This window comes from Bemisia tabaci, chromosome 5, assembly GCF_918797505.1.
Source record: "Bemisia tabaci chromosome 5, PGI_BMITA_v3".
In the NCBI taxonomy this organism is placed as follows: Eukaryota; Metazoa; Arthropoda; class Insecta; order Hemiptera; family Aleyrodidae; genus Bemisia; species Bemisia tabaci.
Genome location: NC_092797.1, coordinates 38,768,587 through 38,825,624, shown reverse-complemented (window position 1 = coordinate 38,825,624; position 57,038 = coordinate 38,768,587). Strand labels below are relative to the sequence as shown.

General features: G+C 38.9%; 2 protein-coding genes and 1 long non-coding RNA gene across 3 annotated transcripts; 1 reads left to right on the top strand and 2 right to left on the bottom strand.

Annotated features, from left to right (window-relative positions):
* Positions 1-1,898: 1,898 nt before the first annotated feature.
* LOC109040814 (transmembrane protein 205) lies at positions 1,899-44,156 on the bottom strand. Its single transcript, XM_019056892.2, has 4 exons — positions 43,680-44,156; positions 17,760-17,944; positions 8,645-8,811; positions 1,899-6,381 (listed from the first exon to the last, which is right to left on the bottom strand). Exons 1-4 carry the CDS (start codon positions 43,973-43,975, stop codon positions 6,085-6,087), a joined length of 945 nt encoding a protein of 314 aa, XP_018912437.1. The 5' UTR covers positions 43,976-44,156; the 3' UTR covers positions 1,899-6,084.
* On the top strand, positions 20,047-23,277 carry LOC140224639 (uncharacterized). The gene is made up of 2 exons (XR_011899909.1): positions 20,047-21,362; positions 21,959-23,277. It is a non-coding gene; the product is annotated as an uncharacterized lncRNA (long non-coding RNA).
* Positions 44,157-51,263: 7,107 nt separating the features above from the next.
* On the bottom strand, positions 51,264-53,171 carry LOC140224640 (uncharacterized). Its single transcript, XM_072300675.1, has 2 exons — positions 52,857-53,171; positions 51,264-51,668 (listed from the first exon to the last, which is right to left on the bottom strand). Exons 1-2 carry the CDS (start codon positions 53,089-53,091, stop codon positions 51,493-51,495), a joined length of 411 nt encoding a protein of 136 aa, XP_072156776.1. The 5' UTR covers positions 53,092-53,171; the 3' UTR covers positions 51,264-51,492.
* Between the last annotated feature and the right edge of the window lie 3,867 nt (positions 53,172-57,038).

Sequence of the window (57,038 nt, the reverse complement as noted above, 5' to 3'; positions counted from 1 at the left end):
CAATCCATCCATCTCTTTAAAAATTTGAACGTGTTTGTTCTAATATTTTTTACGTTTAGCTTTCCTCAGTGGTCGGCGGCCGCGTAACGGCCCCAGGCCCCTAGCAGCTGTAATATTTGCTTAGACAGAGTCATAGGCGGAATTAGAAATTTTTTGTAGGGGGCGCAGGTAGGCACTTTAGTACGGAAGGCCTCAGGGAGACAGAGAGAAACCCAAGTAGGGGACTATAGGGTCACCCTCCTAGGTTTTAAGGGGGTTTGAGAACTCCATAAAAACATTTTGAAAAATGATACGTCTCAGGAGCAAAAAACCTTTCTGAAAGAAAAATCAATGGAAATAACATTCACGGCAAAAAACTTTTCTATATGAAAAATCAATGGAAAAAACATTCAAAGACGGCAGAAATGTCTTGCAGTTATTTCGTAATATTTCCTAAATTTTCTGCAGAAGGCCAAGTAGAATTCCTGGAGGTCGAGGGTGGGGTTGGCCCTCGTAGCTTCCCCTATGTGTACATTTCAAAAGCGATTAAAGTATTCAAATCATTTCTGGAGGTTCATAAATCAATTTATGGGTCCAAAATTATGTGATAAGAGTAACGAGTGAGGAATCTTAAAATCTCATGATATCCAGGATTGGAAATACCTACTTATGATATTTTGCTTTAATTTGTGTACCTTTTTTTTCACTATCGAGGGGAGAATTCATCGTCAGTAATGACTGCATTGAATTAATTTGAATGTAGGATACAATACCCTTTAAAATTGGAACTGAAAATTACAACTTACATTTATATTAAAGGAGTCGGGACTCTGGATACACCTTATGTTTTTACTTGCAGCCCGCAATGCTGATAAAAAAGCATAGTGTATCATTTGAAGGCGTTTTTTGCTCCAGCATCAAATCTCTATTCGTCGATATCAGTAAACTCTCTTAATGCATGTAATTATAGTGCTGGTATATACTTGAAAAATAGTGAGGATCTTCAACCTCCTCTCTCTCTTTAAAACTTTTGGAAAAACCTTTTATCTGCTCCAAGCCAATATGTGTCTTTTTGCCACCCAATCATTCATTCGTGAAGATAGCAATAATTGAGGATCGTCATCGATGGCCAAGAAGCAGTACAGCTTATTTGCAAACTGACGATTTAGCAAGACAGAGAAGAAATGCCATTTTTGTAATTTTATGGTTAGATTTGCAATTTTTTCATACATTACAGCGTATTTACAGCGCTCCTGTAAGAAATTTGAAAAAGACTGAAAACATCAGAATATTTAATACTGATGAATGCGACAAAGTCGCTAACTCGTTTCGTCGCCCTCCCGTCATAAGGACGTAACTACACTGAACGATGAACCCTGGCGTACTTATAAATCAATGTTTTCCCGGGCTCATCTCTAAGTGTAGTTACGCCCTTATGTCAGCCAAGCGACGATTTTCGCCCAAATCGTCAGCTAGGCAGTATGGTTCCTTAGCCCTGAATATTTCACTCAATTTATCTTTTAAACTCAATTTTTAACACCCGAAGTCTTAACAGTCAGATTCTCTTATAAATGAGTTCGATTTTATAATGACAGAGAGACTTGACCTCTATAATTTATTTGACAATGAGTGAATGATTGAAATTAACGACGTTCTGAAAATTAGACCCGTTACGAGTCTCGCAAAATATAATTGCATAACCTCTCCTTCGTTACTCAAGGTGGCATCATTACGAGAGCAAGACTAAAGGCTACGTGAGGAACCGCACACACTAACGTTTTCTGTGATTGTATTGATGATGTAACTCATATGGATTTTTTTCGTCATAATGGCACACTTTTTCATCATGCAATTTGACAAATGCACCATGATGACATTTTGGAGTTCTAGATAGTCATTTGATAAAATAAATTGCTCCATTTAATTGATATAAGTCATTATATTTTGTGTTCTAGTACATAAAGGCACTGACATTTGGTAAAATCAAAATCGGTTATCTCTTTTGATGGTATTGTATTAAAAATGTTGGCCAGTTGCAAAATAATCACGCACTCCTTCCATACATTCAGTTTCAAAAAAATGCCATTAGATTTAAGCACGATAAAGCCTAATGAGTAATGCTCAATCTCTTAACAATATACTTAGTTATGGATATTACATTTGGTACTATGCGAATAATTAAGATTTTAACCATTCTATTAGTAAGAATTCAAACATTTGGTAAGCGCTTTCGGGTGTTGCTCAGCCTGTGCATCGGCGGTTACAGCAAATTGGCAACATTGTTTTTCTCCATTGATACCCATGGAAATGTATCGATTCTTGGAGGGGCCAGGTGCCCCGACAAGAATCGATTATTTAACACAGGTTTAAATGGAGGAAGTCCGGTGTTGCCAAATCGCTGGATCCGCCTCTGAGCCTGTGTATGATGTTACTCACCGTTAAATGCGATTGCTTTGTAGATCTCTCACGTGGAAGTTTTCTCCGAATATTGGCCTAATTTTCATGACAAAAGCTTTCTATTCGTGGGCATCGAATTCCCATTAAATCAGAGAAACAGTTTCACAGTCTTAGCTGTATCTGAAAGCGCCCATCAAGTTTTGAATTTCTACTCTTCAGTTTTGAAGAAGTAAAATACGAACCCCTAAGGACCTTTAAGCATCTTCTAGGATGATTTAAAATCATGGTTTACGTTTGGTGGCTCAATAAAAAAGGCAGAATGAAGAAAATAAAGTACTCAAATGGAGGGGATATAGCAGACTAAGCGAGTTTTCTCTTTTCATTTTTTATCCCTTCCCATGGCTCCCAGGAAAGAGGAAGAAGAAACAAAGCACTGAGTTCCAAAGTTTTCAAAATCTTTCTTCCAGTCAAACATATACACCTGGTCAATCCACTGGCATGGATTTCTAGTATGAAATACTTTATTCCAATACTCATCAAAGTTAAAATATTTCAATGAACATTTTAAAAATAAATTAATTTGGCATTAATGTCTAAATTTCACCAATCTTTTGGAATTTAAAACTGGACGCTTCATTCAAAAACTCACAATTTATTTTCACAAATCACGCATAACACTGAGGCAAACGAATCTAGGACAACAAAAATCATTGTAGAGGAAATTTCTTCGATAATGTATAAAAAATTGAAAAGAAGACAAATAAATTAATTATAGGTGGGTTATATTTATAATTGCTTTTACTACAACAATTACTAAAAATAAATAAGTGTTAAACATTTTAAGATTTTTTTTTTTAATATTTCTTTACAAATTTTATTGAAAAAAGACTGATGAAATGTATGCGTGTAGACATTTTATTCCTATAAATCCAGTGTGGAGCTCACTATTTTTGCTGACCTTCGAGGTTTCACCTGTGAATGCTCAATGACGTTTCAGTCAATAAAAACTCAAAAGATCTGCAAAATATGTTCTCAAAAGAGTGAAGTTGTTATCTAATGAGTGGTGCACGAAATACTGCAATGGCATTTGTTATCAATATCACAACTTTTTCCATTGAACTTCGCAAATATTACTGTCATTAGTAGAAAAACAAAAACCGGCAACTGGATAGATACACGCATTGAAATACAAGCATCTACATCCTAAATACAATGTCTTGAATTAGCTGCACAATAATTGTATCTAGATTAGTTAATTTATTATCAATTCTACTCGGATACAGAAGTAGATGCTCTAACGTTGGATAATTTTTTAAAGTTCAACGCGTGAATTTATGACCAGGACCAGGGTCTATGGGAAATGATACAAGTAGCGTTAATATTTTAAAATTACCAAGTACACACTGTGCTTAAACGCATAATACAGTCCTAACTATATTTCAAGATTATTTGAGTGTAGTCCAGACCATGAATTGCAAACTTGAAGGCTCAATTTAACAGAATTTTAATTGTAAAGTTATAAAATATCTTTGAAAGTTCAATGTTCTTGCGCAGGGCTATTTTCATATTATTGATTTATTGAGTTTATATTTTATTTTTATATTTTTTTGAATTTTTAATTTACCTAAGAATTTTCTAACTAACACAAATTAATAAACATCACAAAGAAACTACAGAGAACTCTGATCAACAGAGAGAACATCAATTAATCTAATTTTACCCTCTCTCCCCCCTCATTTAATAGGAACTTCATTTTTGAGTAAGCGCATTGCTCTTGATCACAATATTTACCGAACATACTTTACAGATCTGCAGGCACTCCCCTCAGGATGAATTCAGAGTAAGTTACTGTCTTGGTCAAAAAAACTATGAGTATAAATGTCAAGTACCCATTGCTTTTGAGAGTATCTAAAATCTGAATTCAACCCTGCAATTTAACCAAACAAAGCCGTTGAAATTGGACTAGAGTCTCTATTCATGATGAATATAAATAATTATATTTAATGACCTTACGGCTAATATTAAATGTTCGCTAATTTGCGCTAAAAAATTTACTAGTCGTAAAAAGTCTTTTTTTAACGAGAAAAAGTTGGACTTCAGTGTTCTGGCTCCTTTTTTGTTGAAGTATTTGAGATTCAAAGCAAATACAGATAGGTTACGACCTTCAGTGTGACCTATGATCACGGTGTAGAAAATGATGCTTTAAGAGCCACACTAAAGTCATTTTGATGCTCTTGGATGTAGAAGTCCTCCTAAAGCAGCAAAAATTCATAGATCTAGGCATTTGCAAAATTCAATGAAGATTGTTTCCAATCTTTTTGAGTCCAAACTGAACTGCAGTCCAAACTTTTTTTTCAAAACTAAAGACTTACGAGTTTGTACGAGCGCACATTCAACATCAACAACAAAAGTTCTTATTCCTGTTTACAACGACACTATTATATGGCTAGGCAAGAGTCCGAACACAAGTCTTTTTGACTGAACAATATGTGTTACAGCGGGCCCTGGGGGCAGAAATAACACTGCACTGCTTTCTACAGGAACACACGCTGCGCATTAGAAAATTCTGCCCAGAAGACGGCACTATCTCCAATAAATAACGACGCAAGAACAACAGGAAGAAGGACCTCCACCCTTACTGCGTGATGCTATTTTTCAATCAACCACGTGGGTGCACGGTCAGAATTCCTGTTAGGTTAACTTGAGCGTCCGATACACGCATTCGAAGTTTAAAAAAGCTGGATGAGGGCTTCGATTTTTGCTGGCGTGCTCCAGAGTAATCATGCCTTAATGAATGAGGAGTTACTCCCATTTTTAAGTCACATGACCGGAAAACAATGATGCATCATGCGATGTTCGCTATTTTGACTGCTCTTGTTGACTTGCTGTGTTCCTCTTTCGCTTGAGATGATTGCGGGGTTGTACTGGGAGCTGCTTCCAATTTCTTCATGGAATCATAACCAATATCGTGTCACTCACGCTGCCGTGCTACAGAAAAACGCCGTATGAACCTTCAGGCGTTGCCAAATCCCCTTCGAAAAACAACGAATTCTCCTGAAAATTCTGGAATATTTCTCCTTCGAATTTTCGGAAGCTTTCGTTCGAAATTAGATCTAAGAAGTCTGATAATTTCAATGAAAGATATTCATGACTTTCCTCAAAAATCAACATTTTCTGAGAGGAAATTTGGCGATATTCGAATGCTCGTACGGCGTTTTTCCTTAGCACGCACTGAAAAAAATGGTATGCTGTTTTAGCACCTTGGATGTCAAAAATGAGCCTGGTGATTTTAAGATGCTGCCTTGATTGCCCACAAAAATGAATTTGCATTCACAGGATGTGAAGTTAACCGCGGGGGCAGTTAAGACAGCATCTTCGGATCACCAGACACATTTTTGACATCTCAGGTGCTAAAACAACATATTATTTTTCTCAGTGCGGCAGATCGGGAGAGGATACATTTTTAAATTCAAAACTTGCAGCAGCCAAAACGAGATCCACACACCAGAGCAAAATGCCCGGAAAAAAGGCTGCGCTCTTTCCCGTACGTGCCATTTTGCTCTCGGTCGATTCACGTTTACTTTAAGGAGATGAGATCTTTTCTGAATGGTGTGTTCAACGCTGAAACTTCCTCGAAACTCGATGAGACTTTCACGGCATTCCTAGCGTTTTTTCATTCCGGGGTGTTATGGAGGAGACGCGAGGCTCTCACATGACGCAGTCCGACTTGAAGTTGGAGGCCAGGTAGTAGAGGTGGAAAGCAGAGCAGGACATGCAAAGAACATTGCCGATGGCGGCGCACAGGTGGAACTGGCGGAAGGCCTTGTGGAGGGCCATGTAGTGCGGGCAGGAAGTGAGCGGCCCCAATCGGTAGCACCCGACCTCTTGCCCGACCCCGACGGATTTCTCGATTCGGGATTTGATGTCGATGAGACGCAAAGTGGGCGGCGCGATGTACAACCGAATCAGGAGCTCCAACAGGAAGCACAAACTCAGAGCTGCGATCTGGAACATAAAACAAACCGATTTTTTAGCACACTTGTAGAGTCATGATAAAGTCGCATCAGGGACAAACATAGGCGGATCCAGACGACTCGAGCGGGGGAGGGGAGCGTAAGGGGGACCTGGAGGGCTTTCTCAAAATTTGTCGAAATTTTAAAGCATCTAAGATGCAGGTAGAGTCAATTTCTTCTTGAATAAGTACCAAATATAAGCGTCCTTCCTTTTTCTCTCCTTTTCCTCTTTTTTCTTTACTTCCTTTTTCTTACTCCTTTTTCTTACTCCTTTTTTCGGGGTAAGGGGCGGAAGGGGGGGGGGGCATGCGCCCTTTCTCCCCGGCTGCATCCACCGATGGCGACGAAATATTTGATGAGTCCGCTTTTTAAAGCCTAGAGAACCTCTTCAGGAAGAGAATGGACACTGAATCTCATGGAGACCCTTAGGATTTAAAATATGTCGGCAACTCTGGGAGGGAAGGGGTTCTCCACGGTTATCGCTTGCTGCACTTGTTAAATACCTTGCCGTAGTAGAGGTTTAGGTTAAAAAGATTTTTTTCGAATATACACTGGTCAAAAGTGATTAAAAAATGATCAAATGCGCCTAACTATGTAAGTATTTTGAGTTGCAGTAGCATTGATACAAGCAATCAAACTAGAGATGGACCTCTCAGGGGCCAAATTCTCCCAAAAAAGATCCCTTACTAAAGATATTCCAACAGCCGGGATAACCAGGACGGGTGGTGTCTCTATTTGCTACCACTCAGTTACTGTTTAGCTCCAATGAGTTACTTCCTTTCAATTAAAGAGACATGAGATAAAAGCCTGCATGATGTCTCTAAAATATGTTTTCTCTGCTCGCACTAGGTAGATGAGAAGCAGCTCAAACTTGAACATCGTTCTCATTCTTGAAACTATGATACTACTGTTGCCTATCTCGCGTTTTGAAGGCGAAATGATGTCCGGATCAGCCAAGTTTAATCACAAGATCGACGAGCATCTTCAGAATTCGAGTGGGTGAGATGTACCCTAACCCAATCTAAAAGATTAATCTAGAAGGCATTATTCAAGCCCTTGGCCCTTATTCATCCGACTTATTCTAGGCGTTTCTTGACTAGTCAACAAAACGGAAGCTAAGTTTCCCCGGTGTTAACTTTCAGAATCAAGGAAGATTCCCTCATTGCGCGTGCCACTAAATCAACGGCTTACTCAAGGCGATTCCTCTTGCTCATGTGAGGCCTTCGAAGGCGAGGCTCCTTTTTGGGTCTCTGCCACAGCCGGATCAGTCCTTGGCATCATTACGCGACAGTTGGTGAGAATTTACAGTCTTTGCGCTGACACGGGGGGTCGTAAATATTGAAGAGTTGCGTTTTGCAAACATATTCAAAACCAGCTCCTGCAGTCCTGCCAGGGCTTGCACGGTTCTTTTGAAGTGAATCCAACTCATTGCAGCGAAAACCGATCGCACGGCAGTTCCGTGAGATACGACGTTTGTGCTTTGAAATAAATGACCCGATAGGGAATCTTGCTGATATTTAAGATTGTGTCACGTTGACATGGTGATTTGGAGAGAGATTTGAAGTTCTGCCGACATGCAGGGACAAATGACCATGTCCCTTTAGCCTAAATCGTCTCGGTGAAAGTGGAACTATGACGCAAGTTTTCGATGAGTTAGGTAAGGCCGACAAGAGAAAGGACTGATGATTTTATCTGGATAATGCACCATTATTACAAATGGATAAGGATTTACAGGAGGGAGGACAAATCAATATTGCGATCGAACCAAGATAATTATGATCTAAGTTGAAAGTTGCATTTTTCTAAAGACTCAGTATTTAGGAGGCAGTTCGATGCCTCAATTCACATTCAAATTAATCTCTTTCCAAATGTTTGAATTTTTGACAGGAGAAAATAGGTGGCTTTGTTGAATTCTAAGCATCACTTCACTAAAAGTCAATTCGGTTCTTTCTTGTATTGCCCATCACTGGAATTTTGGGGAAAGTGTGGGTACTGAATCCACGCAGATAAAGGGCACCGATTGCACTGAAGGTGAAAGAAATGTATGTTTTCTTACGTAATATTAGGCTGCGTTTGAAAATAATCTTTGGCCGTTCCCATCACGTGCAAGTTTTTTTTTCTTTTTGAAAAATTTGAATATCTATAAAAACACCCTTCTCTATGAATAGTATATTTTTCAGCTTTCACTTGAAGATTCAGAGATTACTCTCCTTCTTTTTCACATGAAGTACAAATGTGACTGAAATTTAAAGTACCTGTGCATAAATAGCGTGGTCCCATTTCTCGTCAGCGGCGTGAATGCGACCGAACTGCACCAGGATGACGGCGCTGAGGATTGAGTTGCAGGTGAAGTAAAGAGGGAACAGAACTTTCTGAACGTCTCCAAATGAATGCCTCGACAGATTAAAGTAGAGTGAAATTCCTGTAACATACAACACAAACATTCTCAATCGACTGAAATATCATAATAGTATCGCATATCACAAATTATATGGTATAAGTACAAATCGATGAGTATCAGACCTTTAAAAGTCCCAACCGCGCACTGGAAAAAAACACATTGGACCTAGAGTCCAGACTCTTAAAAACATCGACAAGAAAAAATACTCTTGATTCAATCAGATGTAAGCTTAAATCAAGAACCACGCCTCTTACTTTGAGCGGATTTCCTTTTAATTTAAGCTTAAATCTGATTGAATCAAGAGTCCAATGTGTGTTTTATTTCCAGTGCGCCGTAAATGACATGCATTTTTTACTGACATCATTTTTTGTGAAAAGTTGATCTAATTTAGTGAGAATTACAAGTATAAACAAATTACAATGAACATAACTTTACAAATGAGAATTTATTTTAATCCAAACAGTTATAAAAATTATTCCTCAGAAATTTAAAGAAGTTTTCGCTATTAATTCACGAGTGTACAAAATGCCTAAAACTTTTGTAACCTCTTTCTCACGGAAGATACAGAGGATAAAAGGAACAAAAATGTGTCAGCGTTTTAACAAATGATCTTTTAACACTCTATAATGTCTGTTGATTTATTTAATGTCACCGTCGATAGCATAACTTATTTCTCTTATAATTTATCGTCCTAACGCGAGAATTTAAAGGACAAGCAAACCTATATTTAACAGGATATTTCAAGTTATAAAAAGACCAATTATCATAAATTTTATTACTATTAATTCCATGCGAAGCATTCTTGCACCCAAATGAAATATCATGGGCAAATGTTTATTTAAAACCTGATCAACTAGTCGAGGTCTGACCATCTCGATGCGTTGGATGAAGAACCTCGAGATAATGTGCCATTTCTTTTTCCTTTCTGATTGTCTATTTATGTCGCATGCTAAGGAAAATCGCTTCATGGGCCTCCAAACGTTGCCATATTCCTTCCGATAAATTACAAATTTTTCGGGAAACTAGCAAACACTTTTTTCTAATTTTTAAGGAATTCTTTTTGTAATTTAACCTAAAATATGCAGAGGCGGATCCAGCAATTTGGCAACACCGGATTTTCTCCATTTAAAGCTATGTTAAATAATCGATTCTTGGCGGAGCACTTGCCTCCTCTAAATATCGATACATTTCCACAGGTTTAAATGGAGAAAAGCAACGTTGCCAATTTTCTTGATCCGTTAATGAAAATATCTAAAAATTATCGAAAAAAAATATTAATAACTTTCGTCGAAAATAAGTATTTTACTGGAGGGAATTTGGCAACATGTGGATGATCATACAGCGGTTTTCCTTTCGCACGGAAGTATTTGAGGCAGACATTCTACGCTATGCGATAAATTGCAGAGAACATTGCCATTTAGGTGAGTTAAGAGGCGGTCAGTTGGTGTAGCGATGTAACTTATTTGACTTCTTCCCGCACGGTTCTCCGAATAGGAAGGAACGGCTGCGGTTGCAGTCTCGACAATCAGTGGTGCTTTGCGATGTATCGAATGATCTGCCATTTAAACCTGTGGAAAATGATCGATAACGGGGTGTTCGCAACGAACACCTTAATAATCGATTCTTTACCGTAGTTTCGAATAGGGAAATGTCGGCAATCGATCGTTCACGCCTCGCCGCTCTCTACGATGTATTTGAGGAATGCAAATTAACATTTGGACGATCGCCTCGATTTTTGGCTTTGACTCCTTGACCCTAAATGTCAAGCCGATCCATTAGTGATCCGTCCATAGAGAATGCGAATCGGACGCAGCTGTTGCAAACTTGGAACCGTACATTAGTGTGCAACAAAGTAGCCGTTCATGCCATTTCAATTGTTGCTAGAATTCTAGTGTTGTCAACTTATCAAAAATGATGTTTTTTAAAGGACAAATGGACCGCGTTAGCAGAAATGAACCAAGCCACATCAGCTTTTGTCGCATTTAATTGGGCACTTTCATTTTTGACATGAAAACGGTTGTGCGGATTTTCGTGCAACATTCAGTGAATTTATTGCATTGTACGAAGCGAACTCCTTAAAATTTTCAGAGGAATCGTTCTCTTGTAAAAAATTAAATTGCCCAGTTAATTTGGCAATGGCTGATGTGGCTTGGTTCCTTTCTGCTAAACGAGTTCATATGTAGTGCGCCCTCTAAGTAAATCAAGTCTTATTCAGTCGTCAACTGTATCCAACATTTTAGAGGATGCTCGTGAGTTTTTAGGACAGCTGGAATCTCAACAGTTTGACGACGTTTTTCCCCTTTGAGTAACACTCTTAAAATCGCCGGTTTCCATGTCCAAATTTTTTGGGGTTCCCCTTTCATTCGTAGCCAAACAAACTACATCTATTTCCATGAAGAACCCCTTCATGCATGTCCTATAAATTTCTATACCTCAATCTCGCTCTCAAAAATCCACACAGTAGCGCTCTTTACATTCCAATCGCAACTTTACTACGGTTGCCAAGACGCCTGAAAATTCGAATTTTCCCTCAGTCGCACGTGGAGATTCGGTAATCTAGTGTTGAAAATGGTGACTGGGTGTGTGATGTAAGATTCGAGCTTAAACGTTAGACAAACTAGTCTGAATGGAACTCGTTTAATTAAATTCCACGACGGATTGTTGTCAATCCTCGGAACACTGAAAGTCATTAACACGGCGGAGCCGAACATTTCAGGCGAAAAAAAGTTGTGCAGGCACGAGGCTTTCCCCGCGTTTCCACGAGAGAGCTATGACGAAAAGAAAACCCGGACGGCTTTGCGTTGGTTAGTCACAGACTTTGAATAAATTTTGGAGGAAACTCATAACTTTGTCCTTAATTTTAAAATTCCCTAAATGATTCGATGAATCATCTGGATAAAATTTGCAATATCTATGATTGAAAATCGTATGAAATGGTTCTCAACCTAGAAATTTTCTTAGGGTTCTGAATGTCTACCCTTTCAATGTAGCAACATTGCAACTGTTTAAACTTTTAAATATTTTAATTTGAGTATTGTAGCGGTTTTCACATTTTTCACCGCAATATCTACGGGAGCATGTTAAAATAGAGAGATAAAAAAATATGAATAAAAACTTGGAATCATCATACTATGTGCTCATTTAATTGGATCCCTGCGTTCACCTCCAAATTCAATCTCGTTTTATTTGGCAAGGTTCACCAATTTTCGCTTTTCTCTAAATTTAGTGTTCCATGTTTTCTAGTTAAGCCAAATGAGGACTTAAAATCTAAATGTGAACTTAAAACTAAAAATGATGCAACTTGCCTCTTCGAACGTCATTTAGAATTTTTTTTTTTTTTTTTTTTTTTTTTTTTTTTTTTTTTTTTTTTTTTTTTTTTTTTACAAAACAAAAAATGCGTCGTTATGAATACCTAAGTAAAAATATGCTATACGGGGATAAATTAATTTTTGCGCCAGCCCACAGCCAACTAAGGCATTCTGGAGCGAGTCGTCCTCTTATTCTTGTTCTTAAAAAGTGGATATGCAGTTATATTTCATGTAAAATGAATGCATTCCGGACCAGGAGTTTATCTTCTGACGAGAGAAACGTGTAACTTTACACAGCAGTGCTGCTTCACATAGAATTAATTACAATATTTTAATTAATTCTCTTATAAATCAACTCAAAGAGGATAACGGCTCTCTGAAAGTAGTCAGATGCCCGGTCAATTCGATTTTATTCAATTCGCGATTAGATGAGCAGCGGGATGCCAGTAGCACTTCCAGGCCCCTGCACGTGACACGTGCGTAAAGTAATCTGGATCTCTTCCGATCGGCGAGCGATGCGGGTAATGTGCTGAAGAGGGCTTTAACCTGCACGGATAAAGTGCAGTGCAGTGAGGTCTGCTCCAGACACTTGAGTCAAGGATTAATTAAAAAGGTGGCACACGTGGAAGAGGTGCTAAATGAAATCCATTACCGGGCAGATTATTCGTATTCTGCTGACCGCGAGATAAGAGGACACCCTTTGAAGTCATAACCCACGATCGCCACGTTTGGCTTGAAAAATGTAATGCACAGCTGAGGTGAGATAGATGTTTTTTATTTTCATTTTCAATAAAATTCAATCGGATTGACTCTTTTCTTTCTTTTTTAGAGAAATTGATTGGAAAGCGAGCATCTTAATGTTGATCACAATTGGATTATATTTTGCAATATGGAATCACTATCTCTGGATCTTCCATAGAAGCACCTTTCTGCATGGGATAATCAATGTCTTATATGTCGTTTCTGAAATAAGCCAGAATTAGTGGTTCCTTATTGCAAAATTTGGTCCAATTAAAACTTTGTTTGTCAGCGGACAAATCAGATGGAAATGGGTAGTCCCATTCATGCAATAAAATTCTGAATCCAAAACTTCGGGAATTTTTTGGAATATTGACGGTGAAACTGAAAAAATGCGTATCTAGGTTGTAGTGTTTTAAAATATCCCTTCCTACTTTATTTTTTAAAAGGAGACCCGATCAACATTATGGGTGGAAATTTTCACAGAATATTCATCACACAGAGAATAACAATCACCGAAATTTCCAAGAAATGACGTTGGTAGTTTATACCACGTGGAAAATAAAGTATGTCGGAAATTCTGCAACATCTTAAACCGGGATACGCATCGATTTCACCATCGATATATTCTATGTCTTTTTTTAATAGATCAAGGAATTTCAACAACGTTTAAATTGGAGTTCCCTTTAAAATGTTAAAATAAATTTTTCCGGGTAAAAAAAAACAACAAAATATGAACCTTCCTTAATTATTGAGGAACAGTGCTTAACGCTACTCACACTGGATCGAGTCAATAGGAGAGGTCGGACAAAATTTGGACACTCCCTGGTAAAAATTGGCGATAGGAGCTGCGTTTCAAAATACCATAGGAGTTCTTACAGCCGACTGAAGAAAGCGATAGAAAATCATATAGCTGGCTGTAGAAAGTGGAAAAAATCATACGGCCGGGCCACACGAAGCGATAAGAAATTAAACAGTCGGGCTATAGTTCCTGTCTCCGGGCTTTACACTTTATCGCCTGGCTGTTGCTTTTTCGCCATCGGCTATAAGAAATTGTGTAGAAATTCGTGTGCTTTGTAAATCCGCAAGTTTGAACGGAATCATCATAATATTTACAAAACGATCATTATATTTTCCTTTACTACATATTTGTTTTCATCAATTAAAATGAGAATAATCCATACAAAGTGTGCAAACATTTCAAAGTCATGAGTTGAACAACGCTGACTCCACGAGATTAAATATTAGAGCCTAACACGAAGCGGAGCGGCGGCGCACTGGCGCCTACAAACCTAACAGGGATACTTCACGCATTGCGCAATGCGTGAAGTATCCCTGTTAGGTTTGTAGGCGCCAATGCGCGTTTCGCGCTGGCTGCTTGCCCGCCGCGCTGCGCCGCAGCGTACCACGGCGCTTGAAGTAACTATTTCACACCAGAGGTATTGCACAGTATCGTACGAAATTGAAGGCGCTCCAACATATTAGGAATGGCAGGGGGCAGGCATCCTTCAAAAGTACGGAGCTTCCCTCGCAAAATAAATCAAGATACTACGGCCCAAAAGAGAGCGGTAGTCCAAAAACTCACTAAGTCCTAGCATCCGTAATTAGTAACGGATAGCGTACACTTTATCGTCAGGCTGTTGCTTAATCGTCATCGGCTATAAAAGGCTATAAGAAATTGTGTTGCCGGCTATAGAAGCTATTGGAAATCTTACAGTCGGCTGTAGGTCTGTGGTATTTTGGAACACAAATTCTACTGCCAATTTTTACCAGGGCTTTGAACGCTTGTAACTCCGTTTATGCAATACTTTGAGATTTTAAAAGTGGTTCCATCGGTTTTCTTGTGAAATTTTCCTCTAACCATCCCATTATTATTTAAAATGTGACGAAACAAACATAAAAAATTTCCGTTTCAGTAAACAATTTCATGTCTGACCTCCCTTGTTGACTCGATCCAGTGCGCGACTGTCGGCTGTACTAATTATTATAAACAGAAAAAATGAGTTTTATGAACCGAATCTAAATTGTCAGCCACTAAGCACCCTTCAGACATATTCTGTTCCATGCGGCAACGAGTAATTAACAATTCAGCTACTGCTAACTAGGTGTATTAGCAATGGACAGTAAACTGTCTATACCCAAGAATCCTGGCAAGGTTGCCTCCCGCAAATTAGAGAGAAGAAGATGGATAACTCGATCAGGATTGGCCGGTGGGTCGATCTTGGCCGATCAGCACTGAGTCCCCAGGTAAAAACAGGCGTTTTATTGGCTGACTGAAGATTTAGCAATTTCGAGAGACTGAAACGCTCATGCGATTGTGCGCCAGCATAGAGCTCCGCCTTGACATCTTTCCAGCCCGGCTCAAATGTGGCCATTAACAAGTTTTGCAGGCTGCACCACCTCAGTTTTTTTCTTTTTTTTGCTCTCGATTCCGTGTGGGTTTTTTCCCCCGAAGGGAAAATTTAAAACTAATGGCATTTAGAGTCCCTTTCTGGAGAGAGTCGAGACAACGCAGCTTATGGATGTCACAAACGGGAATCAAGATCGCACAAAACGGACGTTTTTTTGTATTCCTTGATCAAACCACTCCCGAATTCCTGTCTCCGTTCCCTCTCTTATTTCATTTGTTCCTTGTCGTACCACTAATTCCCGGTCCATTCCAGTATAATCTTTGCAATGGAGAATTTGCAAGTGTCTGAAATTTGATGAATTCCGTGTTTGAATGGACGCTACCGAGTGAGCTGAACGCGAGGATACCCTTGGTTCATAAATTGAACAGTTATTGGAGGAGTTATGACAAAATGATATAATCTGCTAAAATACATGCGTTTAAATGGAAAATGCCGCCAGATGACGTCACTAGGCGGCGCATTTTCTCACTTTTAAATCTATTTTTATACTATGCCCCGTGGCCGAAAAAAAGTTATAAAATATACTGTGAAATCAGCTCTTTAGGCACTTTCAGATGATGCAATCAAAAATTTGAGTGCTACTTCTACATCGGTGAAAATGTAATCTTTATCCCCGTTTGTGACACTGCGAAGGCCTAAAAATCAGAAAAAGATTCGCATCGTCTTTACTCTCAGTATTAAGGGACTCTACTGGCAGTAGGACTTTCCACCGATCTCCTTAATTCGAGAACTTGCCTTTCATATATTGCTACGGAAGCAGTGCCCATCAAAGAAAAACTTTTCTGATTCTGGCTTTTTTGTTTGTTTTTTCTTCTTCTCTGGTTTACAAATATTGTTAGTCCCATGTCGAGAATCCTCGCGTTACATGTGGTAATGGAGAGGTCGTTTTTGCGCGAGTCACTGAAGTGGCAAGCAATTATTGTCGTTTGGTGAAAATGACGCGCGAAATTGAATGACGGCGATTCCACATTTGGACGCATTTCTGACAAACGGAGCTATGTGCATTATGACGTGAGCCCTGCTATGTAGGTATGTATTCTTATGGGTCTCTGGGCTCATGTCTGAATGCACATAGTTCCGTTTGATAGAAATACGTCCATTTATTTCTATTTTATTTGCCATCAAGAGTCGTCTTAAAGAAAGATTACGATCACCTGCGAGACTTGTAAAACGCATCATTACAGAAATTCCCGTAAGAAAGATTTGGAATCCTTGGTTTATGAGTTTTCTCAGCTTCTTCTCGGACTTGAAAAGCTCTGTACGTTCACATAACGAGAGATTTTTTTTTTTATCTCAATGACGGCTGTTAAAAAATGTTTAGTATCAGTTCAAAACTCAAAAGAATATTCATACGTGACCTTTCATGAGAGTAGGAGACCTTAGTTCAGATAAGATCGAAATATTGTTATTAAAAAACACACCCTGGAAGAGTGTTCTAAGAACATTTGGGACGAAAAACGCCCAGAAATGTAAAATCTAATACTGAATCTACAACATTTTGATGCTTGCTGTTCTAAACACGTAGTTTCGAGGAAAAGCTATTTAAAATTCTAATCCACCATGTTCAGGCTAGGGAATTTTGAGATTTTAATGCAGCTCTGCGCCTTGTATTGGCGCAGAATTGAATTGAGTCGCTCACAAGTCATTCGTGAGGCATAGGGGTTTTCCTTTAAAATATCAAAATCCAATGTTTCTGTCCAAACCTACAAAAATTGCTCCAATCAAAACATTTTCCTCCGTGGGAATTCCTTTTACCTCGAATGTTTGTACACATCAATTTACTTAGCAAAATCACCTAATAATTCATTTTAAAGGCCATTCCGCCAAAAAAAAAAAAAAAAAAAAAAAAAAAAAAATGTTATTTTTCAAGAAAATTTTGTAAGATTATCGCAATAAGCTGCACCTTGTCCAAGCGGGGGGGGGGGGGGGGGGGGGGGGCAAGACACACCACAACCACAATGAAAAAATAACGGAAATCCATAAAATAATGAGGAAAGTTTCTCCTACTTTGACTTTCGTTTCAGCCAGAATTCAGGTGGGCGTACTTTCCGTCTTCCTGTGAACTTGGATGTGGCATATGGAGTGCCCTTGAACTCCACCAACAAAAACAGGATCTCATTTTTTCTCAAAACTCAACTCGCAGTGCAGTAAATATACACAAGATTTGCCCTTGGTCAGAGACACGCCCATTGAGAGTTTGAGAAAGTCAAATCCTAATCCATGCCGTTAGTTTTTTAGTTATGATTACTTCTCATACATATCGGATGGGGCAGTACGTGGCACTTTAGGATAGCATCGAGGAGAAAATATCTCATGATATGTTAAAACTGTGTTGGGCGACGCCGGAATCGTGGAAATTAAGCTTTGAGCAAAAATGTTTTGGAATAAATACGTCTAATTTAAAAAGAAAGAAGGACTGAAGGAGGTTTTATTCTCTGCTTCGAACCCCTCAAAATTAAAGGCGACATTGCAACACTCGCATATCGAATGAAATCAAAGTTGTGAGACTTACCTGACATGAAAGTCATCCAGAACTGGGATCCAATGTGCATGCTCAACGCGGAGAAGTAGAGCAATATCGAGCACGTAGAATTTCTAGAATCTTTGGCTGAGTGAGAGGGGTAGATTAGGGATGCTACCAGGATGACCGCTGCAACAGCTATTATGTGCGCCGGCTGCGTTGTTCTCAGAATGGTGCTGCAATCAAACGAAAAACCTCTGATTAAAATACGACTCTCTTCAATCAAGAGCTATGCTCGCGAGCTGTTAGGGCATTTAACAAACGCTAATTCGAGTGGATCGCTCAATGCCACTGTGAGCTGCACCCTGCACCGCGCACAATGGTCCCTACAGGGTCTCGATACGGGGAGTTAGTTGCGCTCATTGGCGAAACTAGGGAGACCGGGGGCTTTGTGTCCCCCAAAAATCTGCTTGGTCCCCTTTAGAACATGGTAAAGGACCTACGAAATAAGTGCATGACATTTCTGTAATATTTAAAATGAAACATAGCTCAAAATTTCTCTTCTGATGCCTCAATTTTTAAAATTTTTCCGATCTGGCCTTCCGAATCCCCTTCGCGAACCACAATAAGTCCAACTAGGCTCCTTTAGGTGGTTTTGCACGGAGAACCAAGCATAGCTGGGCCCATTGAAATAAAAAGGAACTATATTTTATTGGGACATGAACCCTGTCTTGTACACGTATCCTCATGCGGATCTGAGGGCTCACGTCAGAATGGACATAGTTCCTCCTTATTTAAATGCATCCAGTTGCTTTTATAAAGTACATAGTCGTAATGTGAGTGGGAGAGCTGGCGCCTCTTTTAAGTAGCCTCTCTTACAGTCGTAGTTTCGATGTTATCTTTGCAATAATTATTCGGTCAGCCCCGATAAGAATGCGCCATTATGTTACCACGAAAATAAAATTTCAATTACGAAGAGAAAAGTGGTTAGGATCTAATATCTTCTCCACGATGAGCATTATTGAGCATGGTAAGCATGACGATTCTTCGTTCTCTGTGAGTGTCTCTCTGTACCCACAAGGTGCCGACCCTATATTTTTCATGGATCGGAGAGTCATTGCTCTGACCAAGCTTGATGCCCTTCCATTCATTTCTTGGTTTATTTTCCGAAATACCTATGTAAATCTCCATTAAAATTCACCGTTTAATTTTCTTCTCTCGGGCGGACTAATTTATCATTGATCCATTGCTACAACTAATTTAGGTATACGCGCTGTCGGTTAGCCGTTTTCATGTACTGCAGGGAGATTTTTTTTTGATCGGTTGATTAATTATTGGTCTTTCCTTGTAAGAACTGTGGTGAGAGTTAATTATCTGACAGCTACAAATAGTCAAACAAAGGGGCGAAGCTGCTTTCTGAGTTGAGCCTTATTGTCCATACAACTCGATGCGTTTCAGGGCTCACGTTAAAATGAGGATAAGCACAGGAGCGACAAAATGTCACCCATAAATCAAACTCAGAACTTATCTCTCTCATCACTCGCCTTTAGATTGTAAAAGAAACGACAAATCTAATCTTCTATACGGTTTGGCAAGGTGACTGACACAAGAAACCGGTTTAAGGAAACTGACTTTTAGGATTCAATTTTTGTTGACATGATCATCGAGGAGGGCCTTGAGTAAAGTAGAGGAAGTTTTAGTTCAGATTCTCCTGTAAAAACAGTTAGTTCTCTGCAATTCCAAGTAGGATGTTCAGGGCTACGTCTATCTATTAACAATGTTTCTCTTGTAAACTAATTGTGATCATACTCATGTCTCTTCCGACACATAATCCATGATCCATTGATCTATGATTCATAATCCATGTCTTTACTCTTAAATTCCTTTTGAACTGTATGTCATTCGTAAAATTTTCCCTCTCGCGAAATTATTTCACACTTGACCTAATAAAAGACCGGTCAGCTAATCGAACGTACCAATTAAGTCTTGTAGGGTGAAAAACAAGAGATTACCTATCTATAGTCCAATTAAACTCGAAGATTATTGTCCAAATTTCTGTGCACAAAGGGTCTCCGACCGATGATAAATTCCACATGCAGAGCTAATCTTACTGTGGTAATCGTTAATTAGTGATGTGCATAATTTGACCTCTGCTCTACGCTGCCGTGCTAAGGAAAAACGCCGTATGAACATTCAAGAGTTGCCAAATTTCCTTTGATAAAATGTTTATTTATGAGGAAAATTATGAATATTTTCCCTTGAAATTTTCAGGGACTTTAGATCAAAATACAAAGAATATTCTCGGAAAAATGTGAAGAAAAATATTCATAAGTTTACCAGGGAATTCGTGTTTTATTGAAGAAAATTTGGCAACGCCTGAAGGTTCATACGGCGTTTTTCCTTAGCACGGCAGTACGAGCGTCAGCCAGACAGGAGTTCGGTGACTCTTTGATGCTTCTCATTCAAGTCAAGCATCTTTTTTTCTAGGCATGTATTTCGAAATCTCTAAAAATTTGTCTTTCGTTGCACACGCAGGCTTTGTTTTCAATCCAAGTTCAAGTTCATTTGATTGTTTGCCGAGAAAAATTTCAGTCACACTAATGGCGTCCAACAGTAGATGATATTTTATCTGGTACACTTTTGCGTCGAGAAGTCATTTTTTATATAGACATTTTATGTTTTATAAGGTTATCTAAAATCCCATGTGCATCTTGCACATACGTTCGACATTAGATGAGCGTGCAGTCTTTGATGCTTTGAAGTTGAGGGTCACAAGTGCATCACGACGTTATGAGGAGAATGATTAATTTTTTGTAGTAATAAACTAAGCTAAGCGTGGTCAAATTCTATTATCCGGAAATAGAAAGTCAAATTCCGCAGCATAAAAACAGCGCAGCATCAAATCGATATGGTCATAAAGAAATCTAGAAAAACTATCAAAATCATAAAATTATGAGGCCAGAAACCACTTTGGTCAATATTCAGTTTCAAGTAAAATCCAGAATTTTGGTATATGAATGCCTGTTCTAAATCTAGTTTTTGTTAAAAACCATATTTTTTTGTTTCCAAGACAAATAAATAACAAACCAAATTCCAACGATGCCAAATTTTTTACTCAAAAATCGGGTTTTTACTAGAAAACCACATAACGTCTCTAACTGAATTCTTCACTGATTTGTATTAGTATTTTTTCATACGGTATGCAAAAATCAGCAAAATTTTGGGCAAAAACTGCATAATTATGTGCCTGGTAAAAATTGTAATTATCTTGATTAATTTTGAAGTTTTTGAACGAAGCTACGTTTCCTCACCTATAAAAAAATTTTTGTGGGGGAATCCTCCCATTATTTGAAGAAGTGAAACTTACAGAGTACGGGGTTTTCTTCCCAAGAGAGGCTTCAAATTCATTATTATTTTTTTATTTTTTGTTGTATAACGAAGTGTGTTATGACAAAGAGTGATAAGAGAACCGCAATTATTGTGACTTAACAAGGTCTGAGCTCGTTTTCCATCGAACCACCATCCTTAAATGCAATTGAGATTGGCGGGAGGAGTCTGTAATCAGATCACAACAACGGAACGTTCCATTTTAACATCTAGAACACTCTCTGCGTGATGATAGCAGACACACTTTTTACGCCCTTGGAGCATTATGTGAGTCTTCAGAAATGGAAAATATAGTCTAGTTTGTACTTTGAAGTTCCTTGAAACTTGTACAATTATACTTCCTCGATGTAAGACAATAAATTATAAAGCTTGTTAGGATTTTATAATTTTAATAATAATTTACAGGATGCAACCATTGAAACAAATAGTGTTCACGCACTTTACTGAACTGTTACAAAAATAAGTGCGGAAACTTGAAATCTCAAAAACTTTGATACGTTCTTTTTGTACAAATTAATATGCGCCCTGCTCCTTTAAGACAAGTCACAGAGACTATGAATACAGTTCTTAGCCTCTCAATTCTTCTTCACGATAAGTCAACACATAGACGAATGTCTCAACTAGATTTGTAGTCATTTACACGGATTCAGAAAGGATTCCGTTTTACCTTCATAGGTTTTTGACCTCCCATCCATCCTACCCTTAAAGCATTCAAATTTGTAGGTTGTGATGGGATTGTGGGGTTGTTTGTGGGTCAAGGTGAGATTTGACAAGTTAAGAGACCTAGCAACACTCAAACTTGGCCGTAGAACTAGTTTAAAAGATGTAGAGTTCTGTTCTTTCGAGTGAGTTTTATATTTTAGTTCCTTGAAGACTTGACGCCAACGCTGAACCAGCGGAAGACAATGAATGTTTTGGGACTTTATTTCTTTTTCATGGGCGAGTGAGCTTGTAATTTATGACGTGAAACGTTTTATAGGTCAGCATAATTTTCATTCTAATTTTCTTTTTTAATGCGAGGCACGCCAATCAAACAGGAAAAAATTAAGGTGTCGACAGTTGATGGAAATTTAGTATTGAGGTACGCGTTGTCAAGATATTTTAAGTTTTTAGGACAAGAGCGGTACATGCAAGAGGGCACGTAAACAACAGTAGTAATTTTGAATACCAATTTCGAAAACATTCGAAAGTAATTTTCTAAAATTTTTGTCACGATGAGAAAACAAAGAATCACCTATATATTTCTTGTTAATTTTTTCTAGGGGACGCACATCTTCCAATAACAAGCAAATACCGAGATTAGTTGATTTTTGGTGAAAAAAAAAAAAAAAATACACGAATTGGATAAATAAATAAGTGCACGTAATAACCAATTAATGATGTCTTAATCGAAATTATGTTCCAGTAAACCTGCTAAAATTCTCCCAAAAAACCATTTGATTTTTTATATTCTCAATTCCTGGTACATCTCCATTGAAAAGTTGAGGTATTTTACTAATTATGACCAAACGCAGTCTGCGGGTAATAATAGACAGAAGTTTTTTTTTAGAAGCGGGAGGCTCTTGATTGTAATGAATGAATTAATAAATAAAAATGCAATTGAAAAAAAATTCAATGTAGATGAGAACCTGAAGGCCAAAGTGGTGTGGTCAATTATTTAGAGGAAAATGGAGAATCACGAATACTTTATTAAGCCCTATCCTTTGTCTGCACCATTGGTTGCGGAGAATTCCTTTGTATCCTCGAAGGAACTCATCCGAAAAAAACTTACTTTTAGGCACTCTCAACGGCTCTGAATTCAAAATTTAATCCTAACGAAAATTTCTTTGCCACATTCTCTGTTTGTAAAAATAAGCTGCTCAAAATGAGCCGTTTGCAGAAAGGTGCCTGTCAGATGTAGGCGAGGAGAACAGTCTGGAAGAAAGAAGCATAGCCACTTGGAAACTTAAGTCATTTCAGGAACTAAGTCCCTTGCGAATAATCAAAACACTCAATAATGCTAAATCTGAAGTGGAATAGCAGCCGACGACGGGAAGTTCAAAAGATTCGGCTGCCAACGGCCAACGCGTCACCGTGTCACATTTTAATGCATCAAGTCATTCGATTTCAACACATAATGAGCCATCAACTGTGTTTAGTGCCTAATGAATAGCAGCAATAAAGGATCATGCAATGCATACGAGATGAGTTTGGCCCCGCACAGGGAGAAGGAAAGAAAACCGAGAAACTATAATTTTAACAAGTCCGCTAAACCCAGCTTAGTGATAGCGCAGATACGACTAAGAATTAAATATATAACATAAAGAGACACCTGAAGTATAAAAATAGTGTATTTTCTTCGGAAAATACACTAAAAATATCGGGAAAATAGCCAAAATACGAAAAAAAGGAGATAGAAACAGACACGACCTAAAAGATACTTGCTTTTCACTCTTTTTGAAGCAAAAAAAAAAACCTAAAGATCGTTGAGAAGTCATATCTTTTAAGGAGTACGCGTACCTCAAAGTGGGCTTTTTTCGCAACCATTGACTTGAAAATGTCTGTCTGCTTACAAAATAGGGTAGTCTGCAACAGAAGGAGGAGGGGGGACTACTGTACCCGTATTTTTTAATGAGTCATTTTGGTCTAATGAGGGCCATAGATAGAGGATGGTCCTGACACCAATGTAACAAAAGAACTAATGTTTTAACTCACGACCTTACTTTGCCGTCATATATCATTTCTCTTTACAACAACTTTCACACTGATAAGCTACGAATTTGCACAGCTCAGTTACACTATAGATACCTCATCTCAATAACCTAAAAATATCAGAGGTCCTCTAGCTGACACCCCTTAAAAGAAAAAAAAATAATAAAAAAATTCTTAAACATGGCCGGGTTTTCAGCACTAGTTTGCCAAAGTTTGTAATTATATCGGCTGAAATTGAGTTTTTCAGAGGTATATACTGCCGTGCGAAGGGAGAACACCGTATAAACATTCGAGAGTTGCCAAATTTCCTTTGATAAAATTTTCATTTTTGATGAAAATTATGAATATTTTTCCTTGAAATTTTCAGGAACTTTAGATCAAAATACAAACAAAATTCTCTGAAAAATTGGAAGAAAAATTCATAATATTCATAATTTCATTTATATTTTTTTCAGGGTATTCGTGTTACATCAAAGACAATTTGGCAACGCCTGATGGCTCATACGGCGTTCTTCCTTAGCACGGCAGTATGTACCAAATCCCATTCCTTCCACCGCGCTACACCACCCCTCGAGTGAAGCATCAAAAAGCCCGCCAAATCAACTCGTTGCCAGGGACCGAAAATTCCGATTGGAAGCTCTCGATGTCAACGCGACAGTGCGGTAATTCCCTCTAGAGCGATTGAAAAAACACGTACGTGTATACCGATGATCATTCGGACAAGATCATGGAGTGGATGATAGGTAGTGGCGTGACGTGAATGGCGATGTATCGATTGTTCTGCCATTCAAACCTATGGTAAAGAATCGTTAATTAAGGTGTTCGTTGCGAACACCCTGTTTATCGATCCTTTTCCATAGGTTTAAATGGCATAACAATCGCTATATCGCAAAGCACACCACGCCACTGATGATAGGAAAAGTCTGAGCGCTCTAGCGATAAAAGTATTACCTCATAAAATTAATTTACTCCTCAAGATCATTCTTAATTATTCAGCCGGGTGTGATACCCGTGCATCTTCGAAAACTCGAGCCAAGAGACAGTCGGCATGCCGTGTTCATGTGACGAAAGCGCGCGCGCGCTCGTGAACAGCGTGCTCGCGGTCGTTCGCCGACACCTACAACGGGCGAACGCGGAAATGTAATCTCAGGAGAATTCTCAACTTCAGTAGGATCAAAGCGGAAAAGTTTGATGGTTCGATCCGGCGCTGAAAAGTTTTTCAGCGCGGCGTGTAAGTGTGACTCATGCACGACTTTCAGAATCGAATAATATTTTTTCTAGTTCGAAGCTTGGACGCCACCGTTATGAATGTTTGTGGCCGGATCGATTTGGATTGCTGGCTTCCGAGGTCGATTGAATTGTGGGTGATAGAGATGAGAGGTCAGGAGGTTTGAACCTTGTGGAAATTAGTTATCGAGAGGAATATTCAGCCTCTGTTCCGGTTGTATTATTTCCGCGTTTTTCTTTTTTCGATCACCAAACATGTATTTAAAAAATTTGTATCCTATTTTGCTTGAAAATTTAAATGAAGCTAGGAATTTTTGTAAAGCCATACTGACGTCTTCATGTTTTGCCAGTTTTTATCATTTCTAGCGCATACGTATTTTTCAGAATGATCGATTCAATTATTTGCCTTATACACTGGCCGTGTGTCACTGTAACTGGTAATGCTCTCTCTATAGGCACTCTGTTATGAGAGAACTACAACTAACGAGTCCCGTGCATCTCTGAAGAGGTGAGACAAGCGAAAGCGCCTTCAATTTTGAACGTGCAACACGCACATCCTTGGAACACGAATAGTTGCATCAAAGCGCTACAGTTAACTTGGTCTAGTCTTTGTACAGCGGAGGCGTCTCCAGTTTTTGAATATGCAACACGCACAGCACATGCAAGATACTGAAAATATGAAGGAAAATAATAAAAAAAAAATTGTAAAATTTCTTTACATAATCTGTAGATTGTTTTGATACTTTTCAGTTAATTTCAATATCGCAAATTTTTCGTCAGAATTCGGTCAGTGGGGGACATTTGTCGATTGGCGTATGGATCAGTTTTCCTCTTTAATTGTTTTTTTTCTTTTTTTAAGGAAAAACAAGATATGAGAACACATTTCTTGATATTGCAAATTACACGTTAGCCTTCAATGTCCACTTTAACACTGCCTACTTCGAAAAATGAAATTAAACAATCTTCACACAACTCCCAACTATAAACATCATATTTTCCTGACAAGTTGGACCACACCTCCTTTTTAGGAAATTAGAGAGGGTATGTATGCAGTTTTTAAAGGTTTCAAGTTGATAATAAATCAGGGAAAAAGCTAGTTATTGGGATACAGAATTTTGAAACTAAATTTTTGGCGACCCATTTTTTATCCATCCTAATAAATGCAAAAAAAGATCCGTACATCGGGATCCCGCGCTTATCAGCTGCACGCATGAGCATCAATGGGATGATCTGAATGCAAAAAGAGAGGCAATTGGACGGGCTGAAGAGGTCAAAGTCTGCTCTTTGTGCCAGACCTGTCAATGGGGGAAAGTCAAGATGAGAGGGGAGCAGACGAAACTAGAGCCTCGGCAGTGCCTTCAATTGAACGCTAGACAGACGATTGGCGGTAATACGAGCGTGAGCCTTGCCATTTCGGGCGGCGAATATCCAAAATCCCGTGCTGCACTCGAGCACTTTTCGCCAAAAATGGCAACAGCATCAAGAGTGCACCTGCTTTTTTATCGTGATCTCAATTTTAGCACCAAGTTCGGTCGCACGGTGGCGCGACGGCCATGGCTGGTCAGTTTTTCGTCACGTAAGTCAGTCGATGGTCAGCGGCGGGCGATGGGAAAGAGTCTTCGAGACCGCCCGACGGTTGGCCAACGCCTCGTCGAAAGTTAGGCGTAACGGTTCGTGACGCGCTGCACGTCAGACGTCAGATAGTCGCTCCTCTGACGTATGGGCGTATCTCTACGTCTACATGAGCCCTGGAAAGCGTGACGTTATATGGACAAGAAAGCTCACATTGAAATTGCGATACGCCCTTACGTTAGAGGAGCGACGAGATCTGGGTTGGCCCTATGGCTGGTACTCAGCGACAATTGCAACAGATAACGAAATCGGACCGAAAATTAAGAAGCTATCTTGCACCTGTACGAATTAAGAGGTGGCTGAAGGAGTTTCACGCACAGGAAATGAAATCATCAAGACGTAATTGGTTCAATAAAAATAGGGCCTACTCATAAAAGGCAATGTCCCCCTCTTAACTCGGTGGTAGACGTATCAGCCATCATAATATCCTATTGCTCGGTGGATTCAACGTAGGGGGGTCTTGGCAAGAGAAGATTTGGTATTGCTGTATACTGAACTTAAACAAGAAACTTGAAAGTACTCGAAACTCAGTGACATTCATTGTTAAAAATATCTTGCTCAAAATGAGCGTCAATCTATCATGAATTTTGCGAAACTATCTCTAAGCAGGAAAGATACCTTAAACGTCAAAGGGAACATCCATAATTATATACTCGGTTTTAATTTCTCTAAAGCAAGTTTTTTGATATTGACTCGTTTGCTTTTACTTACGCAGAACAAAAATCAAAATACACCCGTGAGACTCGTTCGCTGATAGAAATGTGTGATACAATTATTTTAACTGCCGTGTAGCTAAAATTGCATACTTTTTGAACTGAAGGAAAACAGAACCTCTCAGATTAGTTGCTGTAAAAGCGGCATTTCAAAAGGAAGACTATTTTTGCAATCTTAGGTTTTCTCTTCCAACTGATAATTTGAAGGTGAGTACTCGGTCATAACTGAGTCTTTTCGGTAAGAGGTAGCTGAAGCCGGCACCCCTGACCATCAGTAGAATCACAAAAGATTGGCTTGGAATTGGATAATATACGTTAAATCTTCCGTAATGAGCTTCGACGCAACCTAAAGGCGTATAGTTATGGATGGGTCCAAGGAATTTGAATTCTCACTTCATATTTAAAAAATACAAAATTTTCCTCCTTTTTAAACTTTAAAACTTTCTGACGCCCCCGCCCCCCTCCTCAAGAAAAATTGCAGGCAGCGCATTTTCTATTTAGCCTGCATTGCGCAAAAAGGAACCTAGCCACATCAGCTATTACCAAATTTAAATGGGCAATCTAGTGTTTTACTTGAAAAGAGTTTTGCGGATTTCTATGCAAATTTCAGTAATTTTTTGCATAGTGCAAAGCAAATTCCTTAACATTTCAAAGGAATCCGCACAAACGTCCTCATGTAACAAATGAAATTGCTCAGTTGAATTTGACAATAGCTGTTGTCGTTTGGTTCCTTTATGCTAAGTGCGGTATTGCCTTTTGTTTGATCTTGCCCTGTCCCTCAAAAACTATCCAGGAAGGGCACCCACCGCCACCCTCGTCTTTTTAGTTACGCCCACGATAGGCCTGTCAAAGGCTAAAGACCAAACATAATTTAAATCCTCCAGGCGCAGGGCACTCCCCAGCTACGTCTCTGATGCCCGATGCCGCAACACTCAACGTCCAAACAGTCAAATCATTTGATTACGCGCAACGAGCATCGGACGAAGAGTCACAAACCGAACTGTTGACACCTTATCTTTCGCCATCAATCACCGCGCCGCGAAGCGCCCGGGCAGGGAGATGGGAACCTTGATCTAGGTGACGGCGTGCGAGCGACGTCGCGACAAGATAAATACCCGCGGACGCAACGTCACAGTGACGTCAACCGCGACGTCACTCAACGCGAGGCAAATAAACTCGTGGAAGTGAAAAAGTCCGGCGGAAAAAACATCCGCGCGCGGCTGTTTGTCTTTCCGTCGCGCGACGTTCAAGCAGAAACCGCTCATCTACACGTTGAGTTTCCTATACGTTACGCGTTTTTTTAACGAAACCGTAGAGATGTTGGAATGGGATTTCTTCCGTTGCACTATGATCTTTCCATTGGAAAGGGGAAGCCCGATCGTTCGGTCAAAGCACCTGTGTTTTTGTAAGGCGGGCTTCCATGAGAGTGCACTTGAAGGTAGACGTGGAAAAAAAACGCGTGAAAGAGGATGAATGAATAAAAATAGACTCAGTTCGTTAATTTTAGAGGCGCCGCCGGTGAGAGATAAGCTATCTGAAACCTTATGGTTTAATCCCGTGATATCAATGGCATTTGTGTCTTTCGTTTCTTTTTTCCTGGGGAAGCTCAATAAAATCTGTAGCCCAGAAAAAAGTATGAGAAATTTCTACTTTCTATCCTCGAATACCACAGCCACCCCTCGAAAAAATGTTAGAAACGTGAAGTATGATTAATTAAGTCTTAAAAAAGATGAATATTTGAGTAAATCTGATCGAGGGCCAATTTTCAAATTACTCCTGCATTTTATTAGCTACCTTCATCTCAGCAGAGTGTCAAATTACTATTCTAGATTAAAATTCAATTTTTTTCTGAATTTTGACGAGAAGGTGTCCAAAGAGCACATGTCAATAAGAGCTCTTTTTAAAATGTTTGATTAATTTATGGATGTGGTCTGTGTTATTAACATTAGCTATGTTACGAGGGAGGTACGGTCCTCTTTGAGTTACCTCAAAATTAATTGACGTCTCGTAAAAGACATTTTTTTAAAAGTCTGATGGTAAAAAAGAATACGGAAAAATTTAAAAATTGTTACAATAAAGAAAAACGTACGTTTCAAGGAACACCGAATTAAATGCCGCAGGTAAGGTCAAATCCTTTTTACCACGGGAGTAACCAAGGACTTTTAAAGGGGACGCAAAAGGATGTCTTTATTCCCTCTAAAACGAAGAAAACATTTCAATTTCTGGAAGTTTAGATTTTTTTTGGGAGAGAGGTACGGTCCACGCTTACTCCATTTCCGCCCATGGATCTTGTTCTCGGTCATTCGGTGTTGGGAAAAACATTACGCCAACGCTAATAACACGTTCATTACCATAACACGCTTCATGAAGCGCTTTCATGAAAGAGCGGCTGCTTGTCTGAAAGCACGTCCGAATTATTTGCTAACCAGATTCCCGAATCCTTCGTTTGTGTTTCCCTTCAAATTCAGTGCGTCATTGTCGGGAATACACGTAGGTTGGTATTTCTTGACGTCACAACGTGCAATCCTACGAAACGTATGACGTTCTCTCAGGCGCAATACCTAGTGATCATCCTAGAGAACTAGATCTTTTAGGCACATATTTCGAAAAAATCAGGCACTGTCATTGATCTCCTGTACTGGCACTACTGACAGCTTAATACAGGATTAAATGGTATCTCTGGATTAAACATACAGACTTCAAAAGCTTGTCTCGTATATTAAAATAACACTTTTTTCCTCTATAAAGTTCGTGTCCGAAAGTGCTCCGAATTGAGACTTTAACCCCTCAAAAATCTGAAATACTCATGGTTTTTTTCCTGAATTTTGGTTACGGTTATGGTTCAGATGCTAAAAATGCTATTTTGTCCATAATTATTTCCACGAAATTCCTCCACAGCCTTAATCTCAAGTTAGAGGGATATATTGCGAGGGGTATTAGATATTTTAGGGGGAAATACTTTGTCTCTCTGAAATGCACAGAAAATGCCTTCTTACTCGACACCCCACACGCATCACTTAAGTTAGAAATTAAACTGCTCGTAGAACAACGAAGAGCCACATAACAATAAGACTGCCGTTCTTACACGGAAAAAATTAAATTGCTGATTTAACAATTAAATTGCTAAAAAAAAGTGACTGCAACGTTTGAACGTAGATTTTACAACAAAAAATGATACTTTAACCACTATTCTGCCGTGCTAAGGAAGAACGCCGTATGAGCCTTTAGACGTTGCCAAGTTTCCTTGGATAAAAACCGAATTTACTGGGAAAATTGCGAATAAAATTTTCCAAAATTTTTAGACAATATTGTACGCAATTTAATCTAAAATGTCTGGATGCTGTTCAAAATACATGTTTTATAAAGGGAAATTTGGCAACTCTCGAATGTTCATACGGCGTTCTTCCTTAGGACAGCAGTATTGCAAGCTAATTTAACCACGGAGGTTGTTAAAGTTGCATTTTTTTTATTGTAAAATCTACATTGAAACATTGCAGTCATTTTTTTCAGCAATTGAATTGTTAAATCAGCAATTTAATTTTTTCCGTGTAACAAAAACGCAGTAACTTCCCTCAAGATTTTTTCAGCTATCTACTGACGAAATGTTTCATTACCGAGGAACCAACATATATGTATCCTTCTTCATTATAAAATGAGTGCGGTATACCATTGAGAATTCAAATTCACAAAATGAATAAGCATCACGCAAGAAAAATGAAGAGGAATGATAGGATTTACAGCGTTTTCCTTGTGGACGGCAGCAGTGGCGTGGCGTGCTTTGCGATATATCGATTGATCTGCCATTTAAACCTATGGTAAAAGATCGATTAACAGGGTGTTCGCAGCGAACACCTTAATGATCGATTCTTTATCACAGCTTTAAATGGGGAAATATCGATAATCGATCATTCACGCCACGCCACTGTACGGCAGATGAGTAAGGACTGCCTTTGTTTCATGTTTGTAAAAGCATATGCGGTCATGCAGACACTCACGTTTTTGCTTGTAACTTCTTCGGTACGAGTTACACGATACGTTAAACATATTCATATGGTGGGCTAAATCCGTACTTTGGGTGGTCGAACAAGATAAATCGATACTAAGTGTGTCATCATGGCTCATTTCGTTCTGATATACTACTCCGATATTGACTTTCAAGAACAGGTGCTGAGCGGTATCGCCATTAATCTCAGCTATACCTGTCTTATTATACCGAGATTTAGTGGGTTGATCTGGAATTAATTTGGCCATCCGGCGGGCCAATCTCTTTCGAACGCTGGACTGACCAGTCGGATTTTTTCAACTTTTTTCACCAATGTGATATCTCTGAGCAATTACTCGCGGATATTGTAGTTTTTTTACTCGAATTTTATTCGACAGCAGATCATAGGAAAAGTTGGATACTTGCAATTATTGCTCCTTTTTTATGACAATTTTTTTAATTCTAACCACATGATAAGGCTCTAAACTCAAACACGATTTGATAGTGCACTTTAATCTGCAATCGAGTGAGTTGGCAAAGGAAATAAAATATGCTCAGTGTATACTTACAATTAGTGAATCTTTTTGGGCAAAAACATAATGGAATTTCTTTGTTGACATAGTAAAGGGAATTATATTTGTAATACAAAATCATACATAACTTAAAGAGGATGCTCATGCTCAAATTTCTCCAACAGTTCCGAAAAGTTTAACGGAAAAAGGAAAATTCGCCTACGTGCACATTCATGTGACTCTGTCCTTAATACGTAACTATCACGTTTCTGAGCGAGTGTAAATTAGGTAATTTAAAGTCCGATCTTAGGTGACTGATGAAACAGTTGCTCCTCCTTGTATCAACATTTAAAGGTTCGCGGAAAAAAAAAATCTTACATAATGCTTATATTGAAAGGAATACTTTGTGTTATTTTAGCGTGAGCTGGAAATTTTGAGGCTCACTAGAATTCATCCAAAAGAAAACTCATCCAATTGTCTCAGGTTTTTTGCGTGGCTTTAAACTTCAGCTAAAATTGCAAATCCAAGCCGGAACTATTCAGAGCATCCTGAGGGAGATTATCGGCGTGCCGCCTTGAACTTCTTCCATGAAAAAAATAAATGCGAGCATCGGGTGAGAAATTGTTTCTTCAGAAAATGACACCGCTTCTATTTTGGGGGCTCAAACATTTTGGCAAGTTATTTTTCTGGCAACTGCAACACGTGCATGACTAAATGTTGCATTATTATTATGGCACTTGCAAAAATAGATAGGATTTGTGTTTTAATATTTTTATAGCAGGTGCTCGCCAGAGTTTACAGTCTAATTTTGCACGGTGTACATTTTAGTGGCGTCCACACGCTTGGGGATGGTAGAAAATATACCTACCTGAGTCACCTTTTGAGCCCATTTCTATTTGACTGTTGACGAGCCCCTGATTTACGAATTGACAGGGCTTTCTTAGCTGTTTTTTCTCAAGAAAAAATCATAATTTAAAAATTATACCTGTGATTTTTTCTTTGGTTTAAACATGTATTTACTACCTTAGAAATACTGATTCTACGAAGTAACCGTACCTATCCTGTAAATTTAATAGCATTGCCGTACTCGTACATGTAAAAAAGTCGAAATCCACTCAAACGTAAACTGAACTACTATAAATGAAGGTAGAAAAGGTGCCACAAAAATTGCAGTAGACCCATTTAATAAGTTACCGCAATATAATTGCAGGACTTGATCTGAATCATATGGTTCCGTGATAGCGTTTAACTAAATCATTAGATGCGGATTTCAATTTTTTGTTTAAAAATAATTATTGATGATGAAAACTACGTTTAATTTTGTTCAAATTTAGAGAATGCAGACATTTCATCCTTTTTTATGTACGGATTTTTAGACAAGTCGCATGAATAATTACCAGAAAATGTGCCTATCAATATGATTGCAGCGATACCTACAGCTACGTATGAATTCTCTAATTCAGACTGAAATGGAAATGACGATGATGGTCGCTTGAAACTATTCAATTTATCAAGAAAATATTTTATTTCCGTATTTTAATGATTGGCGTCATAAGTTTTCATTTCGTCCACAACAAGTTCATCAGAGACCCCGCTCTATTTGTTGAAGCTCATCGCTTTCTCCATCAAAGCGTAACTAGTTGGTGTTTGACGGATGACATGATTGTCAAACTATTCGCAGTAAGTAAAATAGTGCAAGCTTCAATAAGAGTTAAAATTACTTTTTTCGGAGAAGTTGGCAGCATTGCCGTTGAGTGGAAGGTAAATATTTTTCGGCTACATTTATTTTCTTGAGAAAATAGAAACGGATCCAAAAAATGTTGGCGCCCGTAAACTTTGACCATACCTTGTATGTTGAATGAATCTATTTGGCTACATTAATTTGGGAGGACATACACATTTTTACTGTTAGAGTAAATCTTACTTTGATGACGCGATGAATTCATGAAAGGCGACTTTTTCCTTTGTATTCACCGAGTTATATTTTCTAACTTGTAAAAATCAACATTTACTTATGAGATTCTGTCGGTAAAATTGTACTTCTCCATTATTTTTATCGCCCAGATATTCTTCTGGTAATTTTATTCCTCTCGCACATACTCCAGCGATTAAAATTTAACCTCATTAGATTAAAGACTGCCTTTGGTCATATTTTCTCTTGATCAAGCCACACTAATTGAAATGTGTAGCTTACAGCCAATTTCGAGCTTTAGAGGGTTTACGACACGCAAGATGTCTTTACTCTCCCTATGAAGAAACTCTATTCAATCCTCATTCATTTGCAGCGAGCTTAATGGCTTATCAGGATACTCAAAGCTTTGTTATGTGCACACTGTCGGCACATATCTACATTATGAGCAACTTTCCAACAAAATGGACTCAACCAATTTACAAGCAAGAAAAAAACACTAAGAAAAGTGGTCCGAGCTGTATGTATACAAGGTGGTAAAATAGTATTAGGTCCACACTATTATGCGGAGAAAACAAGGCCAAAGATTTCGAAAATATCAATTAGGATTGAAAATTTTGAGATTTAACACTTATCGTACCGATTTTACTAGTACACTATTTTGATCTCTCCTCTAGGGTGTTAATGGCTCAAATGTTAAAAGCACCAAATAAACGTATCTACCAACCAACCCATCTTTCAGAAAGACTAGACCTATCAAATTCATTTGTAATTCCTCAATTTCTCAAATTCTCAATACTTTACTTCGCTCATTTTGCATTGAAATTCTGCGCTCCGCTCGCCCATGAGGTTCTCTGAACTGTTGACCTTACCCGCATATGCGTGCGCCGACAGACAAAACCGCAAAGACATATCTGGTGGATCAGACAGATGCTACAATTCGTCGCTTTTCTGACGTTTAAAGCGTGACTCCATTTTGGTGTGAGCTCTATTGCCCTTATAACATCATGCTTTCTAGGGCTCACATGATCATTGAGTTACGCTAACACCAGAAGAACGACGAATTGTAAGGGGAGATGTTCGCCATTTAGTATGTAATCATACTGGCAAAGCCTGCCGAAGTGCCATTAACAATGCAGCTCGGAGAAGATATGTGTTTCATATTCAGCGGGTGCTCTGACCCTCGCAGCGAAAAGAACCACGGGGTAATTTAAAATTCGCGGACTGAAATTTCCGGCCTACGAGACAGCTGCCCAGATGCGTGCCGAGGTTCACGTAGTATTCTTCCGTGCTATGGAAAAACACCGTATGAGCCGTCAGACGTTGCCAAACTTCCTTTGACCAATCGAGAATTCTCGGAAAATTTGCGGATTTTTTTCCTCCTGATTTTTCAGATAATTTAGTTCGTAATTTAATCTGAAGTTTCTAAAGCTTTCAAGGAAAAATATTCGTAACTTCTTCAGAAATTAATATTTGCTGAGTGGAAATTTGGCAACATTCTAATGTTCATACGGCGTTTTTACTTAGCCTGCCAGTGTTCTTCTTACCCTCTCCTCACACTCACTCCCATGTGCTCCCTTGTGCGTCATTCGGAGAAGGCTCAAGGTGCTTGCTTCCACCGGGCAGAATATCTTAGGGATCCTGCAATGATGGTCATCCATTGTGTGAAATCAACGGAAGCTCAACACTACTTAGTTGAACATGACAGTTACGGAATGACGGAATTAGGTCTTTCAGACCTGCGACTTGCCGTAGTTGGGTGGCATTAGGTTGCATACATGCGGAGGAGCTTTGAAAAATCACATATGTGCATGTGCATCGTGCAACAGCCTGGGTTGGAATTCAATATTAGGAAATATGAGTCAGATATGGAAGTATCAAACATCAGGAAAAAAGGAGGAAGAAGAAGATGAAAATGAAGAAAGAAAAGCAGAAGAAGAATAAAATAAAGGAGAAGCAGAGGGAGAAAAAAGGGAAAGAAGAAAATGAAGAAGAATCAGAGTGGTAAGAAGAAAAGTATTACAGAGAGCAAGAAGAAGAGAAAAAATGAGAAGAAGAGATAAACGGAGAATAGAAAGAAGAAACATGAAAAAGAAGAAGATGGTAGGCTCTCCCATCCCCTTATTTGAGATCCCGGAGGGGAGGGGTATACATCTTTCGAGAAGCATTCTTTAAGAATATCTATTTCAAACCCTGCACCTGCCCTAAGTGAAATCCAACTCGTTTTTCCACGTAAAGAAAAACCGCACATTTATTTGAGAGTCATGAGACACCAGGCCGAAGACCTTTGGTTTATGTCCTCGTTCTCTGGTCCATCTTTTTTTCTTCTCGCGTAACCCTATAATCGGATATTCTACCCTTTGAATGAAGATGCACCGTCCAGTAGTTTATGTTCCCTCGACTTGAAATAATCCGGCCGTGCATCCACGTGCAATAAATATGTCCCGGTCAGACAAAGAGGGTGCGATGCAAAATGCAACTCGAGTTTTGCAATTACCCACTTCCTTTTCAGTCCGTCATCCTCATCGATGTCCCTTTCCATCGATAAATTCTGTGAGGATTCTATTAGAGACGGGATTGCCCTGTCATGCGGGGGAGGAATGTGTGATGTGAGATTTGTGCTCAGTTGGTCTAACAGCTACCCTTATTTGCGAAACATCTTGGCACAAAAAATTCCTCGGCGGTATAAAAAGAGCAGGATAGTGACCGCTCAAAGAGAGCTCTGGAGTTGGTGCGTGGAGAAGTTGCCAAACCTGTCCAGTTAGATCTCTTGCGGCTTTCTTTCCCATAAATAATATTTCTCGGAAAGGCTATTAAACTTATTATACCCTTTACGACTTGTCCCTGAATGCTTAGTTTTATTTTTAACACTGAATGAATTGCACTTTTTTAATTTATTATCTTGCGCTGCACCACAAGAGCGAGCAATAAGCATACGCCAATTTATTTTGAGAATACGTGATGATGGGCCTTATTACTGAAATTGGAGGGAAAAGGAAATTTTTATTTTTTTCATTTTTTTCAGCACTCATTTAAAAATTATATACCAAAGAAAATAAGTATCTGGAACGATTCCGATTACTTTAGCCACCCTCATCACATCGACGACACTAAGTGAGTTAGTTATGAGTTTTCATCGAGGGAACCTAACATTATGTGCCTACTCCAATCTTTTTGTATGATTTATTTTTTCTTTGCCTGATGAGTTTGCTATAAACCTTTGAGATCACACCTTTCTTAAAATCCTAAAATTTCCTTTCACTTTAGATCTCAAGAAAATAAAAATCAGAGAAAAATGTCTAAGTTTTAAAAACAATATTATACTTTTTAAAATTAAGGAAAAAGAAGAAAATTGGGATTCAAGAGTCTACTATCGATGGTAAGATTTTCGCAGAAAATAAGGGTTCTAACAGCTTTCAAATTTCAATTCCAAAGTTCGATCCATCCGTTTGGCATATTTGCTCTTTGTTGCAACTAGAAATGAACTCCTTTAGCTTAGATGCATCCAACTCCCCAAAAAACTCCCATTTTTGGCAAAATGTGGCAGCCTCGGGCACAGCTGACCACGAAGCATGACAATGCTGAGCCGACAAAGATGATGCACTAAGTAAGCACGACTAAGCAGAGAACAGCTGACAAAGCCGCAATTGTCGTGTTTAAAAAAGAAGAAGAAAAGTTGAAGCTTTCATCCGAACGCAACTGTCACTTCACACAGCGGTTTTCTTTCTTTCCACATTCATGCACATGAGGCTGATTAAGAAGTTCCATCGTCCGCGGCTTTTGGATTTGTTCGAATAAACAGACGCCTCGACAAGCCTTTTGCTTCATTAGCCTTTGGTCAAGAAGCTGGAGAAACCTTCATCAGACACATGAAACAGGACTTGGTTGAGAAGATAAAATCAAGTTAAATCGAGTTTAGATGTCTTTTTGAGGAAAGCGACGGGTGTACATTCCATAAAATGATAGGTCGGCGAAGACATTACAGGTATAATTATGAGGCATTATAGGCTGTCGTAGTCGCAGAGCGCAAGAGTACAAGTGTTAGTACAAGGTGTGACAAATAAATACATAAATAAAAATTTAAATTAAAAAATCGTCACAGGCAATGCAATGCGCAAACCGTGAATAGTGAGAAAATAAAAAAATTCAGGAATTGAGAACAAGATTAGAAAACAAAATATTTTGCCATTAATTGGAATAGACACCTTTTTCTTCGTAAAAACATGGTATAGTGACAGGGGTACTCAAGAGAGCGCGTGGTGCAATCCGTGCGTAGTCTTAATTGGGTTCGGATCAGGCAGGCAACTAAACTAACTCCGTGACAAAGCGTAGAGTATCACAAGAAATGAAGGCGCTCCAATCATGATTTTATTGACCATCACTGATCAAACCCTCATTATGCCGCTGCAGATATTTGCACTTCATCTAAAAGCTAGAAAATTTTCCACTTTTTTTAAAAAAAAAAAATAAAAATTAATTTTTTTCAATATGGAATGTTTTTCCTCTTTCATTTTGTCTCTCTGAAGTGTGGAAGTCTATATTGCGAGTCTAACACTGAGTATCGTGACACAAAGTTTTGAGACTAATACAGTTAAGCACGAGTGGATGAGGACGAAATTCCCGGCTTTATAGTTGGTGCTATAAAAAATACGTGGCAAGTAAAACATCATATCAGCGAAAAACTAATTTTTCCGGAGTTATTCAACAGTCCTGGCAGTATGTAGCACACACGTTTTAGGCTGAAATCCTCATCGATTTTCTTTTATCAAATTGAAATCGGAATGGAACAGACTAATCAATTTGGCTTAGTCAGTAAATTTTACTCACTTGTTGGAATATATTAGTTTCATTTAAGTTATTCTGAAACTCACGGGACTTTAACCGAGATGATTCGCTCTAAAAACGTGGCCACGCTGCAAGCAACAGAGGCGAAGTGTTGTAAAAATTCACGGCAGCAACGTGATCGGAATATTTAAAGCAAAATTTGTGCTGAGTAGTTATAAAACTGATCTCCTTCTCTCAATCAACGAGCCTAGTTTTGAACGTTCAGCTGGTGAATAATTTATCATTCCGAATACCTACCCTCCATTTTCGGGAGGAAAATTCCTCACGCAGATCCGTAATCCGACCAAATTTTTATCCGTATTTGCGGTTCGTTTGAAGAATTTCTCTCTCATTTCTTTGATCTTGATTCGAACGGAGATGATGAACTCTAACGGAACTTGCTATTTGAATCAGTTTGGAGAACTTAAATGAATAGGCATTTAAGTTTTTAGGTTTAATTTTATGAAAGTTTTCCATTTATAAACATGTGGAGAGCTTTGAAAAGTTGAAGTTTTGAAGCTTGCTCTAAAACAGAATAACCGGAGTGATTCTCTAAATTTTTATCCGTATTTGCGGTTCGTTTGAAGAATTTCTCTATCATTTCTTTGATCCTAACTCATACGGTGATGATGAACCCTAACGGAAGTTGCTATTTAAATCAGTTTGGAGGACTTAAATGAATATGCGTTTAAGTTTTTAAGTTTAATTTTATGAGGCTTTTCCATTTATAAACGTGTGAAGAGCTTTGAAAATTTAAAGTTTTGAAGCTTGCTCTAAATAGAATAACCGGAGTGATTATCTTCTTTAGCAAACATGCAGTTAAGTTCCGCAAAGCATTTTTTCAAATTCCGTTTTCTGCTTTTCCATTTCTAAATCCCAAACACTTGATAATCATGAAGACGAAAAGTATATTTTTTTACCTACAAAAGCAAGTAATAAATACAATAGATTAGATTTCACGGTGATTTTTAAACTTTCTTGCCAGAAAACAAAAGTTCTCTGGGTAAGTCCTGCCGGAAGATTAATCAGAGATACAATGGCTCGGTACCATTGAAAGGGGAGGAAAATGATGATGAAATATAAATTTGCGGTTGCATTTTAGGTAGTTTACCCTTCAGACGGTAATGGAAACCAAAATTATTTAATAATGGCCTCTTCTTAGAAAATCATAAAACTCCCCACGAATAAAACCGAATCGTCCATAAACTCTCCGCATCGCATATTAAGGGTCAATTTGATTACAATGACCGTTTATGAGTCATAAAATTGTTTCGATCTTGAGATAGAACGTTTGTATTAGCAACAACAAAAAAAATGATAGTAAGTAAATATAATACATCTTAATCCTGAGATTTGATTGTCTCTGTTTAGGTCGTTAGATCAGTTTATTGATAATAATGAATCCAGACTCACCCACTCAAAGGCGTTATTAAATTCGGTCACATGGGCCCAACAATATCCGTCCCTGCAGTTTATTAGTCTCTTAAAGTTAAAGCTACTTTAGTGAACGTATCTTTGCTATCAGATAAAAGACCTCGCGAAAATATATCACCTTTCTTTGCATCGTATAAACGTATCAACCTCGGAGATCAAAACGGTGCCAAATTTTTCAGATAAAAGCATAATTTGTAGTTTCCAGATTAGGGTGCATATCTACAAATCATCAGTGGTCAGAAAAGAAAATCTTGCGGTCAACAATTTAACTTTGTCATAAAATCCTTACCCTTGTGCCACCTTTCCCTCGCTAGCCCCGAAACATTTTGGTTTCTCAGGGGGATAAGGATAAATGGACGTTAGACTTTCGGTGTAATGAAACATTTCGTCAGTTACAAAGGCTGAAAAATATTGGATGGAGTTACGGCGTTTTTGCTAAGAACGGCAGTAAGAGCAGTATGTACATTTTACTTCTATCCTAGTTAAGGGCATCTATCAGTCGAATCATTCGATAAAAAAATGCATTTCTTTGTCGCCTACATGCTAGTGCGTGCTGAATCTTGGCGATCCCAATTTGTGTGGATCCCGGAAGAAACTCCAGGCGTGACTGCGTTTCAGGATAAGAGGATGTTACTGCGTCTCGAGGCCTTATTACTGCGACCAAATGGGAGTTCCTCTTTCTAATTTTCACGGTCACGCGGTCATGGTCCTGCTTCCGACTCCGAGGGATTAAAGGACGATTGAGAGCAAGTGGATAGCTGTTAATGGCCCCTGCGCGCGCCTAGAGCAAGCACATACGATTCTGCCGTGACAGCGAAGAGAGCAGTAAGTGTCAAATGTTCGAAATCGAGTTTCCTTCAAAATTCGCTTAATCTCTTTCAGATGAAATCGCTCAAATTGCTAAAACAACCAAATTCATCTTAATTGTATCAAAACGAGACATAAGGAAACCGTAAGTGAGCAGACAATGCACTGGAAAAAAAACACATGGGATCTAGAGCCCAGACTTTTAAAAACATCGACAAAAAAAATACTCTTGATTCAATCAGATTTAAGCTTGAATAAAGAACCAAGCCTCTTAATTTGAGCGGATTTCTTTTTGATTTAAGCTTACATCTGATTGAATCAAGAGTCCTTTTTCTTGTCAATGTTTTCAAGAGTCTGGACTCTAGATCCAATGTGTTTTTTTTTTCCAGTGTGTCGTAGTTTCAGGGACGACAGCAGTAAGTGACATTATTCCTCCAGAGAGCCAATGAAAGCTGTGCATTCAAGTAAAGTGCCGCTCTCTTCTGCCAATTTCTAACGTGAAAATGTGTTTGTTGTGTGTCCTAAACGCAACCACGAGAGCATGCAGAAGATAGCACTTACGGCTGTCTTGCCTAACAATAGCTTAGCTTGAAAATGAAAAATACTTTTTGTGTAATTGAAATAAAATCAGTCCATTTTTAAGAGTGCAACCGATTACTAGGAGTCTTTCGGAGGATTAGTGGCAATTTGACAAAAAGCGAAGGCTTTCAATAAAATTTTCGGTCAGAAGTTTCTGAACCCGTTTCCTCAAAACTTCATTTTTGCACTTGCTGCTCTCTTCGCTATCACGGCAGGATTAATTCAATAGAAAAAAATAGTAGGTAAAGTATCCGACAGCAAAATTCCTGATATCGACGGAGATATAGTCCTCCGACAAGGTGTTCGACATCATCTACTACGTAATGTGTCATGGTTTCTTTCAATTTGCCTGAATTAGTATTGCACGCGGAGAAACCAGGGCAAACGCATTCATATTATCGGTTGATAGATTCTCAGTGGAAAAAACCATGGCATGCACCACCGCGATGGATGACGAAGGTAACCTTGTCTCTCAAAGGGCAATATTTTCGTTAGAGTTGTGATTAGAAAATTGGCGCTGGGTCGAATGTTATGATAAGTTGTTTTTACACAATATTTTAGCCATTAAAACACGACTCTGTGACAAAGCGTAAATGCTGCATAACATTACTAGTTGGTGGTGGTATTTTCTGAAAATTTGACTGACGTTTTAGAGGCAGACCAGGAATAATCCACCATGCAAGAATAATAATGTCTATTTGGGGATTTTTTCTTGTGTCTTCTGTGCCTGTGCTTGCCCTGTACCGAAATGAGGTTCCCCCCTTGTCCCTTATCGCAAGCGGGGGCCTAAGGTGACCAATTTTTTCACTACTTAAATACTCATGTGCTCTTATGTTACGTTCTTAAAAATTCTCTCGTTTTCCAAATTATTTAAAAAATATTTAAGTACTGCTTAAGAAAATATCTAGGATAGCAATGATGATACTTTTGGAAAACCTCCACGCATGCATGCCATAGGGATTAAAGTAAGATCAGCAATTCCAGCGGTTTATTTAGACTCCAAACTTCATGAGAACCCTAGCTCCTTTGTAAATGTTTGAAGTTCGAATGAGGTATCACCATTGTCACGCTAACTAACTCGGAAATTCCGGAATGTTCAGTCATCTTCAGTAAATGGTTAGGAAACGTGAATTCGGACTAATCCTATGCAGTTCTCACACATGCAGATTTCTGTCTTTTCAAAGCTAGGTACATATTAACATTACATTATCAGCATTGCATTTTCTAAATGCAGATCACCGTGCCATTCTAACTTTCTCAAATTGACCCCATGACTACTATTCAGAGATGAAACTACTTTCCATATGGTATCGCCACAGCACTTACCATATGGAGAAATGTTACACGTGGAAATGATCGAAGCTTTTTCAGTTAAAATTTAAAGCGAATCGGGTGATATTTCATGTTCAGAAAAGTATACAATTATTATAAACTGCTTATTAGGGTTGTGGACCATGGACGATACACCGTGCTTCCGAATTGAGAGTATTGCATCAGATTGATTTTACCGCAGTCTGGAACATGGTGTCAATAAGAAACCATGTAAAATACCAGTTCTCAAAGAAATAGACAATTACACATTACTCCGTTGTCATCATTTAGGTCAATGAGACCTCTTTCGTGCTATAAGCTACATGCGCTTTAGGTGTCTCTTTTGTTTTGAGAAAGTTCCTTCTTGGAATGCTAAAAGGAACTATGTTGCACGTAAACCCGATGCACATAGTTCCTTTTAGCATAAATACGTTCATGTATGAAGCATCAGTTCGACGTTTTGACCTACATATAGGTACTTTTGATTGAATTAATTTGTGCATGATTACTTTTAGTAAAATTAAATCCAATCGATCCCACAAATAACGTTGATTAGATGGAAACTCAAGTGTAACTTTCTCCTGACTAACTAGGTCCACGAACTCTCTTTTGCACTCATATTTTAAAGCCAGACGTGACATTCAATTTTGAACTATGTAAAATAAAGAAAGTTTGAAAAACTCAGGAACTGCTCCTTGAACCTCTCGGATTGGTTATTTTCACTTGTACACTGAAAAAGTATGGTAGATTCTAGCGTATGTTTTCCCAATTTTACCATAAATCAAATTGATTTATGAAGCAAATATACATTTGTAGATTACTATGAGGATAACCATATTTCCAGAAGCATTCATGGTAAGTATGGTGAATGCTACCGGAATTTCGATGCGCGTTACCATGGACTCTATAGTTGACTACCATACTACAAGCTCAAGAGAAATGAAACATATGTCCTGGACTTACCTTTGATAGTAAAATTCCTTGGCTCTAACTAACATTTCATTGCACAAACTAATAAAAGATCTTAACACATCCGTGCTTTGGCCGAGGATGTCTTGCTCCGGCTTTTCCTCTTTAGTCCGACTTAGGAGCTTTTCCGTGTCTACCACCTTGTTCTGCATTATCTCCGCGGGATCATCACTAATTTTGTACGGCTTGAACTCTTTATCCGCACTCTTGTCGTCGCCGTTGTTGTTCACTCCGTGCGGGTGTCGCATCTTGAGGAGGACCGGCGAATCGAGCTTTGTAACTTTACACATGGCGAGAGACAGAGAGAAAATTGACTAAACTTTTTACAGAGATCGCGGGTTCCGCACTTAACTATTGGTTACCACTGCGTTTGACGTACGCTTCGCGTTCGGCGGTATCGTGAAATTCGCTGTGAGCCGACGTGACCGTCCGCGCCTGGCTTATACTCGTTACTGAAGGGCGACTCAACGCCTTCCATTGCTTTAAAACTTTTCACCGACCCCTCCCCCCTGCCCCCCGCCGCCACACGCGCTCTCCCATTGGGCGCTCCAATCTTGCACGTCCCCGGACCCTACCGCGGGATGATCCTTTTGTGGGCTTTTTCCACCGATGGCTGATCTGATCGAATATATCCGTCCGAGCAGAAAAAGTTGGAGATCCCCAGGTGGAAAAAATGATTCGCTCTACTACTCGGAGGGACTGAACTTTCTGATGAAATGAGGTCCACGGATGACGTCAGGTATGCTTTTCCGATTTTTAGGACCCCCCCCCCCCTTCAGCCGTTGGTATATGCCTGTCAGGAAACTCTAGACCCTTTCTTAAAACTGACGTCAGATTAAATGCATCCCCCTTCCCTTCCCCGATTTGGGGAAAAAATAAAGAACACTGAAAAAAAAATCAGTGGAATGAATACATTATGTTAACAATGTATTCGGTGTACCTAGAGAGGTGAAATTCTACTTTCTTCCAAGTATCTTTTTAATCTTTAAAATGTTCGAACTTTAAGAGTTTGTGATCCTCCGGGCTGGAGGATCACAGAGGATCACTCTCTTCTAACGCCTCTGAACCCCCCTCCATTTTTGAAAATGGTTATAGTCAGGGCCAGATTTACCTACTTGCCGCCCATGGGCCACCTGTTTTTTTCCGCCCCTTCTCATTTGTTTTTAAACATCAATAGATCGTATTCAACAGTGGTTCGATGTATCGCTCGGTTCAAAACAATAGAACATAACCTCAAACAAAAATTTTAGGATTTAATTTGGAAAAGCTGAAAATGAGAAAATTCCTAACAATTTCACTTTTCATTGCCAAAAGAATAAATAAGTTTGAGAATACAAATTTGATCTCATTAGACCCGTTACCTCAGATCTCTAAATTGACTTTTGAGGCTGTGGTTGGGTATTGAACCAAATCGATATCAATATAATCCCACCTGTGTGATCTGCCGAATACGATCTATAAAAACCATTCAGTGAACGTGCCGGTGGGGGAGGGGTGTATAAGACGCGTATACTCGTGTTGGGCACATTTTTTGTGAAAGCCCTGTCAACACTGACAAAACTTCAGTTTTGTAAACCCATCCCTGTTTGGACAAGGCCTTCCATCTATAAAAAACGAACGAAAAAATTATGAAAGAACAAACATAAATGTGGTTAAAAATTCTAACTTCCACCGCCGCGCCGAGCGCACTGTGTTGGCGCAATGCGCGAGGTATTCATGCAGTCTTGTAGGCGCTAGGCTTTCACGCCGACCGCTGCTGAGCTGACCACACTGTTTGGCGCAATGCGTGAAGTATTCATGCAGTCTTGTATGCGCCATACGTTTCAAGCCAGCTGCTGTTGACCACAGTGCGTTTGACGCAATGCGTGAAGTATTCAGGTATTCTTGTAGGCGCTATGCGTTTCATGCCAACCGCCGCGCCGCTCTGTTCCAGGTCAAATTGCGTGTTTGGTTTCTCTCTTAACTCTACTAATTAAAGGTGTTGTCTCTTGTATCACCGCAAGACGACAAAATTAGAACTTACTATGCGTTTACTCTCAGGAAATGAGAGATATTGTAGCTTTTTCGCGTTTGTAATTTATTTTCTGAATCCGATTTTTCTCTCTTTTTTTTGATACCTACATTCAAAACAGTTGCAAAATTTGCCACCCCCTACATTTTGCCGCCATGAGCCGCGGCCCATATGGCCACCTCGTTAATCCGGCCCTGGTTATAGTTGTCCCGCGTGTGTATAAACCCTGCCAGTTAGTATTCCAAACTTCCTTTCTATTCCATTTTGGTCCGCGTTTAAATTTCATCCTTTTTGCACCATTGCTGTTATTGTCGTTCCTCACATTGCTAGTGCAGTTTTTTATGAACTTCATATTTATAATGGAAGGCACAGTCTGTGGATGTTATGTCTCCACACGCGACCTTTGAGCCTCTGACAGGTCCACCTCTAGAGCAAAATTGTTGTCATTCATTCAATCGTAGATTTTCCTTGTGCGGACAATATGCAAAGGAGCTTTAAAGCGGTAAAAACACTGCATTTTTTCTCTCAAAAGAGTACAGTATTAACTCAACTATCCGTTCATTTAAGAATTCTTTGGCGATCTAAGCAGTATTTATGTTTCAGTTCTTAACAACTGTCTTGATACATCTTGCACATTTTGATCGAAAATAATCGATAAGAGTATTCCCACTCATCATACAGTGTAAACATGGATTATATATCGAAGTCAATATGTTCATTGGTCACTGGACCAAGACTCAATTTTTTATGATCAAAGCAATTACTACGTGGAATGAGGTTATTCAAATCGATAGAAAAACTATGTTTTCCTCAATATTTATAGTGAGAGTTTCTTCATTGACAGCAAGTAGAATCTAAGTTATACTCAAATGGGACGGATGATCGATAAATTTGATCGAAATTAATCGATTGCCTATTCCATTGACCACAAATGTTCAAATACTTGATTCTTTAATTGAGATTCATCGAGATGTAATGGCAATTCCTTTTAACAAAACAGACGTGTGATCATAATGACAGTTTCTAACTGAAAATATAATAGGCAAAATTGACATGGAGGAGGTAAGGAAATCACGTTCTATGCTATTTTGCCTTCAGTTTTTGAGGTAGACCAGAAAATTTGCAGCAATGATCAACCATTTGGCTGTGGTTACATATTGAACCAATCGATATCAATATAATTTCACCCGTGTGATCTGTCGAATACGATCTATAAAAATAAAATCCATCAAGTGAGCGTATCAGTGGGGGAGGGGTGTATAAGACGTGTTTACTCGTGTTGGGCACATTTTTTGTAAAAGCCCTGTCAACACTAACAAAGGTTCGCGAGGTATTCATGCAGTCTTGTGGGCGCTATGCGTTTCACGCCGACCGCTGCTGATCATACTGTTTGACGCAATGCGGGAAGTATTCATGCAGTCTTGTAGGCGCTATGTGTTACATGCCGACCGCCGCGCCGCTCCGTTCCAGGTCAAATTGCGTGTTTGGTTTCTCTCTTAACTCGACTGGTCGACTGGAAAGGTGTTGTCTCTTGTATCACCGAAAGACGACAAAATTAGAAATTACTATACTTTTACTCTCAGGAAATGAGAGATTTTGTCGCCTTTTCTCGTTTGTAATTTAATTACTGAATCCGATTGTTTTCTCTCATTTTTTGATACCTATACATTCAAAAAGATTGCAAAATTTGCCGCCATTAGCCGCGGCCCATGTGATCACCCCCTTAATCCGGCCCTGGTTGTGCTTATCACTTTGCTAGAAAATGCATTTATATCTAGAAAATAACAAATCAACAATATATTTTCAATATTCATTATTTTGATGCTTAGCCGTTCTTAGAATGACTGATTCGACGAACGTCTTGTGCTATGTATGTTACGCACAGAATGTGTAATTGCCCAGTTCATGAATTGGGCAGATTTTTGCTCATTTCATGAAATGGGCAATGTTGTTGCCCAAATTGTGAAATGGCACCAAAATTGCCCATTTCATGAATTGGGGCGGGAAAAAATTGCCCAAAAATTGGGCAAAAAATGAAAAAAAACGCTCACACACAATTTGTGTAATTGCCCAATTCGTGAACTGGGGCATGAAAATATTGAAAGTAAGTATTGAACAAAGTAGAAAGTAGGAAATGATATCATGCTAATGTAACTCACCTAATTGTTATTGGCGCAGGTCCTTTGCGGGTGGCAAGCGGAATTGCAATGCACTTTATTCTTGAAGCAACGGCACTGTAAGGTGCGACACATAGATTTTTTGCAGGAGCACCGCTGGTACCCCTGTCCACTTCCGACGGACATTTTCCGTACCAATTCCCGAACACTGAAACAATCTTGCGGCACATCCTCCACCTTCAGACCTTTATATTTCACAACTTCAAAAACTTTTAAATTTTCGCTCACTTTCTGACGAAGCGTTACTGCAGGATGAGCCTTTGATGCCTTTGCATTGCTACTCTCTGAGGTCGTTGGAATGTTAGGCTGAGACTCTGCTGTTGTTATGTCACTGGGTTGAATGTCGCACGCCTTTGCATCGCTACTCTCTGAGGTCGTTGGAGTGTTAGATTGAGACTCGGGTAGAGATGTTGATTGTACTGCTGTTGTTATGTCACTGGGTTCAATGTCGGCGGCTATTTCAATAACAGCATCCGTAATAATTTGACAACCATTAATGACACTTTCGAACACTTCTTCGTCTAGCGCATTTTGAAGTTTTTCAAGGTAACAGGAGGGCACAGAAGAAGCAACTCCCATTTTAGCCTTTACACCAAACATTGCCGAATATGGCTCCATTTTGATGGCCTCGTGGTAGGTAGTGTTAAGACCCCATTGAACGAACTTCAGGCCAGTGCTCCACGGAAGTGGACAGGGGTACCTACCAGCGGTGCTCCTGCAAAAAATCTATGTGTCGCACCTTACAGTGCCGTTGCTTCAAGAATAAAGTGCAGTGCAATTCCGCTTGCCACCCGCAAAGGACCTGCGCCAATAACAATTAGGTGAGTTACATTAGCATGATATCATTTCCTACTTTCTACTTTGTTCAATACTTACTTTCAATATTTTCATGCCCCAGTTCACGAATTGGGCAATTACACAAATTGAGTGTGAGCGTTTTTTTCATTTTTTGCCCAATGCGTGAATTGGGCAATTTTTTCCCGCCCCAATTCATGAAATGGGCAATTTTGGTGCCATTTCACAATTTGGGCAACAACATTGCCCATTTCATGAAATGAGCAAAAATCTGCCCAATTCATGAATTGGGCAATTACACATTCTGTGCGTAACATGTATACGCATTTTACCACGCAAAAAATTTCGTGAAATTCTAGTCCTGCAATTTTGATTCTATGATTCTGTGAGTTGTGATTTCGTTGTCATTTTGCCATCCCATTTTCGTTGCCTATGAGTTGTAATCTTCAAGCCTCTATGCTTGATAACAAAAAATCATAAATAGGTTTTAAAAACGCAAATTGAAACTATGAATTAAGTGTCTCCTTATGGTATACACGCTACTGTTAAGGTGAACGAGCGAATATTTTTGTTGATGATATGGCAACCTCGCACCTAGCCTAGATCTATGCAAAACGGAGACTATCATAGGCCCACCACCCAACCCGCGAAGGGGTCGAAAGCATTATTCATCAGTGTCGTTTATGACACTACTTTGTACCGAGGTCCTTAATTTGTTCGTGTCCATCACTCCCGCAAATTCTCTTCTCCGAGCATACGTTGAATGATGACCCAGCAAACTCATCAATACTCGTTGGATGCGGTTCTTGATCCGATCGATCTGGCTGCATTTCGTCCCTCCTCTGACGTAAGGGCGTATCTCAATATCTGTGTGAGCCCTGCGACTCGTATTATGCTATGCTTTTCGAGGCTCACGTGGAACTTTATATACGCTCTTACGTCAGAGGAGAGACGATTTTTCCACTCTGATTTCGCCGAGTCGCGATCTAGTCTACTCAGAGACTGTTGCTCTGTTTCTCACGGCTGTTGGCAGCCTATCTGCTTGTATCATGACCCCTGCATGGGGCCAGTTCAAGCTTACACGATAAATTAACCCGCGATAGAGAATACTGATTTTTTAGATTAAAGGAAAATATAGGTAGCGCACTTTGTAAGGGTACTTAATAAGAGAGAGATGAGACACAATAGCCCGAATGCAGACAACAATAAAAGCACATTGAAATACAAAAAACAAATGGGTATATACAAGGCTAAGGAGACATAAAACAAACCAGGACGTTTCGGGCCAATTTACCCTCGTCGGGTTTGCACTGATTCCTACCCCTACCTCGGTCAGTTGCATGCTCATTTTCTCGTTTTAATTTTTACATTTTTCAGCTTCTGTTCCAGTTGAGAATGGGCATGTAATTGGCCCGAAACGTCCTGGTTTTTTTATGTCTCCTTAGCTTTTTGTACCCATTTGTTTTTTTATTTTAATGTGTTTTTATTATTGTCTTAGTGTGTAGCCTGTGCATTTTTTTTTATTTTTTTTATGTTATTTTACATTATTTTATTTTATTTTATAGTATTTTACTTTATTTGTTTGCGTAGGTCAGTTCAAACGGTTTAGATGAAGTGCATCCTCGGGTTAATAATACTCATTTTTTTCGACAAGGAAAAGATATACCGTGTCAGTACAGTGCCGAAGATTAAAAATGAATCATCTACTCAGTAGCGATGAGTAAAGCGTGCATTGAACGATACCGCGCCGATTTACATTAAAACTGTCCCTTAGAGTCCTTAGAGCTCATTCAGACCAGTTTGCCTTCCATAATTAAAACAAGCTAGCATTAGCAGCCTACTACCATTGTTCGTTGAATGTTGCGCACTCATTTCAGCGAGTCCGCCTTCAATCGCCAGAGCAGGCAATTTGAGCGGCTTTAGAGCAGTAATAGTTGCTTGCAGTGATGTGACCTCGCGTATCTATGTTGAGCACCAGAACTGCGTACGATGCTCCTTGTTCTTTCTTGAGCGATTCATTTAAAATATGTTGAGAGCTATTTGAACGGTTTGGAGTAAAAATGTTCGATAATCTTCTGTTGAAAAATTTGCCTGTAAAATAAAAATTTGATAATGTATTGATACTTGATGTATATTAGACGTTAAGGACAGGTGAAAAAAAATTATTCTTTGATATCTTACTTACGAATTACGTTTCATTCGTTGGTACTGTAATTATAACTACATTGAAAAAGAAAAAAAATATTGTCTCCCTATCTTGAGCTACTGAATTTGGTTATAAACTTCTGGAGGAAAAAAAACGGATAGTTGTGATAGTCTGTTATGAAAGACGTATTTAAAATGAAATAATTATCTTCATAGACCTGTCGAGTCGATTCCTTTGAGTTTTGGCTATTGTCAGGTAAATGATCCATGGGTGAGCCAGCTGTGTTGAAAGTCTTCGAATTATAACCCAGGGTCTTACTGCTGCGAAACGATCTCATGAATCGGAGGGCACGTCATGTTACATTTCCATTTTTAAATTTTTTCAAAGTGGGAAGGGTTTGAAAAACTATTACAGAATCAACACCTACCCCATGACCTCACTGTGGCTATGACCCAAGCTTTCAATTAATTTACATCCTTCTTTATTTTTTTGAGTACAAAATCTAGGATTTTGAAATGATCTCACTCTCTAGACTAAACCAATTAAAATATATCTATTTACATGCGCGTTTAACTTTCAAGTGTATTCAGAGTGAAATTGTAATGGTAGTAGTGTATAAAGTTTATTAGGCGGAATTATAAAATGTAGTATGCAATTATAAAATCTTGTATGGTGATCTTAAAAAATGTTATCATTCAAATACACCAATGACGTAGGCAGAAATCTGCGATCGACCAGCAAGCCGTTACCACCGTTCCATTCTGTTCTGTGCCGTTCCATCTCTCCTCCAACGCGATGTGACAAACTGACGTTTCTAGTCTTGACGTAAGTCCCATCTTTTATTGGCAGCACAGCTGATAAAAAATGAATTATTCAAAAATGCGGCAAATTGTGTTGAATGTTGAATTCATATAATTACGAATGGAAAGCAGCTTTTTGAGCTAATATAAAATCCAATGCACGGCTATTATCTATTAATATTCAAACTGGCTTCTTATTTTAATGCATTCAGAAGACGGGTCTAGTCAATTTTATAGCATTGGTGCATTTTTCTACGTACGCTAAATTCTGATCATTTCGCCGTCTGCTCATCGATAAAATTCTCATTAGATCGGGATTTACCTGAAGCGCTGTCAAAGTTATTCACTGAACATGTTAAAGTCTTCAAGCTAGAGGATCCTTCGTGCGATTTTTGTTCGTGGCGAAAATTAGCTCATTATAGATTGATCAAAAGGAAATGCGTTTCTAAGCCCGATGGGATTTTTCGTCCGAGCGTATTTCACAAATCCGATTGGCATTTTACTTTCAAATTTCCAACCTCCGAGAAAGTATAGGCACATTAGGTGCGTGATTTATTATACTGGAGAGGATTATAATTGGGGCCATTCGATGGCGATATGCTCCAGTAAATCCCAAGATGCGGCTTTCTTGAAACCAATTGGGTCAACTTTGGAAAAGTAGTTGAAGAAATAAAGTAAAGAATACCTATGACACTTAGATAATCCAAGTCCAAATGCCAACTAGATCGACCTAGAGTTGATCAGGTATTTCTCAGATATAAAATCATCAATTAAGATTTAAATTGTGATTGAATCTCAGTCAAGTATTAAGTTATATAATTGTCCGAGCATTCACCGTGCGTCTCTGTGGTTTTTTTTTTTGGATGGATGATTTCAAAGAGAATATTTCCCTACCTGTAAATTGTATACATATTATGAGGGCAGGTAATATTGGCAAAATGTGTCCGATAACTGGACGTTATTGGATACTCCCTCTATAGGTTCACCAAAGTGTTCACCCCCCCCCCCTTTTTGCACCCAAGTCTACTTAGACATGTTGATGATTTTGAACTCTAGCATGGTACGTTATCATCAATAAGGGTGCTAGTTAACGTAGTGGTAAAGTTATATACGCATGAAAGCTTCCTCGCAGGACGAAAAGGGTTTAAGTCGAAGCAGTCTAATCTTGGCGCACGATATCTATCCTGCCTACCCGTTATAAGCCAAAGCAGACATATTTCAGTTGTAAATGCTGCAAACTACCTCCAAGTAAATCTCCAAGATCCAGCACAGCAGCACTCCAAGGGGTCCACGGAAGAGACAGCGGACAGCGGGCACGGACGCTCGGAGCCAACTTGCTTGTTAGCGCGGTCTTAGATTTGCGGCCACTTGTAAATCTCGGTGGTATTTCACTGGGTGGTGCCTGGAATTTCCCCGGGGTTTTGTACTGGTCGAGAAGTTTTTGAGCCACGATGGAAGTCGTATTTCCTCCAGCCATCCTTGCGGGATGGTATCTTAATTTGGTACAGTGGTTGCTTTATAGCTACAAGAGGTCACGACAACAACGGGGACGGTCTCTCTCTCGCCTCCGGTCTTACTAATTTTCAATTTTCACATTTTACACGTTACTTATATCACACAGACATTGTTTTAATAATAACATTTACTAGGGCTGAATGAGAGTTAGAGTTATGAGTGAAAATCGTTATGAAATTTTCAGATTCAACTAGCGCTCACTGCTAATGACAGAAATCACTATATTTGGCGACCTGGGTTACAGAAATTCTGGTCCAATTTCTTTTTCCATTAATTTTTCGTCCAATGTGTTTTGTCCACGGTTTTTCGTCCTCAAAATCTCGTTCGAGTAAAATTTGTCCTAGTACATAGTTTGTCACATGCCTCAGTCGTCCAGCGTTTTTAGGTCGTATTTTTGTTTTTTGAACAAGAGAGTAGGACTAACCATTCAGTCGGAAAAATTTCACTCGGACAAGATTCCGAGGGCGAAAAACCGTGGACAAAGAAAATTGGACGAACAAATTTATGGACAAAAAAATTGGACCAAAAGTTCTAAAACCGCGTCTTGGGCTTAAGACCGCCCCGTGATGTCTCGTGATAACATTTTGGGCAGAAATCCTAAATGCCACCAATAAGGAGACGTTCAATATGACGCTGTTCAATAGCAGCTGTTGATTCATGAACTAGAACCCAGCGGGTTCATTCTGCGGTGCTAAGGAAGAACGCCCTATGAACATTCGAGAGTTGCCAAATTTCCTTTGATAAAATGTTTATTAATGAGGAAAATTATGAATATTTTTCCTTGTAAGGACTTTTGATCAGAATACAAAGGGTTTTCTCTGAAAAATTGGAAGAAAAATATAAGTTCACCAGGGAATTTGTGTTTTATCGAAGAAAATTTGGCAACGCCTGAACGTTCATACGGCGTTTTTCCATAGCACGGCAGCATTGTCAAATCGTCACCTTCCAGGCAAAGTATCACAAGCGCCATGCGACGTTTAAAAATTTCCGCCGCCATTTTATTTCTTTACTGAGAAATTGTTGGTTGAATCTGTTTGGAAATTTCACTAAATTTTATCGGCAGCACAAAGAAAATTCAGTGAAATTTTCGGACAGCTTCGTTGAAAAATTTCTCTGTAAAAAAATAAAATGACGGCGGAAATTTTTAAACGTCGCATGGCGCTTGTGATACTTTGCCTGGAAGGTGACGAAATCATTATCGAATGATCCTGATCGATAAATCCCAATCTTAGCAATGTTTTTATCGATCTAGGTCATTCGATACCGATTCAACAATCCAGCTAGCGGGCCGATTATTGAAATTGATAGACAAAGCCATAGACAAAGCAGACCAAAGGTATATAGATAGATCCTGTTGGTTGAAGCGGGTGGTTGCAATGGAAAAAGAGAATAGGTGATAAACTAAGTAACGGCAACTCACGTGGGATCCGATATTTAGTCTATCATTTTCTCCCTCAGTCTATAGGAACCACCCATTTCAACCAATGGGATATCTTCATGCTTCCTATGTCTTCTTTGTCGTTCGCTTTGTCTATCAATTTCAACAATCGGCCTGCAGCTTAAGTTCCTCGATGCCCGATCATGATGGTTTTCATCTGGAAAGGTAAAACGAAGGTAAGACGGAAACCAAAGGAGGTTTAACTAGTCTGGTGCGCTAGAAATTGGTGGATTGCGCTTTAAAGATGTCATCACATTTTGACAACACCTTGATTTGATTACTCATTAAAATGATTTTTCCTCTTCATTCTGTCAAAAAAGCCATTGAGCAAAATTAACTCGCGAAAAGAACGGTAAAGGGCATTAATCCAGCTCATCGGGGAATTCTTACGGTTGGATACAAAAGGCTGCTTTTTCCCGCAAGTAAAAATCTTTTCCCCATGAAGAGCAAAATGAGAAACAAGGAAAGTTGATTGTCCCTCTGAGAAATGAAAGACCTCGACTTCAAACTCAAAACGGAATTAAGTAAAGCTGAAATTTACAACGCACAAAGGACTGCCGTTAACACAAAAGAGCAATCTGGGCTAGTCCTTTGAAAAATTCTAACGAATTGACATTACTGATTCAATATAAATAGAAACGCTGAGACAATAAGCCGGCGCTGCTAAAATCAAAATATTTTTACCGATTTAGAACGTTTCAATATCTCCGATCACGTTTTACAGAAAATGTCAAGAAGAAGCATTTGTTATAGTTTTTTTTTTTGAAAAATTAAAACATGAGTGGTGATTTACGACGTCGTAATTAGAAACACCTACACACATTCAATACGTGAAAATGCAAATGCTTACTTTAGCAATCGATATGTGACAATCTATCCACCAATTCAACAATTAATCAACCATCAAATAATTAGAGCACACAATCCCGTGGGCACTTTATACAAATCATTCAATCAGCCTAATAATTGAATCAGGATGTGTGAAAACCGCTAATGTCCATTTTGTCAGTCTTGAGTTCTTTTGAGTTAATAATACTTTTCGGAGTTGGTTACAACCAAGAAAATGACGTTGAAACTCGTCTTTGGGTTTCTTCAATCCCAAAACGAGTCCTTTCATCACTTTTATGGTTGTATCAACTCCTTAAAAGTATTAAGAACTCAAAAAAACTTAAGACTGGTAAAATGGACATTAGAAGTTTTCGCACGTCCCGACTCAATTAGTCTAATCAGTCGAGAAGCGAATTTTCGCGATCGAAAATCCTTCACCGTTGAATGATATTCGACGATTGTGCATTTTTTTTTCAATGATATTCGACTTCTTCGTTGGTCTCACCAGAGACCGTTGAAATCCATCAATTTGAAATTTCGAATTCACCTCGGGACTTGAATTCGATTTTTGAATTGATGCAATCGATGTCAGAAACTTCATCTCTCACCAAAATTTTTGTTCTGTCATCTCTATCTGTTGTTGTGTTTTGTCAATTCAAGTCTGGTGTTTTCGCAATTTCTGTGTTTTAGTGTTTCGTGTTTTCTTATTTTCTTCTTAATTTCATTTAGGAAAAGAATCTGAGCTCTGATTGGCTCCTGACATCACCGATCATCGGCATCACTCAGCACTGATCAATTCGTTTGATGAATGACATTCGATCGCGAAAATTCGCTTTAATTATTTCGTTCAATTCATCGAACGAAATTCGCAGACATCAAAAAGTGTGTGATGCAAGAAACGCACCACCCTGTTGCTTTGTAACCTTTTTCGGTGTTTTATGTCCTCACTTTGCGCTTTTTTCCACAGAGTTTGGATTAACGAGGTAAACCCATTAATTGTCTCCCGGAAATACCTCGCAGTTGCGCTCAAGCTACATTGTTTTTTTTTTCTCATTACCTGTCAAGATTGAATTGTAGACTATAACTGGGTAAAGGCCACCGAAAAACCCACCTGAGTGAAGTCACGCAAAAAGAAATACTTGGATTGCATGGCCACCTCTCCTTTCCGGAGATGCCAGTTGGGTAAATGTCAAAAATGCTCTTGCTCCTCGCATAAATCACACGGATTGGCTGACGCTCCAAAGTGTGGGAATTCGGATTTCGATTGTTTGCGAAAGTGGGCGCCAGCTTTTGGCATTTATTTTTCGGCCATCGAAAGTTGCAAAACCAAACGCATTTTAAGAACCATGACCATGTATGAGTGTCTCTTTTTCCACATTATTTTTTTTGGTATCGACCGTTGATCCATTTTCATCCAGATCTTATTAAAATTAGTAGAAAAAACATTTCACATTTTTGTTTAATTTCGCTTGCCTAGGATCTCACTTTTTTGCCAAAAACTAATAGCACATACAAATCTTCAGGATCCTAAAAGTATGATCTTCTGAGAAAAAAGGGAACTCCATAGAAATGTCCCTGGAAGCAAATTCAGGAGGAAAATTTTTCAATTTTGCGGTTGCATATACATTTCCAATGATTATAGC

Excerpts from the sequence above, each read along its gene's own strand:
- LOC140224640 (XM_072300675.1), bottom strand. The coding sequence starts at position 53,091 with ATGGCTGGAGGAAATACGACTTCCATCGTGGCTCAAAAACTTCTCGAC. Across the intron at positions 51,669-52,856 it reads TCTTGGAGATTTACTTGGAG|CTGTGCTGCCAATAAAAGAT; the intron begins GTAGTTTGCAGC and ends ATTTTTTATCAG.
- LOC109040814 (XM_019056892.2), bottom strand. The coding sequence starts at position 43,975 with ATGTGTAAAGTTACAAAGCTCGATTCGCCGGTCCTCCTCAAGATGCGA. Across the intron at positions 17,945-43,679 it reads AAGGAATTTTACTATCAAAG|CACCATTCTGAGAACAACGC; the intron begins GTAAGTCCAGGA and ends GTTTGATTGCAG. Across the intron at positions 8,812-17,759 it reads CTGGATGACTTTCATGTCAG|GAATTTCACTCTACTTTAAT; the intron begins GTAAGTCTCACA and ends TGTATGTTACAG.